Genomic DNA, 72,089 nt, shown 5'->3' on the forward strand with positions numbered 1-72,089 from the left:
ATTGTATGTATACTTGTATATATATATATTATATGTACCTACGTTGTGTATATTAATAAAAGAGCGATATTTAGGGGACGCGAGGCTCGTGCATATATATATATATATATATATATACGACGACGACAAATACGTGAGGCGGTATTTATTGTTTTTACGCGCCGCCGTGTTGACCGACGAGTACGTATATACTATATAAAGTGTGTATGTATATATATATATATATATAGTGGTCGCGTACGCCGAAAAACATAAAGGGAGAACAGTTTATGACGACTACGCGATTCGGCCCATGTCGGCGTCACAAACGATAATATTTTTCTTATTAAAGCGAATTCTCTTTCGACAAAGTATGCGTGACGTATATATATAATATATACTATACCGTTTATTTATGTATAACACATACCTATATTATATGGATTTATATACGAACCAATTTATAGACCTGCACTATAATACCAGTGTGCAGCCAATGTCGTTCAACTTCAATTTAGGAAAACGATAATATATAAAACAAAAAAGCAAAATTATAACCAATATTATGCTCAATGTTACAACTTACAACTGACTCCACCGCGCTACTACTATGGCTCTATTGTCTGTATTTACTCGTATATAGTTGTTTTATCATAACTACATGTGAGGACAGATTTATTGCGATTTATTAAGTCTTAAGCGACGACGAAGAACTGCAATAGGGGAAAAAACTAATGAAATCGATTTGAATGTATAATTAACGTCCAAATGCAGGGGATATACAGTTATACATATATACTATTAAGATTATAAGTTATTAATAAATAATAATACTACTAACACTGCATGTATACACTGCAATATATATATACAACTTCATTATTATACCTAGCTAATAGAAACAACGTTGAAAGCGTATTGCATAGATATAATATTACACACAATACATATATTATTTATAATATATACCATATCGTGTGTGATGCATTTTTGTATGTGTTTATATCTTTATATTAAATACTAAAATTTGCAGCCTAAACACGTAATGGTGGTCCTCCACTCCTCCCGCCACCGTCGACCTTTAAGCTCGGACTTGACGCGTTGTTGACTTTTTAATTTTTCCCTAATTGTTGCGAGTCACGATGATTTGTTATTCGTAATTCTCGGACACCGGCGGCCCATATGTCGCGGCAATAACGGACGTGGAAGTGGTCGAGGTGGATGGCGGTGGTTCCGGTCAACGGACACACACACACACACACTTACATACAAATGACGACACGTAATTTGACTTTATGTGCGTACCTAGCGCGAATACGTATGGTATCGCACCTGCTTGCACGCCTCCCCTCCCACTCCACCCCGCCAGTTATAAAATACTGCAACCGAGACCGACTTTTTCGAATATATATTTTATAAACTGCTGCTGCACTCGTCACTCTATTAAATAAATGTTTAAATTAATAATTATTACAAATCACGCTGTTGTCGTGCGGACATCTGCTGCATGCACAATGCGCGTGACGCGGGAAGACGACGATAAACCTTTTTAATATGGTGAATTTTTTTTATTTAATGAGTTTTGATATATTAAATAGTCACTTGTCAGATATGCAGTGAATTTGCAATTATTATGTTCACGGTGTGTAAGTCTAGCGTATTATACCTAATGCGTGTACGAATAGTGAATACCTACTTATACCATTATCTTTATGATATATCGAGAACTTGATTATAATCGAGCTATATGCGTTAAGCAAATAGTCAATCAGGTATTAGTTGATTAGTCTAAGTTATGGTAGATTATAGGAAATAAAGGATATTGTAGCATGTTTATACACTTTTTTTTAGAAAGTTGAAAAGATTTATTCTTTTGAAACTATATGAAAAAGAAACTATATTTGTATTAAAATATCATAATATTAAGTAAGATAATAATGTTTATATAATACTATGTCGGTATAAAACAGTAAATCTGTATTAAAATACAGTTTATCACACTTAAATGTACATTTATAAAAATGAATTAAATTTCGTATTTAAAATGACAATATCGGAATATCCTCAAGCGGCAAAAAATCAATCAGCTAAACCATCACATTTCGAGTAAAAAACGCATGTCATCTTTTCTCAGTTCTTTCTTTTCGGACGAAACCTTTTACATTTCCGTTGCTGACTCGCCTGACTCTAATGATGTCATAAAAATGATGATACAGTGCGTGTGTAACCTCCGTCCGATATACGAGTACACGTGTGCTCTCGGTCTTCGCTGATCGCATTGTTTAGCTTCCGATAGCAATAACACATACGACGCAATACGCAACACGCTGCAATTAAGAAGGTATGTTGTTATAGTACGGCTTTCCACAACCAAATAGGTAACAACAACCACCCCACAAATCGAATATATCAAAGCCAGATTACATCACCTAATAACATAAATTCGCTTTGCGCTTATCAAACAATAGATTTGGTATATATTTCACCAGCAAGAATGTCGTCGTCCGTCGACCATATTATCTCAAGACAATCATATATCGTTATAAATAATACACAAATCACTTATCGTCGGCTCATTAACTCAGCAAAACGAATCATCATATCAAACGTGCATACCTCTCGACATAATTATAAATGCTATTCGTATTAACAATATATTATCTTCATTAAAGTATTATCTCCCATTACTTTTATGAAAGGCGGCTTCTCAAACGATGAATACAGCCACATGGGCAGTTTTCGACGAGAAAATATATAAACACCCTATATGTATATTTACGCCCTGACGATATCAATAAACTACCGAGTTCATTATTAATTAATTACGATCAAACCGATTACCGCATATTCTTTTCAGATGACACTGTATTATGCTATATTTGTAAACAAACGGGCCATACCTCAAATCACTGAAAAAAAGATTTTGATAGTACATTTCTAACTAATAGAAACTCCGCCGACATTCAAAGAAATCGTTATAGATAGGTGCTAATTCACAAAATGACCCAAATACCATGGTTAAGGACAGTATTAATATAGAACATATTATCGAACATAATAATCAACAATTAACCAACAAGTTAGCCTACTCACTCACAGGAATCAGTTGACCACATAAAAAGACCCATCTCATCATATGTTAGCACCAGTGACACCGACAATGCATCCATTACAAATAGCCCTATTAACACAACAACAACCCAAAAGGAATAGCAAAACCACCAAACTAATAATAGAATCACCTCAACACAGCTATTAGAATTCCAATCAAACGGAAAAAAGCAAATGCAGAAACAACAATACATACCCTACACCAATTAATAACATGGACCTAGCTTAGGGGTGACGCAGAATTTTAACAAGAAAAGAAAAAAAATTTAAAAAATTAATTTTTCCGAAAACAGTCATATAATTTCTTATAATAAATATATTATACACCTATACCACCACTATCATGTACATAACATACCTCAAAGTTCGTATCTTTATAATAGTTTGTATTATTTATATTTTATCTTTTGGTCCAATAAACACGTGTACCTAGTAATAAATATACAGCTAAGATTGTTTATTATTTTGATGTTAGTGTGCCGCAGTGTTTGATTCTAGTGGCTAAAGGTGACATGAATCAAAAAAGGTTGAGAACTACTGCCTTAGAACAAATAGTAACCAAACTAGACGAAACACTAGGCTCAGCCAAAACTGCCTTTGAATGAATTTCCGACCAAAACATAAACTTCACTCAGCTCAAGTAAATTATTGAAAATTCCTTCAGCGCGGATGATCCTTCCAATTTGTTAAACCAATTTAACATAAAGCCGATGGAAATGATTGAAATATTAGACACGATCCGATCGATCGAAAATAAAAAGCCTTATTAGCATTAAGAACGGACTCACGAGACTATGCAACTCAATTTTCAAGTCAATATGAAGATGCAATCTCTCTTCATCATAAAGAAAACAAATATCCAAAAAATCAACCACCCAAATTAAAAAATCACAATTTATAAACACTAAAATGCAGACACAATCAAAAAACATTATTCAATGCAACCTCAATGGACTCTATACAAATATCGATGAAATTAAATTAATAATAAACTTACACCAACCTATAGCAATATGACTTCAAGAGACTAACCTCAAATTTGACGAATCTACACCTAATATAAAAAACTACCAATATGCAATTAAAAACCGTAGAGGCTGCCTGAGGGCAAGTGGAGGTGTTTGCACACTCATCAATAACTCATTTCCTTGGGAGGAAATCCCTATCCATTCAAACATAGAAGCTGTACCAATATCAACCACATTCAAAACAACATTCCAAATCAATTCAATTTTACACTTACAGATTTAGAAAATATTATCAAACAATTATCACGACCCTTCATTATTGTCGGGGATTTTAACAGCCACAGTCTTACACGGGGTTCATATAAAACCGATCCAAGTGGAAAAGTTATAGAAAAATTATTAGAACAAGATCAAACTGATTTTCAAATGTACCTACACTATGCAATTATAATTAGAAATAAAATTTATATAGTTACCAGATATTAAACATTGAAAAAAACACGGGAGGATCCATTCCCCTCATCCCTCCGTTTGATCGCCACTGAACACGGCCTTATATTCACTTGAATACTTTTAATGTTCATAGTATACCTATATAATTAATCTGAGCAACCTAATCATATATAATTTGTTACTTAACAAGAAATTATTTCAATAATATACCAAACGGGTTATTGACTATTGTAGAATGCAGTTTTTGCACACGAGTTAGACGGAAGAGCGAATAATCACCGGCAAGCCATTGCAATAAATCACCACAATGGCTTTTCATTTATATAGGTACCTACTATATTTATATTTATGCCGTAGATGGCGTAATTTCAGATCTTTTTAAACTGAGGTAACCATTCACGGTGGATTTTCCAAATCAATATTTTTTCACGTAGAATTACATGGCATAGTGCAACAATATAGTGGAAGGGGTAAAGGTAGGTCGTAGGTGTACGCCCACACAGGATTTTGAAATATTAGAATACAAAATATACATCCATTGTAAAAAAAAAACTTATCATGGAAATGAAACATAGCTACAATTTATTTTAATTATGATATATTATATATAATATATTATGTTATATTATTTAGTGAATAGGTCTTATTATCTGATGTTCTGATGTGAGTGACGTTTTGATAGTTTGTATCATATTGATTATAATTAATAGTTTATTAATATTTTATAACCAATGGTTGCACTATTTTAAAAATTTAATAATATTCTTACCCATGAACAAATGTCTATATATATACGAACACCATAGATTATATTATAATGATTTTCATTTAGTCTGTGGCAGTATAAGTACTCTGCAGTTTGCCAGTGTGTAGAATGTAGATCATATATTGTGTAGATGTGTCTAAAATCTAAATGTGTGAGTATCCGCCTGGCGCTAGTAAGAGGTACCAACTGATCCACTCAGTTTAATTAAAATATTAAAAAATTTTAGGGTCAAATATCACTACCCTATTTACATTTTGATCTTAGCTGATATAGGTAGGCCGAGAAGCGATAATTCAATATAATAATAATGGTTGTATAGAAATTAAATATAAGAATTCTTATAATTTATCATTGTGTCGACTTAAGGTTGATATACTTATAAATAGTAATATGGAGCAAATTCTTGTTTGCCCCCCCCCCCCCCCACTCAAATGATGCTATTGCCGTATATATATTTATATTCCAACTAATATACCCACTATGCCATGATTGCCAATGTAATATCTGTACTATTTATTTTTATATTATTGTTATCACGTTACATTGACTTAAAAATAAAATGTAGGTACCTATACATTTATTATAATATGATATTCTAATTGCAGTTGGATGTACCACATATATATTCAGCAGAGTAGGTCACAACGTTTTCCCTTTTTTCCTAGTATTATAAATATTATGTAAATGGGTATACTCGTATACTATTTACTTCAGAGTAAGAAAAACGGTGAAATCGAATTAGGCCTATTCTTGATATATATTATGCATAGTATACAATATACATAATACATATTATGTATGTATATATATATATAAAACCATAAATTTAGATATTACATTATATATACAAAATAATGAACAAAGCAATTATATCGTATACATCGTAAATATATATATATATATATTACAACAATAAGTACAACAACTATGTAAGTCCCTAAAGTGGCGACCGCCGTCGCGTTTATTTGCCAAAGCTCGCTCGACAGCCGTCCGGCGTGGCGGATATATATAGGGTACACACACACTTATATAATATATACATATAAATTTATACACACATACGCACGTGTACCGCCGCGGCCGAGCGACGTCCCGCCTAGGGATGCGCGATATCTGACGAGTCGACAAATGAGTGGAAACGGGTGAGCCACCCCGCCGCCGCCCACACACGCGCTGAAAATCTCAGGCCGCCGCCGATGATAATGATTAGTGGCGCATAAACGGCGACTGCGGGTATATTATTATGTGTATATATACGCGCATATAATATATATACATATACAGCAAACGGCTGCGGCGGCGGCGAGTGGTGGCATAGTAGTGGTAGTATTATTATTTTGATCTCTCCAATCTGTTCCACCGCGGCAGGGGTATGATGTAGAGGGGTATTTGACGTTGGTCGTGCGGAGGGAGTGGTGGGATGGTGGGGTGGTGGCCGGTGATGAATTAATTATTATCGTCGGAGCGGCGGCGGATAGCTACCCCCGTCGGCTGTGTACTCGACCGCGGGGCCCGCGGCAAAATTGGAAAATGGGTCGACGAGGGTAGTCGTTTCCCCCCGGCCGCCCCGTGCACAGATTCGGATGATGGAACCCCCGAGAGACCGCCGCGCCGCTGCCGCCGCCCCGTTACGGTCGTCGTCGACAGCGGCGCGCATTACATATATTACAATAAATCACCGCGCGCCACCGGCGCGGCGCGATGGCTTTCTGTTTCTATATATACAAATATATACGTATATATATACATACCTAATATATATACCAATTACTATTAATTATTGTTGTTGCGCGCGCATCGTCCCGTCTGCTTTTATAATATATACACCACCATCATATATAGCGTACCATCGGCGGCGTTTACTGACGACAAAGAAGACCCGTCAACAGCCCTGCATAATATTATCATTTATTATATTATATACCTAACCATATGTATACGTGGTATATATAATAGGTATGTTTTTATGTATACCGAGTGTAACTCCGTAAAATCTCATAAGCACACACACGCGCTCTCGTCTTATACTGCTCCTGTAAACGAAGTATATTATATATTATTAATAATATGATGTGTTATTGTAATTATATTATAGAATGCCCATACATTACGATGAGGCACACGCGTATAATTTAACCGTGTCGGTACGATGGTGTATAAAATAATACGATTAGTAATATTTTAATGACACAATATTTATTAGTTGTTTGTACGCATTATATTATATAGTTACGATTTATACTATTCACTGGTATCATAGAAAAATTTACCGTGTAGGTAATTATTATATGCATATTATGCGTTAAAAAAAGTAATAATTAACACATCGTAGTTATTAATGTCGTAAAAACCCACAACCCTGCTGCACCGAGTTGAAACAAAATAATATTATTTATGATTTATCGACAAATCATTTACATCAACACTTGTTGTTTTGTATGTGTATTTAAATATAATTATGAGTTATGACGATTCATTACGATATCACTCCCATCTCGTTAATCGTTATCGAGATAATTGAATTACACAAATTTCTATAAAGTCGTAAAACACTGCGTATGTACAATTATTAACTATAGTTTGATTTCTTATAACATGTTGGTCTCTTATATTCTTTTAAACTTATTTTTCTTTTAAATAAGATCAATATTAATAACTTGACCTTAAAATAGTCTTTCGGTGCAATTTTTTCCACACATACATACTTATTACCATATCATTTTGTTTTCTTATCGACAATTATTATTCCCACACTATTATTTAAATAATAAAATTTATTCCCACGTTAGGTATGGACTTTGATAATTGTTGTACAAATATTGATTGTATCTGATTATAAAAAAATGTTCTTTTGGTATGCATGAATAGTTAAAGTTTTATACATATTGGTATAATTTTACTTAACTATAATTATTAATTAGAGTCACTTACCTATAAGAATGATATATATACATAATTAAATATTATACCTATATATATACAGAGTGATTTAATAATGATTCGTCAAGTATGCTTACATTTTATCGACTATTACTTTAGTAATGCGACATTAACTCAAAATTCTTATTCTAGGAAAAGAACTTTATCTTGTATCTTAAGTCAATATTTTCAAATTAGTTTTGTTATATAAGTAATCTACATTTTAAGCAGCGCTATAGTGATGCAACTTGATTTTTTCAAATAAAAATCACTTTATTTTACTGTAAAAAGTTAACTAAGTTAGTACTTTAGTAGTGATATTGTTTTTTAATTTTAACGATTTTAAATAAAAATTCAAACAGTAGTAGGTGGGTATATAGTTCCTAAATTATTAAAATTTGTTTATTGAGGATAATATTTCTTAGTATTGGTTTTATATAAAATATATATAATATTAAGTCTAAAACTCATTATTAAACTTATATTTTTATAAATTATAAAATGTTATAATTTAGATGCTAATATACTATAAGTAACTAATAATTATATAGACTAGCTGTTATATATAATCATCAGGTAACTACTTTAATTTTCAAATCATCTAAGCCTCTATAGATACCTACATGATATTATTAACCGATTGGCGATTATTATATAGCTATTACCTTAAGTGTCTATAATATATTAATATGTATACAACCTTTTATAAATCAGAAAACGCTCGCTCAAATTTTGATTTATTCAGAGACCCATTATGTAAAGGACATATTATAAAGATACATAGAAATCTTTAAAAAAATCTTCAACTTTTTAACAATTAAAGTACCCGCAGAAAAATATGGGTTAACATTTGAAAAAAATGGTCTCAAATAGTTAACCTATCTACCTGCTACAAATACCTATATTATAGCCAACATTTTAAAATCTAAAATATATATTACATTTCATCTTTAGTGAGATTTAACTTTTTCGGAGAACAAGAATGTAAATTTACATTTAAAATAAATTTTGCACAATTCAACAAATCAATAGAAATATCATCGATTGAATTTATCGAGACTGAATAAACAAGCATTTCTATAGTAAAAGGTACTAATGAATATTTAATATAATTTCAACAGTTATTAAATAAAGTATATAATATTATAAGTTTTAAGATTAGTCTTTTTAAAATTATTTGTTTGAACAGGTAATAATAGTCATTAAATTATAAGAGTTGTAGTTGAATAATAAAATGTTGTATCAAGTTATTCGAATACTTGTTAAAACTATTTGCTTTAAATGTCTCTTTCGAAGAAAAATTTTAAACTATATTCAAAATAATTTAAAATAAAAAAAGTAAGTTTTCATGGTATTTTATAATAATTTTCCACGAATTAGTGATATAATGCCGTATAGAAATAAGTAATTGTTACGAATGATATAAATATAACAGTTGGTATGTAGGTACCTATCAATATATTTATATTTTTTTTTTACGACACGAAAAAGTTCAACAGTTGTTTGTTTGAATTAAATATTAACGAATAATAAATATCTTAACTGATATTTGATATAGATACCTTATATATATTTTCAATATTTGTAGGATTTTAAATCGAAAAAAAAATCAGTTTTAATTTTTATGTACGTAATAGGTATATCATGGTTGTTTTTAAGTTTTAAACTTTATTTACAATATTACATATTCAGAGTGATCTAAAGACATATTATATTAATTTTCCATGTATTTTGTATCTATGCATAATTATGTAGGTACCTATATTATAAAACGAAAATTTGGAATATGAGAGAATTGCACAACATTTATACGTATAGGTACATAATAGTATTAAGTATATAATGTTGTAATTTATATGTAACTACCTATAATACCTGTCTATGTAGGTATATATAGTAAATACTAAATAGAACATTTAGAATAAGTTTTTTTTTCGTATTTAGATAACTATGATTAATAATTTATATACTTACTTTGTACTTCAGAAGACAAGCCTACCTACACAAAACTAAAGAATCTATGTGTCGTAGGTATTTATGAATATTAGTATATATTTTATCGTTTAATATACTATACTATAGTTAAAGAGGACAAATAAATTATAATACGTGGCTATAAATTATAATTAATGAAGCTAAATAATTGTACATTGATTCGTGATAGTAGATGCAGATGAGCGTGTATAAAATGCACATGATTATTATGAACATAATATCATTGTGGCTATCTGCAAGCTAGCTTGTTATACCGAAGCTAACACAAATTATGTGATTTATTGATAAAATAAATTTTAAAAATTAAAATATATTATGATACGCGCTAGTGCTATAGTCTGCAGATGTTAAATAATTCTGTCTGAGAAATTAGTTAGAATTGTATATTTATAGGTAGGTACTGCAAAGGAATATTGTATAGGTATAAATAAGTATATGTGTTTTAGTTTAAGCCTATGATACAGTAAATATATATATATCAATATTATAATGTTGATATACGCCGCAGGGAAGCGTGATAATAGGAACATTTTTGGTTTTACCCTAATTTCTTATAAAGGCTTGTGTAAGATATATAATAAAATTATAAACACAATATGTAATAGCAGTTAAATATTATGATGTTCTACTCACAGGTTACAGGTTCTGTGGAGTTGTCGGAACGAATTCGGTTTCCCAGCAAATTGTATGCTAAAACTGTCGTTACATGTCACAACTATTATTGCGATTAACCTACACAAATTCATATTATAATATAATATGTAACACCGATACACGCGCATACACTGCAATATTCTGCATATTTCATATAGGTATTACGCGTGTATATATAGGTACTACAATTACATGTGCAGTTTAATTAGCTGTTTTCCTCGTAAAAACTCAATAGAACTCGAAAACTCAAAATTTACATTATTATATATTATTATTATACAATACAAATATATCATGTAAAATATAAGATAGTATTCATAATATAGTATAATATAATATTATACACTATACATAACCATATAGGTACATGACGTAACATATTAGGTATGCTGTGTCTGTGTGGCATAAGACCATTAAGACCCATGACATGTCATGCAGCGCGTTGAGATGATAATAGTTTTACACGATTTGAAAATAGCACGCCTGTATAAATTTTAAAAATGTTGTCATATCAAATTGAATTTATTTTACTTAAAACCGTACACATGATAAATATTTATAATAACATAATATACACATAATATAAATATATACATATTATTTAGGTAAAATATAGGTACACGGTATACGTATTTATAGGATACGACCGCAATGCGACAAGGTATAGTCACATTACAAAATATACACGTACATACGAGTATTATATATCGTATTATTGTATTTGTATGTATAAGTATATTGTATTTTTGTATATATATATATATATATGCATATAAAAAAAAATACTTAAAGTACAACAGTTTGCTGTGCGTACGCGTACATTGTAATATAGTATAATATAGTGTGACGGCGGCGGCGTCGTTTAAAAACCCGGCCAACACCGCTGTCGCCGCGCACGCGACGACGACGAAAAATAGTAACATAAAAAAAAAATCCTATTTTCAACGTACATTTATATAATATATTATGTATTAATTCTATAATTATTTTAACATACTATGGTCAAGCGGCAAAGACAGTCGTAAGTTGCCCGACGTATACCTATATTATATATATTGGCACTTATCGAGCGCCCAATATATTATACACATTAGTATACAGCTCACTACGTTTACAAAATATACATATAATTCACAATATTCACATATGTTATACTTTTAAACGTATAAAATATATAAATATATAATATATTATATGCATATGTACAAACGGGAGGAAAACGCTACTACATACACAACAATTTTTGCATCGCATCGCATAACTATTTTGTATATATATATATATATATATATATATATATCAATCAACATAAAAGGTCGTTTTGTAATTTTTTAAACGCGTACACACTAACATAAAATATATACTGTACACACACACGTATAATAATAATAATAATAATAATAATAATAATAATAATAATAATAATAATAATAATAAATCTAAAAACGAAACATGACGATAATATCAAACACATAATATGATGAGTATAATATAATAGTTTATAGGTAGAAGGTACTCGAGAGATTACTAGAAAAAATAAAATAAAAATTATGTATATCATATGTTTATCGCGATCACGCATGCGCGTTTGGCAGACGCTTGGAAATCATCGAAGAAAAATTAAACATAAAACGTGGCTACAATAATTACTATTATTGCTGGTGCCGCTGTTGTTGCTGCAGGCCCACCGGTGACCGAGCCATTTTCAAACGAGTGGCGGGTATTGGTGCTGGTGGTGCTGTTGAAGCTGCTGATGGTGATGGTGATGTCACAACGGCGACGACGATCCGGCAGCGGCGGCAGCGCCTGACACGGACGACGATGATGATTGTGGTCCACCGGAGGCTGCTGCGGCGGCGGCGGCTGCTGCAGCGGCCGCTGCCGCGTGGTAAAGTGAAGCCTGCTGGTGGTGTGGATGTGGATGGCCGTGGTGATGTGGATGATGTGGATGAGCGTGTGGGTGGTAGTAATCGTTATACCCGGCTGTGGTACCGTACTGCGAAGCCGCTGCCATTTCGTACATTTTCTCGGCGGCAGAGGCGGCCGTCGCGGACGACGCGGTGGCTGCGGCCACGGATGCGGCTGACGACGGTTTGTCGGATGCTGACGCAGCAGCAGCAGCCGAAGCCGTTGGCGGTGGCGGCAACAGTCGCGTTATTGAAAATGGATGGTTGGATGCGGCGAATTCGGCAGCAGCTGCGGCCGCGGCAGCCGCTGCTGAAGATTTGAGGTGCTGTTGCAGTTGCAGTTGCTGATGGTGGCTATGATGCTGCTGCTGTTGCTGCTGATGCTGCTGTTGCTGTTGGTGATTGTGATGTGCGGCAGCCGCAGCCGCGGCGTAAATGTCTACCGGGCTATTTTGTTGCTGATGGTGTTGCTGCTGCTGGTGGTGGTGCTGCTGCTGCTGATGTTGTTGTTGCTGGTGTTGGTGATGTTGCAGCAACGAGCCAACCAACATGGACGACGATGAGTCATCGTCACCACCACCGTGTTGTTGTAAGTGATGATGCATGTGGTGCACGTGATCGTGGTCACTGTCATGGTGATTGCCGTTGTTGTGGCTGTTTTGGTGGTCGTGCGTATGGTGGTGATGCAGGAGCAAATGGTGTTTGCTGTGTTGCTGCTGCTGCTGGTGTTGTTGGTGTTGATGGTGCATGCCACCACCGAATCCCAAGTCTGCAGCGGCGGCCGACGACATGAGTCCGCCACCACCGGCGCTTAGTTTTTGATTATGGTGGTGTTGTAGTTGAAGTAGGTGGTGGTGGTGGTCAGCAGCAGCGGCGAGTACGGATGAGGACGACGCCGACGACGGCGGTACCGATGACGACGGTTTCTTGTCCAGAACCATGTCTAAATGGTGTTGTTGATGGTGATGGCCACCACTTAATTGATGTTGACCGCTGAGCTGGTGTTGGCTACCACCGCTGTGTAGCATGGGCGACGAGCTCTTTGAGTGATTGTGGCCACCGTGGTGCTGGTGGTGGTGACCGCCGTCGCCGTGCTGCCGGATAGACGAAGCATCTTTTTTATCGTCTTTGAAACGCTTTTGCCGGCGTAGGTAGCAACCGTTCTCGAACATGTTGCCAGAGTCCGGGTGCAAAGTCCAAAACGAACCCTTACCTGGCTTGTCGGGCGTCCGAGGCACTTTAACAAAACAGTCGTTGAACGACAGCGAGTGCCTGATGGAGTTCTGCCACCGCTGTTGATTTTGCCGGTAGAAAGGAAACAGGTCCATAATAAACTGATAAATTTCCGAAAGGGTGAGCATTTTTACCGGCGAGTTTTGTATGGCCATGGTAATGAGCGAAATGTACGAGTACGGGGGCTTAGCGTGCGTGTAGTTCCGGCGGTACGTCTTGTCGGCGCGAACCCGCTGTAGCGCTGCGGCGTTCGCGGCGCCGGTCGGGTCGCCTCCAGCACCAGCGGCAGCAGCTGCGGCAGCAACAGCGGCGGCCGACGCATTCAAACCGTACATAGCCGCTGCTGCCGTTGCGGCGGAATTCATACCACCGTACAGTTGCTGTTGCATGTTAGCTGCGGCCGAAGCACTGCTCCCGAATACGAGCTGCTGTTGCTGCTGCTGCTGCTGTTGCTGTTGTTGCTGTTGCTGTTGCTGTTGGTGGTGTGACTGTGGAGGTGGCGAACACAGCGATGGTGTCGACGACGGTCCGCCACCACCGCCGCCGCCGCCGGTGGTCGACGAATTCCCGCCATACATTGCTGCCGCGTTGACGGCAGCGGCAGCAGCAGCTGCGGCCGCGGCCGCTGCAGTCGCCGTATCCGAGTACAAAAGTTTTTGCGACGATAGCATTGTCATAGTTGTCAGCGTTTTTAGTTTAACCTGTTTATTGGTATAAAAATTATATCGTACCTATTCGGTGTAACTATGGTCACGGGTGCTCGCGGACGGTTTTACTTCACTATACGACGCTGACACCCGCGCTGCAAACACGTAAAATATCAGAGGCGACTACAGGACAGCAATCTTAACGGTAGGGACGACGGCGACAACGGTGACGGCGGCGCTAGAGAATGCGTCGATGACGGTAACGGCGGACAATCGTACATAATATTTGTCCACAGCGACTGTAGGGCGGCGTATACGCTATGATATGTACGGTTTTGTAGAACGTCTGTCGCGCTGTGATCGTCTTTGAGCAGACTGTGATGGTTTTCTGGGCGCGGCGGCCGGTTTGCCGACACTAAACACGGTGCGTACAATAAATGTGTACCGTTCGGTGCGTGGTCGCGTTCGCAAAAAACGGCGCGGTATAGGTACTCTATCGTTGCGCGGTTCGCAAACACTGCGCACAAATACGTACCGGCGACGGTGAATTCGCGCGGGCTTCTCCGGCTCGCGGACACACGGTAACGATCAACGGACCGTTGTATATTATTATCTGGTTCGCGGCTAATATATTATATACCTACGTCGTGACGTACCGAACACAATAATGACATGATATGTGTTTGTGTGCGTGCGTACGTTATTTGCTCGCAGGTATATAATGTATTATTACGATGTGTTCGCGTATATTATGACGTACGTTCGGGTAAGGCTGATCGCGGCAAACTGCTGCCGTCGTTAAACCGACCGAGTGAGAGTGTGGTGCCCCGCCGGCCCGGTCACGGTCCCGGTCGACGGACACACACGCACACACACGCGGACCTAACGCACACACCCACAAAACACGTATACTCGTACACGGGTCAGTGGCGGGGCGCGGAAGGAGGTGGGGCCGGCCGTCGAACAAAATAATTCGATGTGCCGGTGAGTGCGTGCGAGCGTTCGTACGGCGCACGCGCGGCGGTGTCGTCCGCTGTGGCAGTGTTGTGTGCCGGAAGCGCGGTGCGGTGGTACTACGAGGTGCGCTCGCGCATTGGACGGTGTCCGACGGCGGCGCTGTGAGCGCGCCACGCCCGCGACACTGCGTCGCGACTCCCTCGGTCCACGGTCGCCTAGACTACGACCAATCGGGGTTCGGCGCTTCGTCGCCACCGGTCGTCACCTCAATCCCACCCGACAGTGTGATGACGGGTTTTCCGCCGCCGCCGCCGCCGACGGTTTTTTTTCGTCATTCGTTTTTTTCCCACATCAGTCACGTCGCCGCCGGCACACGCACACACGGTCGGTTGTCTTGCCGCCGCCGCCACCAGCGCACCCGCAGATGTTCGGCCCGCCTGCACTTCGAACTGCACCCGCACACCGCACCCCACACCGCGTCATGTTTCATGTAGACGATTTGGGCCCATATGGTATATAGTGATGTTACAGCGTGTGGACGAGCTATACCTAAAGGCCGCCGACCGAAGACGTGGATCCGCACCAGAAGAAAATAGAGAGCGCTCGTTTCACTATATATTTTATCGATATATTCATATTTTATATACCTACATTCATATATAATACATTATATACCCACCTAAAATTATAATATAGTATGTAACATTTATGTAATACCTATTATGATATTTATATAATTTAACACATGCAATATACGTATATAATATTATTATGTGTGTATATATTGAACATAATACATATTATATATGCTATATAATACATTTGTATACCTGTACATATAGGTAATATAATGTGTGATGTGTGTTTAACGGTCTCGTATAGAATTACCCGATTCGTTTCTTAATTGCAGCGTCGGAGTAGTAACAATTTCCGTTATTTCGCACTGAACGTGTTTATACATATAAATATCATAATAAATAATTATAACGAGCTATCATTGTACCTATATTGTTTAAAAATTATATTTTACATAAAAATAGGTGGCTTCATGTAATATAATATTAATATAGTATCTATATATTGTATTATTTAACACATCATCTATATTTATTAGTATATATTACGCTGCAGCTAGTATAGGTACCCTAGCTGTTTTTATAGAATTTTGTGATGCACCTATATACCTAACCTATATATACAGGCATACAGCTAAACAAAATATTTAGAATATTATAGAACAGAATATTCAATAGGTATGTAATTATTTACGCATCACGGCAAAGGCAAAATTGGCCGAGGTATGTGCAGTGTTCATATAGACTATTGTTACCCGCGCACATGGCACATATATACCTTTCACTATATATATTCCTGATTATTATATATACCTTTATGAATTAATAATAAAAAAGTCTTATAATATATTTTTCCATACTAGGAGTTTCTATACATTTTAGTCTGCGGCAAATTTCAAATGGCGTAAATATAATATATTCTATTTGGTATAGTGTTTAATATGGCCAAGGTGTGACCATTAGGGAAAGTTAAATATAAAATATCCTGAGAATATAAATAGTTATATACTTATCTATCATAGATATATTATTCTTTGTCTATATTTATACACCCATTCATGTAAAACAGAATGCTTATTTAATATACCCATCATAATATATCACATATACCTATATTATACATATATAGGCTATATATATGTTTGCAATAAAACAAAGCTGAAAAAAGTAATAATTAATATTTTAATTATAAAGTAAAACACTCTCCCCCTTACTTTCTAATAACGTTTTTATTATTGTTAGGTACAACATGCAATATATACATCTTCCGACAAAATTAATTTATTGTAATAATTTTCAATTATTATTTCTAAGTATTTGAATGTTTATTCAGCATATAGGTATATATATATAATATAGTTAAACCAGTTTATTATTAATCTTATATCCAGTATTTAATTTTTTTCAAAATGTGTGTATTAAACACACTGTATTTTATGACATCACTAAACCTAAAAATGTAGAATGAAAATAATGTCATTGTTTTTTAGATGATAGTTATATATTATACTAAAAAATTGGTTCCATGGATTTTTGTTATAAATTACGGTATTTTACATAGGTAAAACAATGCTCCCGTAACCTTATAAAGTTATAATAAAAGTTGTTATAAGTGATTATATTATATTGATTTTATTTTCATTGAAATATAGGTTCAAGGCACTATTATACGCGTTTAACTGCAGCTAAGATAGGTATATCTATTCCACAGGTCGTTTAACATGTATTTTATAATGATTATAATTATTAATTATATACCATTATTATTATACCTGTGATTAAAATTTAAAAAAAAAAGTATTTGAAATTATTTTAGGTATTTAAAAAATGAATAGGTCGGGGCTTTTGTTTTTAAAAAAACAAATTCAATGTTTTGATAATTTCAGATTAAGTTCCATAAAACACATTTGGAATAAAAATTTAAAAATTAGCATTGATTGATCTAATATATAAGCCACACTTATTTTTTCCTTACTTATTATACCCGCTGAATTTATATTTATACCTACTGAGAGCTCAGATTTATTTACTTTTTAATATCATATAATATAAAGTTGGTGGATAATACGAAACTGTAAGGACTATTATTAGTTTCAGTAAGTTAACTATTTTTATAATTATATTACTTACACTACCTAGCTATATACCTATATATAATATTATATGCTTATACAAACAACATTGTTTGTTATATTATAATATATCAATATCATATAGGTAAGTGTATTATATATTATGTATTATTTGTAAAATATAGAATATATAGGTAGGTACTTATACCTATAAAGAGGAAACCTAGTATATTTTCCATAGTTTTTTTTTTTTAAAACACAATAATTGTTTATAAGTTTAAGATAATAGCCAGCTGAGTCTATAATATAATATAAAACCTACCTATTTAATTATGGAGCAGCGCCCCCCCCCCCCCACAAGGGGAGGGTCGGAGGGCCCATAGTACTGGAGCTCGGACTTTCGAGGGGCTCGGCGTTTATGCAAATAATTACTCTAATAATATAAATATATAATAGAAAAATGTTACAAAATTAATTGTAATTCATGAGGGGCCTGAATTTAGTTCTATACTAGGGTCAAAACTATGATGTGGGGTGCCTGATATGGAGTTTCACGTTTGTGTTGAATGATAGTGATCAGTGATCTTAATGAATTATTATAAATAATATTATTTGTGATCAATGTCCACTACGTAGAATTGAGAATGTTGAATAACTTAAATTTACGTATATATTGAACTATTGAAGTATTTCTAAATATTTAAATTATTTTATTAATAAAACAATAGTAAATTATATCCCAGTTTGCAATATACAATTTTTTTTTTGTCAAAATTAAAAAAAAAATCAATTACATAATTTAAGTGGGCCTCAGTACACAATTAAGGAGGGGGCCTCGTCGGAATTTGCCGACTAAACGACCGTTAAATCCGCCACTGGTGATCACAAAGATATGAATGTATATAAATATTTACCCATGTATAGGGCTGTATATTTATGTAATATTAAAAAATATTTGACTACACAAAAATCTATTATTTGTTTAAAAAATAAAAAACCATTTTTATGATAAAATTAACATTTGTATTGAAAAATATGACAGTTAAAATTACATTGTTTTCTTATGTACAGTCATTATAGGTATTACTGAATAATATATGTAGCAGGGCGTAATATGGTTAGGAGGAGGAGGCACTTGCAAATGTTTGCTTCAACTATATATAGGGTGACAATATATATAATATGGCTTAACTTGGCTCTATGAAAATACCCCAAATTTGTATACATATAGTTATATATAATATATTATGATATAATAAATTAATAACCAATGGGTATATAATATATTATGTTGTGAATTTTTGTATTTTATCCGCAACGCTTTTATGTTTATACTTTGAAAACTATATAGGTACATCAGTAAATCAGTTGCAAGGGAGGTGGTGTTAGACGAATAATAAATTACGGTATGACTACAAACTCTTGGTTATACTGCAGTTCCGGCGTCATTATAATATATAGGAAACTATATATGGTAATATTTAATCTCTTTACTGAATTATTTTGTAAGTTGCAGGTACCTATAAAATTGTATAATTATATTATATTTTATATACGAGTATTTTAACCATTCGTGTTGATTATCTAAACCTAAACTATGATGATCGACGAGTGCAATTTGTATTGGGTGTACCTCACAGTGCTTACACCACGCTCATTTAGATATTTATACGTATATTTTTAAAACAATTATTTTATTTTTTTATAAATATGGCTTCAAGGTTATTAGCCTGAAAAATTCTTCTCCTAAATAACTTAAAGTAAATAAAACAGAAGATTGCATCATCACAGTTCACTCTTTAAACAGCACAAAACATACGACATTAATTTTTAATAAGATTAAATATTACATGATAAATATACTAGTTTTAAGGCCACAATTGTTTAATAATATCATAATGGTACTTAAAATATAATATATAATAATATATATTATTTTTTTTGTTTGACTTTCACCGAGAGTTTTTGGTATGGTAGCCGGTAGGTGGCATAATGTTGAGCGGTGGCGGTGGCGATTACGGCAAAATGAAGCCGGACTCAATTTTACCGCCACCGCCAAGACAAAAGAATTTTACCGCCACCGCTGCAGTGTGTATATTCTATAAAAATTCTTAGTGTAGTATATTTACTCTAGCCATATGTATTTAAGTATATTGTATATAGATTACTTTAAAAATTTATTATATATAATATATATAATATATAAAACTATACCTACATAGTTTAATATATATACATAATACAACCTTATATTTAGATATATAGGTATCAGTATAAATAAAGTATTTAAAATGATAATATTGTATAATTATATTTATTTGAATAAGGACTTAGTATTTGATATGATTGTAAGTTGTATTAAAATACAATTTAAAATTATTGTATTTTACTATAACTCTTATTACAATAAATCACAATCATATAGATAAAATTCCGGGTTGAATTGACAATAATCTTGTTAGTATAGAGCCGTCAATATATTACTATCATATTGATAATATTAATGTTAATCATACACATCTTGTAATTTCAACAATGTTTATTATCAATTTTAAAGTCAGTATTGTACTATTGACAATTATAAAGTTTCCAACACAAGATTGGTGTTATAAAATTCGTCTGTTGGATAATGGTAAAGAATATTGTAAGTATTGCAAAATAAAATATTTATTAAATTATTGTATACAAGTTATACAATCTGGGATAGAGTGCCCCACCAGGAAACATGGGAATTTTCTGGGTTGGGTTTACTTAATTAATGAGTAGCGAGTAGCCAGTTGTTCAGATACAGACAATTTGTAAATTTGTATGGTGATAATTTGGGTGTTTTGTTTTGTAGTTGGTTGAAATTAAAAATAAATGTTAGTTTAAACATATTAAAAATACCTACCTACTCACAATTAGAAATAATATACTTATAGGTATTATACAGAATATTTAGATCCACTTCCCCAATGTAGCCATATATATAAAATAAATTTAAAATACTTCCTAAAGGTATGTCTAACATAATTTAGGCATCTATATTATTTTAAATAATCATTTAGATAATTTCAATAAAGCATGGTATAAGCAGAGGTTGAAGTGGGAAAAAATTCCAGAGGGGACTAATGTTTCCAAAAAGTTTTAAGCGTTCCATATATAATTTTATGTATAATGTCTAATGTATAAAATCCTAATTTGTTAAAGGGGACGCTTATTAACCGCCGTCAGAGGTAAGGGGACTGAGTCCTCCTGCGCCCCCCCCCCCCCCCACTTTAACCCCTGGGTATAAGAAAATTGATTATGTTAAATCTGCAACTGAAAGTAAAATGGTCCTAAGAGTTCAAAAAAAATCTAAAGTTAATTTTATATACCAGACTCGGAAAGTGAAATTGAAGGCAAGTATTTATTATTAAAATTAAAATTCTTTTATGTATTTATAGTATTTGCAGTGCCGCAACTACCGCCGGTGCAGGCGGTGCAAGGCACCGCCTGATGGGCCTCTAATGTATGTATGGGGGGCCTCGGATTTTACCATTTCCATAATACTATAATACTATGAAACAATTGTAAAATCACATATAAGATTTCAATCATTTTGAATTTTGTTGTTTTGTGTATATAAATACCATTTCATTGGATCAACAATAGTTCAATACATATGTAATTATCATTTATTACTATGAATAGTCATATGGCTATTGCTTACTTATTAACAGTCCGGTATAAATCTATTTTAATAACAGAACGGCACAGTTATCAATATTGTTATTGTACGATAAAGAATAATGATAGTATTATACATTGATACTTCACTCCATGGCTGACGCATCATTTATCGATATATTTAGAATTTAGCTCGCCGTTCAGTACAGTAACTGTTGTCAATATTGGATTACAGCAACAGCTTGCGCGACGTATTACTCGTATTAGTCGAATACTAGTATTAATATTATAATTATCCAGGCGCTGAGTCGTTATTACTTATTTGTAATTTTTCTTGGTTATTTTTTAAAAAAAAATGTCATCAAGAACATTTGAAAGTGGTGCATCAAAAAGGCGTCGAAAAAGAGAACAAACAAATGAAATTAAAAAATATCACGGATCATTGAATATATATTTATTTAATTCAAGTAAGTGTAGTTATAAAATATGTACCTATTCGTCCTATTCACAAAATCATATTTTTTCAAAGCTAGTTGGTTACTAGTTGGTTTTAATTTTTTTCATTCATACTAACTTTGTAAATTAACTACCTAGCTAGTTGAATTAATTATTAAATATTTAAATATCTATGTAAAATAATCTAAGATAACTCATTAAAATCTTACATAGGTACCTAGTTATTTCATTATTTGTTAGTTTTTATATTAAAGTAACTTAACTTTAACTAGGTAGGTAGTTGAAACACTTGAAACAGATGACCAACTTTATGTTTTCTATTAGTCCAAGTATTATTGTATTAAGTACCTATTTAAAAATATTCAGAATTGTTATAATTGTTGTCTGTTGTTTTCAAGAATATGTTGAGATTAAATTGGTTCAAGTATATTAAATTATTTCTAATATTATCCTGTTGAAATATGTTGAATTTCCATATCTTATTCTATAAGCTTTAATTTTACAAAATTGTATGAATTTATGATTTATGATTATAATGGCATAATTAATATAAAAATGTATTCCTAGTTTCCTAAAAAACTTACATTTAGTGGTATTAGATTTGTAGGAGCTTTTGATGTTTATAAGTTCATAAAATTAACTTACTATATTATGTATGCTTACATAGATATGGACGACGTTGCTAATCCCAAAGAAAGTGACATGCAAAAGGTTGATGTCGATGCAGTTAAAATCAATGATGATGGCAATGACATAAATAACATTGACCAAGCTCATGACAAAGGTTAATAGTAAATTGTTTTAGTACATTTTTATAAAATGCAGACAACTAGTAAAATTTTCCATAGCATTTGTGGGAGCTTTAAGCTTTTGATGTTTATAAGTTTATAACCATTTATAATTATTATTATTTTATGTTTATAAATTAGTTAATATATAGCTTAACTTACTTTATGTATGCTTACATAGATATGGACGATGTTGCTAATCCCAAAGAAAGTGACATGCAAAGGGTTGACGTTGATGCAGTTAAATTCAATAGTGATGGCAATGAAAATAATTTTGTATTGAGTTATAATGATATTAGTGATGTTGAAACTAATAGCTCAGGTAGGTATTTACTATTTTAGTACCTATAATCTATAATATAGTATACATATATTACCATATAACAATACAATATTTAATATAGGCTCAATACTTCAATTTAATGGTTTATCAAATAATCCATATATTTAATATTATCTATCAAATAACAATAGTAATCTTATGATGTGTAGTAGGTAAACTAGTAATTCACAGTGTAGTCATTGATTTGACCTGATCAAAAAATTTATTATGTAGAGTTTGGTGTTTATATTAGCATATCATTTTTTTCAGACATAGACTTAGATTTAAATGCTGCATTTCCAACAGACCGTGGTAAGTTTCCAGAAACAATTTATAATGCACATTTAAAAAGAAAAATTATATTGTTTGGACCATGCAAACCGAACATAAAATTTCCAGAAAATACAGTTACTAATTTTGATGACATTAATGTCAAACAACGCACATTTTCTACGCAATATTATTTTGTTATGAGCCCAACTGGTATTAAAATACCCAGATCATGGTTGTGCTATTCAGTTGATCTGAACAGAGTTTATTGTGAAACTTGTTGGCTATTTGCAGACAGAAACTATCCTAAATTTAATTTAAATTGGATAAATGGCTTGAATGATTGGCAGCATTTGTCACAGAAAATTAAAGCACATGAAATATCTATTCAACACATTAATGCTGTCAAAGTCCGAATCCTTTGGGTAAAAAATCAGACCATTGATAAACAACTCGAAGAGCACATTTCATTAGAAGCAAAATATTGGAGAGATGTTCTTACCCGAATTATTAAGATCATATTATTTTTGACATCGGGAAATACCGCTCTTCGTGGTAACGAGGGAAAATCAGGTACTAGTAGAGAGGATGAAGGGAATTTTTTGCGTACAGTCAGATTAGTAGCTGATTTTGATCCAGTTTTAAACAAACTTTTGAGTGACGAAGAAACTCGAGTTAAGTACTTGAGTTGGAAGGTTCAAAATGAAATCATTGATTTATTAGCAACAAGCATGAGAAAAATTATATGTGACGAAATTCGATATAGTCAATGTTACACAATTATTATGGATTCCACCCAGGACATTTCAAAAACAGATCAGGTTAGTTTCATACTGCGTTATGCAGTAGTGAACTATGCTGACTGTACGTTTGAAATAAAAGAATCATTTTTAGGATTTTTTACATTGAACCACCATGGAGCAGAAGCTCATGTAAATTTAATTAAATATATACTTAATATGTTTAATTTAGAATTGAGCAAATGTCGAGGACAAGGCTATGATGGCGCAGCCGTCATGAGTGGTAGCCATTCAGGTGTACAAAAAAGAATCAGTGATATAATTCCTAGTGCATCCTATGTTCACTGCAATGCACATAACTTAAATTTAGTTTTATGTGATTTGGCTAAAAGTACACCAAAAGTGTCACAATTTTTTGATACTCTACAAGATATATTCTTATTTTATAGTAAATCAGCACCTAGATGGGCATCATTAGCTCTAGGGGATTCTGTTGCTAAAATTGTTTTAAAGAAGGTATGTACTACCAGATGGGAGGCTAAGCATAAAGCTGTGTATGCTCTGAAAACTAGATTCATAGATGTATTAAAGTCACTATCCAATTTATCTTTAACAAGTCTCAAAACTGATGAAAAATTAAAAGCAAGCTCATTGAAGAAAAAAATTGAATCTTATGAATTTGTCTTATTATTAACTATTTGGGAAAATATATTGAGAAGTTTTAATCTAGTATCTAAAAAATTACAATCCTCCGATATTCATCTTCATAATGCATGTAATTATTTGAAAGAGGCTACATCTAGTATTACAAATTTAAGAGACAAATATGAAGAATTTGTTAATTCATCAAATACTGTATGTAAAGGATGGGGCATACCAATTCAATCTACTGTCCGACGCCGTATTTATTCAAAACAATTTTTTGACGATGTTGATGGTGATAGAAGACTTGACATTACCAGTGAAAACTTCAGAGTATTAGTTTTTTTACCTATAATTGATACAGCAATTGTTCAACTTAGAGAAAGATTCAACAGTTTATATGAAGTAACCAATAGGTTTAACTTTTTGCTACCTCAAAACATTGTAATGTTTACTGAAAACGATATTATTAAAGCATCATATGATTTTCAATTATTTTACAAAGATGACATAAGTAGTGACATAACAAGACAAATATTATGCATAAAAAATATGTTTAATACTCTAAAAACAAAACATGATATTAAAGAACTATTGCAGTGTATTTTGGACAATGATATAGCTTCTACTTATTATGATATACTGTCTGCATGTATCATTTTCATAACATTACCAGTTACTGTGGCCACTGCTGAGCATTCATTTTTGAAGTTAAAAATTATTAAGAACTATTTAAGAAATTCAATATCACAGGATCGTCTTACAAATATCAGTATTTTAAATATTGAAAGAAATCGTACAAAAGAATTAGTTGTTAGTAAATTAATTGATGATTTTGCCAATAAAAAAGCAAGAAAACATAATTTCTTAATTTAATTTTATATATTATATCTGTGTTAGTACAAAGTTTTGTTAATATAATGATTATAAGTGCAAAGTACGTTTATATTTTTTCTAATTATTCAGTGGTTTTTCCTATTTGAATGTACTTCAAGGATTCATTCATTTGTATCTACCTATCTCCAATTTTACCAACTTTATCTGTCAAGGAATTAACTGACTAATTTAAATATTTAATTTCTAAGATAAAAAGTAAAAAAGATGTATGAAACTTATAAATGTAATAAATGTAGCTATAATAAGTGGATTTATTTTATTATTAGTATTTACTATTTTTTTAATCAAATATTTAAGATCTAATATTATAATTTATAATGATATATTATTTGAATGTTATAGTTATTATGCTATAGTTGTTATAGTCAAGTGTAGTGACTAGTTAGACATTTTTTTATTATACAAGTTGCAATTACCAAAGAAAAATGACAAGGGGGTAGGACACTTTTATTGGATACATGAACTCTCACAATGCCTGTATCCTGTTTGGCATTGTTTATGTCTACAGTTTAATTTCAGGGGAGGGGGGCTGACATTTTATACATCAATGTGAGCTAAGGGCTTGGTTTACACACAATTAAAATAAGTTTTTTTTTTTTTGGGGGGGGGGGGCTAATGGTATATTTAGTGGCTAAGCCCCCCCCCCCCTATTTCCGCCAATGCTACGATAAAAACTAAAAGGGCCTCCAAAATATTCTTGAACCGGGGCCTCAAAATTGTAATTGCGGCACTGAATATTTGAATTGTTAGTCTAAAAGTAAATTTCATAGATTTAATGTTTAATGTTTTTTTAATATACCCCAAATAAATTGTTATAAAGATCAAAAATTAATTTATTAATTAAAAAAAAAAAATTGTACCAATCTATCATATTATATGGTTGATTAAATAATTAATATTTTAGCATTATGGATCAGCAGTTACTACAAGTAAATCCAACAGCGAGCCACAGTTAAGCACAGATTATACTTCCTTACCATTTTTGAATGGTAAACATTATTTGCTGTTTAATATTTTCCATTTATCAGCTTAAAATTTATATTGAAAAATAATTAACATTTTTCTTTACTATAATTATTAGAAGTTACTATGTCTAGTATAATGGGAACGAATTCTTAAACTGGAAGACAGAATTTGTCAGAACATATATATCTAGATTTAAGTTTCTGTGACCATTTCCCTATGCAAAATGCTAATATGTTTTTAGAAGTTGAACAATTGATTAGAAACGATGAATTATTTAAAGATAAACTAGTATGAACATTTATATATTATATACTTCAGTTTAAGTATAGTTCAAAGTTTCTCTTACATAATGGATAATGTTAAATTATTTGTATAGGAGTATTTTATAAAGAACATTGGAGGGTGTAATTTGAAAAATTACGTTAAAAGAACATTAGGAAAACTTTTCACTGATAATTATACAACTCAATGTACATTGACTGGAAGAGGCAAAGGTGTTATAACTAAAATTGGCGATTCTGAGGTTCTCAAAACCATAAAAAGTAAAAAAATCTATTTAATTAAATGATGGTATGTAATTGATGCATTTAAAATTTTGTTTTACTAATTACTAACAGAAGTAATTAAAGAAGTCATCTGCACCATGATGATAAAAGATGTAGTATCAGATTCAGAGATTGAAACTATTGTGGCAGATTGGTTTAGATACTCAAACACAAGAGTTTTTAGGTCATCAAAATCTATAAAATATGGTTAATAACTAAATCTACCCGTAAATGTATTTTGAATTGTTTTTCATTTAATCATATTAATATTAAATTATCAGTGTTAGTACACAATTTTAAGTACACCCGTAGCATTGGGTAGTAAATGCTATCCTTTTTTTTATCCATAAAATAATATTTATTATGTATGATAATTTATATTATGCAAAATTTTGATATTTCTTAATAAAGTTAATAGTATTTTAGTTAATGCGTTTAACTTATTTTAGTCAACTACTCGAAAGAAGAAAAGTTTGGGAGATATTACATCTGGACATTTTAAGAAAATTCTCAATTTGGAAAAGAAGAAAACTCCTAAAATACAATTACAATTCAATTGTACTACAAATCTACTGAATACAATGAATACTTAAAGTAATAAAGAAATCAATCATACTGTAATAAATACTCAAGTACCAATACTTCCTAATATTGTTTTATGTGATGTGCAATATGGCTCAAATACATATTTTTCAGCCAATAGTAATTTAAATCCAAACATATCTGATGATATTCAATTACCCTACTTAAAACAAAAGCCAAACATTGATATAAAAGATAAACTGCGACACTGGGTTATAAAACATAAAATATCTCATAATGCTACTAACTCTATTCTTGGTATTTTAAAATGTGAAGGCTTAAATGTTCCAGTAGACGTGCGCACTTTAATGAAAACACCTACAACACCACAAGAAATAGTTGTAATGGGCCATGGTTCATACATTCATTGTGGTATAAAAAATATGTTAGTTCCAGTACTGAAAAAATATTTTAATATAAAAGTTAGGTATTAATGTAGATGATCTCCCAATTTCAAATAGTTCTAAAAGCCAACTTTGGCCTATTTTAATATCAGTTATTAATTGTCCATCAATAAATAAATATGTACTTCCAGTAGGGATTTTTCATGGAACAAGAAAACCAACACCCTTTCATGAATTGTTTCAACCATTTGTAGATGATTTTTGTGAAATTTTACAAAATGGTTTGTTTGTGAACAATAGATTATTTAAATTTAAAGTAAGACACATAATCTGTCATACTCCGGCCAAACATTTTTTTGTTGAATGTACGAGCACATAATGCTTATTTTGGGTGTTCGTCTTGTACTCAAGAAGGTGAATACATTCAACATAGAATGACTTTTCCTGAAATTGATGCCGCTCTCAGAACAAATGACACATTTCGCTATAAAGTTCATGAGGAATACCATAAGGGTGACAGTCCTCTTGAATTCTTACCTATAGATATTGTGAACGATGTATGCCTTAATTATATGCACCTTGTATGTATAGGAATTACAAAACGTCTAATTACTTTATGGGTTAAAGGAAAGAAAAATGTTAGACTTATTGAAGAACATATGTTAAATATATCAAAAACTATTCTAGCTCTTAGACCCTATGTACCATCAGAATTTAGTCCCAAACCATGGGTATTAGAAGACATAGATTACTGGAAAGCTACTGAGTTAAGGTTTTTCCTACTTTATTCTGGTCAAGTAGTCTTAAAAGGAAAATTAAAAAAATCTTTCTATACACATTTCATGTTATTAGTTTCTGGTGTTAAACTATTAATAAGTAATTTTACATACCAAACTCACAATGAATTGGCTGAAACATTTTTTAAAACATTTATTACTCAATATTCAACTTTATATGGAGATCACTTAATATCATATAACGTACACAGTTTATTGCATCTCCCCATGTTTGTTAAAATGCACGGTCCACTCGACAACTTCAGTTGTTTTAAGTACAAAAATTATTTACAGGAAATTAAATTCTCAATCAAATCTTCTAAATATTGTCTTCAAGAAGTTTTTAATAGGATTAGTGAAAAACAAAAATTGTTTTTGATAGATCCACTAGAATTACAGTATTCTGTATTATGTGAAAGAGAAATAGAAAATCGTACATCTTCAATATATTTCAATATAACGGTCAAGCTTTACAAAACAATTCTGTTAAATGATTTAGGCATGAAAATAAATATTAATAAAGAATGTGATACATATGTAAGCTTAATAAATAACTATATCGTCAAAGTGAAACATATAATGCAATCAGACCCTAATAAGTCCAATATCAAATTAATTGTGCAAAGATTATTAAAATGTAGTCCATTTTATACAACCTCTCTTATTGATTCTTCAGTTTTGGGTTCATTTATAATAGATTTAAAAATTTCATAATGTTTTTCAATATATCTTAATGAAATAAAAATAAATGTTTTATGATTATTGTTACTACAGATAAAGCAATTATTATAGAACTTACACATTCCTTTTTTGAAAAATAATTACAATGAAAACTAGTTTTTTTTCTAATAATGTGAGCATTTTTATTTCTATTTATTATATATCCAAATTAATATTTAAATTAGTTATTGTCTTTTATGGAAATAAAACAAGTTTATATGTTAATGCATTTGCTCATATTTAATTGAAAACGATTGTGATTTTACCTATAATATTAAAATATATTTAATTATATCTTTATATCATAAATTATTATACATAATGTTGTATTTATTCATTTACATTTCAAAGTTTTAAACTAATTAAAAAATTTAAAATTTGTATACAAATTGTTCATAGTTGTATAAATTGGTGCTAATATCAAAATATTATTATGTTTTGTGTGTATTTGTAATTAATATAAGTATTAAAATTTATATAGGTTAAAATTAAAATTTATATAGAATGTACTATGTAATTGAATAACAAATTTAATATAATTAAAACACAATATGTAATTATAAATGAGATTTTAAATGTTGCATAAATTTATTTTTATTATATTGTACTTATTATAAGTTTCCCTTATAACAAATATTGTGAAAAATTTATTTTATACGATTTATAAATATATTAATTATTACCTATATCGATTTTTATGTGTATTAATATTGTTATTGTTATTTATTAATCTCACCTATATAGTTTATGTATGTAAATAATTTATTGTTAAATATTTATGCAAATAAATAAAAAAATATGATACTTGATTTGAGCTTTTAATTTTTTAGTATTTTTTTTCAATTTGTAATTATCTTTATAAGTGCAATTGGACCGACCTTCAACTTGTGTGGGAGGGAGGTTCTTTACAATATAATAATATTTATCCTATTGGATTTATACAGGAATATTTTGTGTGGGTAAAGAAAAGTAAACATTATCTGTAATATTGCATGGCTATTGAGATGTAATATTGCATGGTTGTTGAGTATGTAATATTCAATCAACAATTCACCTTAATATCTCTATTAAATTTCAATGAAATATAAAATGAATGTATTTTTAAAATGTTACTAGGATATTTCTATGTAACAGATAAGCAATATTTTCTGAATGTCAGCAGTTATACATAATTAGCAATCGCATTCATATTACAATTACGTGATTTCAACTTAAAATGTCATGTTCCATGTCTCCATGAAACATCACTTTAATATTTATGGAATATGATTTTGCACACTGGGTAGTACAACAATTTAATGAACTTTCAATATTATATATTGAAAAAGATAAGACTAAAGCTTTAAGTAATGAAGCTATTTTAAATACAACAAAAAATGAGACCCACGGGTCTGTTTGGCATAAAATATTTGAGCCCCCTCAATATTTCAAAAGATCTCCGCGTATGAAAACGTTACATTGTCTAATGTCTAAGTTAAAAGGTAATAAACTTCAACTACCTGAAAAACATTTTGAGAAATAGTTAGGATTTTTTACGGTTTTATCCAAAATTGATTCTGTCACTAAATTACCAATACTTTCACTAACAGTTTAATATATAAATATAGATGTTATTATGAATCAATAGGGGCCCCCGCTCTTCGACAACACATTTAATAGCATTATAAATCATAAAAATAAATATTTTTACTTAATATATTTTATTTTATTTAAACATTAGACTATAATGCATTTTTTTTTAATAGACGCACTGTACGTTGGGGACCCTTGAGCCAACGATTAGCGGCCCTCAGCAGGGGCATTGCCCCGGCTGCCCCTGTGGTTGTTGCGACACTGGTTGGTGAGGAAAAAGTATCAAATTCTGGTGCGAGTGATTGCGATGTCTTGGAGTAGGTTCAAATTAGAAGCAGGAGTATTTCATTTCTTGAATGTTTTTAAAAAATGTTCTTCGGTTAGACGACGGTATTGCAGAGTTCCGATAATTTTGACAAGTTGAGAGGATTCTTTGATTTATCGAATTTTTAATGTCGATGGTGGGTATGTTAGTAAACAATTTTTGTTTTAAATAATTTTATATTTTATTAAAATGTTAACGATAGCAGCGATCCTATATATGCTCATAACTCGTACGTTATTAAATGTACTGGTAAATTATTAATTATTTTATCATATAAGTCAGAGCAGTATTATATTATAGCAGCATAGACTCGTAGCTTAAATGGATTAAGAACATAATAATAATAAATAGTAAAACAAAATTATATCTTATTGTTTTTAATAAAATGTATTTTTAGTACCTATAATGTGTAGGTGTAATATTCTAGGTATATATAATATATATACCTATCTACATAATATACATTATGTATAATTAAATAAATTAAGATTATAGTTTATCGCAGAGTGATAATTTAATTACAAATATACATAACTAGCCGACCCGTCACAGCTTCGCCCGTGATTGGTTGTTTATTTTGCCTTCGGACCATGATATGTAGAATTTTTTATTCAAATATTATTGTTTATTGTGATCGGCTAGTAAATATAAAAAACGGTTTCTAGCGTTATAAATGATAAAAATAAATACTGATAAAAAAGAAATAATTTATGGTTGATAAAGATTTATTAAAGAAAATTTATTAAAGATTTATTAAAATTTATTAAAGAAAAAAAAAAGAATTAAAATATGAATTTTATAAGACTTCTGAGTATATGATGTTTTTTGTTATATTTCCTGTTGAAATTAAAATCATAAGATGATTCGGGTCTCCAGTTCGAGAAAATGCCACGTATAATTGCCCATGTGAAAAGCACTCTGTACGAAGATCTACGCCAACGTACTTGAATGTTTGACCTTGTGCTTTGTTTATGGTAATGGCAAAAGAAACTTTAACCGGGAATTGAAGCCGTTTGAAAGAAAACGGCAAGTCAGAGGGAATCATGGGAATTCTTGGAATAAATGCAATTTCTCCTTTCGCTGGCCCTGTAAGAATTACGGCTTCTATAATATTATTTCGCAACGATTTTATTTGTAATCTTGTACCGTTACATAAGTTTGGTGGTTGAAGATTACGTAATAATGTAATTGGAGCACCAATTTTTTAATTTTAGTTTATGAGGAGGAAATCCCGAAGGAGAAAGAGAATTGAGAAATTCTTGTGGATAATGAATAGCATCATCTGTTGATGTAACTGTATCAATAGATAGATATTCACGTGAGTGTCCATCGAATTTTAGAAGGATGATATCATTAATTTCTTCTGCTGTTACATTTCTTGGAGAGATTATAGCTCTTTCACATAACCACTGATCTGATTTATTGGACAGATTAAAAATGTCTGGATAAACTGTAGAAATCAACTCTAACACGTTATTGACCACCCGTCCAATCGTGTGATTGACAGAAATGTAACCATTTTCATTTTCTAAAGTTCCATTTCCAATTTTCAACAACTGTGCTGGAAAAATATCGTCCCCTCCGCATAAATAAACTCTCATGTTTGTTCGCAAATAAAGTTTTTCAACATAGTTCCATATATGGGAAGATTTTAAGCAAGCATTAACGACATCAGCTCGAGTACCTTTAGGGATTACTGGTAAGGTTTGACGGAAATCACCAGCGAAAACGAATGTTATTCCACCCATAAACTTATTATTACACCTAAGATCTTTTAATGTTCGATCAATTGCTTCGATATGTGATCTGTGACTCATTGTACACTCGTCCCACACAACGAATGAGGTTTTTTGAAGAATTTTTCCATGAGGGCCATTTTTACGAATCGGACAAACGTATTCTGTATCAAATAATACATTTAACGGTAACTTGAAAGTCGAGTGAGCAGTTCTGCCGCCACTAAGGAGAGTTGCTGCTATACCAGATGAAGCTACTGCTAATGCAACTTTACCTGAGGATCTAATTTGAGCCAACAACAAATTAATTAGGAATGTTTTTCCTGTACCACCCGGAGCATCTAAAAAAAAAACTCTTCCTTGATGATTCATTACGCTTTCTGTAATAACATTAAAAGCATATTTTTGATCATTTACTAATTTTGGTAAATTGATTTCTACAAATTCTTGTAATCGGTTATTATCGTAAGAACGCAAAATTGAGAATTCAAAAGGATCAGATGCATTTTCATTTCGAACAGGTGAGTTCATTCCAAATTCAGTTAAATATTTTTCAGACTTAAAAACAACTTTATCTTCTATTTCAATCAAACCTTTATTAAATATTTCATCAGAAAAAGTAAATTGCAAGTCATTTAATCGAGTGCGCTCTGTAAGAAGAATATCTTCACAAAAATCATTTCTGAACTGTTCCCACAAAGATTGAGGTTCAGACGGTTGGCAGAAAACTATGATTATTGCGAATAATTTTCTTAATTTTGAAGGACTTTCTGAAAGAGTTGCCTCCGCTAGAGTATTTTTCCATTGCTCGTCATTTTCTAAAAGCCCAAGAGCAAAACAGGAAGCTTTAAAAGTCGCGTGAATGACTCCATCAAAGGCCTTCAAGCTTTCAAATGAAGTAGGACCTTGTACATAATTTAGTAACAATCTTAAATGGAAGCACTCACTTTGATTTGGGAGAATCGTGTAAATTCTACCAATGGCAGTGTCCATTTTTATTCCTGGCCAACCTGGAACATCTTTTCCCCGTCTTCTCTTTAACCAGCCTCTGCTATTATCCCAGGTGTAATAAGAAGGAACTTCATGATAGAACAGTGTTTTCGCAAAATCATCATGTGAACACAGTTCAAAAAATGCAGTTAGTGTCGTTTTTCTTGGATTTTCAATAACTTGATGAAGATTATTATCATTAAAGAAAACACGCTGTCCATTTTCTAGATGAACAGCCAAGTGCTGAACTGTCGGATCTCTATCATGGATTTCAAAATTGAAAATTCTCCAAAACGCTTCAGAAGTACATTTGTATCGACCATTCAAAAAATTTGTAATCTCATCGTTTTCACGATTAACAGAAAAAGTAGCTCTATCTGATCCTTTATTAATATATTTACATATGTATTTTATCGCTTTAACCGTATGACAGTATTCTACGTTAATATGCGCATTAAAGCACCTAGATAGCACTGGACAATACGGTACAACCCAACGGTTGTCAACCACGATTTCTGTTTTACCACGAACTTTTAATATTGCAGTATAACCTCCATCATCTGGTGATCTCCGTCGGTAAGTCGGATAACCATCATCTCCAGTTTGAGTATCCTTGACCAATTTGTGAGGGTATTTCTTACTACATTTTCCAATATTCATACATGGCGATCTAATATTTAACTCGCCGCATGGGCCATGAATCATATTCTTGCAAACTATTTCATAAAGTATAGGATCTCTGTCTTTGTTTGGTATCTCGGCAGAAATAATTTTATCAATTTCATCTGGCTGAATTTTCGTTTGTAACCACAAAAGAATGTGGCAGTGTGGCAAACCTCGTTTTTGCCATTCAACACTGTAAACATAACAATTTACATCTCCGAAAATATATTTATTTTTTAATACATGCATAAACTTTTTTAGTTTGAGATGAAAAACTCTAGAGATTATATCGTGTCTATCAAACGACTTTTGATCTTGAAATAATTCATTTTTTATTTCCGGCCATTCCGGGTTGCATGTAAAAGTAATAAATAAATCTGGACGGCCAAATTTACGAACATAAGTCATGGCATCCTGATTTTTTTCATGCATGTAACATGGGGAGCCAGTAAAAGAGGAAGGAAGAATTACTTGTTGCCCAACGTTATTAGCATTAATATTTGCATCATTGTTAACAGCATCTCGGAGGTGAACATAATCATCCGCACGTAGTTGTTTTTGATGGTTACGAATAAAGTGTAGTCTTTCAGAAATTAATTTTGCCATCATATCTACGGCGAATTGGCTGAATAATGTTTTGTAATAATGTAGATGATTTAGACTTGTTTCTCTAACCATAGACCTATAAGAATAAAATTGCATGCAGGATACAGTTTTGGTTCGATTTTGGTTATTTTCCTGTAATATATTAATGTGATAACCGTCTTCGCCTCTAGTATACATCAATGGATATTGCAGTGCATCATAAGATCTATTCAATTCGGAAACTCGACTCAATTGTCCACTCCGACCGTGCAGAACTATATCTCTGGGACCTTTATCTTCATTAACTAATAATACAGCTACTTCATCGATGGTAGGTGCATTATATTGACCTCTGTGTTCATCTTGAGGAACTCTGTCAGCATGAATAATTAACTTAAAGTTTTGCAACTCATCAAAAGACCTCGACTCCAGATTAGATCTAAAGCTCTGTATGAGGTGATTATTTTCACGCAAAACTGTTTGCCATGATTCAATGAGACCTCTTTTCATATTTGGAATCATATTTGTTCGAATAGATATTTGATCCGACTCTGACATAAAATATATTTGTAAAAATTTAGCATTATTTCCAATTTCGGGTAATAAACTACCTATTAAATGATGCACTTGACCCTGAATTTTAAAAGAGGGCATGAAGTTCCCTTCACTTATTTCGTTTGCTCCAAACGATGTCATTTGAAACAGAGTGTTATACCGTCTAGAATTATCAAAGAAATGTTTTGATAGAGGGTGAGAATTATCAATTAAACTTTTAATTAGGTCTGGAAGATCCTCAAATTGGTGTAAAACAACTTTACCGTCAGCGCAGCAAAGTCCATGGGTTTCATCTTTCCATTTTTTTGCATGGCACTTAGGACATAATATAGTCATTCGTCCAATTTGAAGCGCTTTAATATTTAAATAATCAATCTCGGATTGATAATTAAACGCTGATTTCATACTCAAAGCGTTACGTTGCTCCTGAGCACGTGTTTGAGAACGTTCTGGTGTGTTATTTTGTTGCCTTCTGTTATACATTCGAGATGCATTGGCAGTTCTTCTGCTAATGCGTGCTCTTTGCGCTCTCGGCATGATAATGAATTGGCCACTTACTCAAAATTTGGGTAAGAAAAAAAGGTAAAAAAACTAAGTACAAATTATGCCAGTGTGCTGATGCCAGTGACTGATGTTCTCTTAGATTGTTTACTATAATGTAATATTACAAAAACTTTAGCCACAGCAACGCGTGGCCGGGTCGGCTAGTAATATTATAATATACAAACATGCCCGATAAACCAATAGCAACCACTATATAATACACTACTTATTATTATTTTAATCTGCAACAATAAACTAAATTTTTTATAATTTAGTTTGTTTTTTTTCTAGACAGATGGCGCCACTGTTGTATTTTTGACATACAGATTTCCTACATTTCGGGTGGATTTTCATAAAATATTCTTTCATAATAACCTTGTCCTATCAGTAACCAATAGTAACTATATGTCATACAATAAGTTTACCATATGTTTCCATTTTATATAAGAACAACTCATCCTCTTTGGATCTGCAACCTATAGAACCGTAACAACTAAAAATATTTAGTATATTTTTTGGCCGAAAGAGGGCGCCACTACTTTGATTCTGTTTTTGATTTTGTATGAACTTTATACTTTTTTTTTATTGACAAAAGTGTTACTATAACCTTCAGCGGAGTGTCGGGTTTCAGCCAAAAAAAATTTCAACCAAATCGGTTCAGTAGTTTTCTCGGTTAGCGCGGTCTAAGAAAAACCCTTACAATTTTATATAATAGTATAGATAAATCTATGGAAGATATTATTATGGTGATAATAGTTAAATTAAGGTTAAAGATTTATTCCAATTTGATTATTATTTTATATAGGTTATTTATTGATTGGATATTATGATACTGCGACCCCCATGACATATAAAACGATCGCGCGTCAGTGGTGTACCACTTAAATTTAATTACAAAATTACGGTACATATAATATTAATAACCATAAACCTATTATTTAAAATTTAAATACAATATACAGACGCTTTTAGTTAGTGCTTGGTTATATAATTGGTTAAATTGAGTATAAAATTATATTGGTTATTATAGGTACCTATACATATGTACAGGTTTGGGGTCTAGGACATTTGGACGTGACCGTTTGGGCGTTACTTTTTGGACGTGACCATTTGGACGTAGGACTGTTTTGGCGTGAAAAAAATTATACTTATAAAAATATTTATTAAAATTATCAAAAAAATATTCTTTTGTCTAAAATTATGTTTAAAATCTAAATAAAAAAAATACATTACACTAAATAAAATTTTTTTAAATTTTAACCGAACATAGAAATATATTATTATTTACTTTAAAGATATATTTAAAGAAATACCTTTTAAATATGATAAAATATCTCGGTTATTATAATCTTGAACTATTTTTAACAGCCTATTATCCGTATCACAATATTTTTTTTATTTTTTTGGTGGACTTCTCCCAGCTTCAAGCTGGTTATTATATATATCCCGACCAGCTTGAATTTTTTTCAATATTTATAATAATAAATGACCATAACGTAGGGTGATCACATCCCATTTCAATATTCAATCTACGATTCGCTGGCTCTGCATGATTATTTGTTTTGTTCTGATAATTTAAAACACGTTGATATAAATTCCACGTTTGAGGTGCAAATCGAGGTTTTCTTCGATTTCGGTTATTACGATTCATTCTACCAATATAATTATCTTCGAACCATTCCAAAATTGAGTGTAGTTCCTCAGGTAAATAATTTGAAAGTACATCTAATGCATTATGAAGATCATTTATACAAACGAATGCTATCGAAATAATCATTTTAGTTGCTATACTAAATTCTGAATCGTTGGCATATTTTGAAAGCAAATGAAGTTCACCCATTTTTTTCTAAAATTTTTAGTCAAGTGAATAAAACAACCAAATATTTGAGCATTTTAAAAATATTTTTGTACCGAATTAATTACGGATAATTAACTAACGATATTGAAATAGGATCTAAACCAGGTTTCAATTTAAGTAACATATCAAATAATTTTTTCATACGTTTTAGATTGTTTATCTGGTAATAACGCAAAAATAATGGGATGTTCACCGACAAATTGTTCAGCAAGAATCACATAAACTTGTGTAAAAAGGAGAGGTGCCGTCCTAAATGTTCCATCACCAAACCATGTTTTTGAGTGAAATAAAACATCTAAGCTTTTTTGCCTTCCAAAAATTAAAATTCTGTCATTCCCTGGACCACTATCAGTCAATAAAAATTGTTCTTCTATATCTTTAGATGGTGAAAATATTTTATAGGATTCGGGAATCTGCAATGAAATCAGATCTTTAGGAGCATCTGGAATAGCTTGTATTATTTTTCGTTGTCTTCGGACAGTTTTCTTTAATGTCTGGCTTGATTGAATAGTTCCCTAATAATGAAATTATTGTTAATTTTAAAACACATTTGAAATATTTGAAATAATTTGAAATTTCAGTAAAAAAATGTGTTCGAATAATGGTGGGAAAATGATGGGTCTCACGGAAAAACAATATTTAGTAATAATAACTATACAATATGATAGTTATAACCAAAAAGCAGTATTTTAATAGCTATAACATACAAAAGTTTTTTTTCTATAGTATTAATAATGGTTAGGACTAGTAGATTTGTATATATTACTATTTTTAATAATTTAAAAAAAAAATGTTATTTGTAATAATTATAATTGTACATATCTTGGCTGCTTGAGATAAATCTATCACACATTCATTAATATTACAGTTGAAGTAGGTTCAATCGTTTCCACTGCTCGCTTTTTTATACGACAAACCGCGCCATTTGCTTCAATTTTAGCAGCTTCAGCATTATGAGTGTGTTCATTTATTCGTTTTATAATGTCAAAATCGTCAATTGATGTATGCACTCGAGCTTTACATTCGGTTTTATAGCGACAACGCCAAAATCGGAGAAGACCATACGAACTCAACGCGTCAAACAAATACATAAAACCATTTTCAACTAAAATATTTCGTTCACGAACCGATTTTATTTGTAAACAAGACATCGTTGCACTTCGTTGTCAACACTACAATGAAAAATAAGAAACAAACAATGTACCTGATCTTAAATATTGTACCCTATCTTAACTTATTATCGATGATAATAAATTACGGTCGTTATTTCCGGTAACACCACTACAGAACAACGCGATAAACGAAAATCAATTACGATTACGATATTAAGAAATTCCTATAGTCTAAAAAAAAGTATTTTTAACAATTATTATATAATAATTCTACGTCCAAATTTCTCACGCCAAAACGGTCGTACGTCCAAACATCTCACGCCAAAAAACGGTCACGTCCAAATGTCCCATTCCCACAGGTTTGGGACTTAAATGACTACATAGTATTTGCATGTGTTTTGGGTTGTTTGTTTAATAGGATTAAATATAAATCCTATTTGTAATATAAAAATATAAACAATTAAAAAATCTAAAACCAAAATATTATTTTTCCGATACTTTTGTATATATTTGTGATTTATCTATAGTTTTTTGATGGTTTTTATTTTATTATCATACAAAAAAGAAAATAAAATAAAATAAAACATATATTTATTATATAAAATGTAATTTAACAATTAAAATGTCAATAATATTTATCAATATTGTGTAAATTTGATGTTCCTGTTCCAACAAGAGTTTAATTTGTACTTACATAGTAACAAGTTGTTACCACTTACTAACTAACTAAAGACTGTTAGAATTAAAATTGTTTCTATATTTTATTATTTTCAAATTTAAATATATTCAAATACTTTATAAAATGTCTGTTTCATTTTTATTTACATTGTAACAAGTATAATTCCAGGTCAAACAAAACACTTATAACAGAAAAAAGCGGGTAAGTGGATGTCACTCTGCTGTACATTAGATGATGAGGTGGACCTCTGACTAGGGTAGGTTAGATTTGAATGCAATGATAGGTATCATTGTATACGAAAAACGATTCTGAACAGAGATGATATGTCAGTCTAGGATATATTATAGATAATTAAAAATTTTCAAGTCTTTGATTTAAAAAGAAAATTTTGTATAAATTTCTAACTTAAAATAATTTGCGAATTTTCGTAATTTTTACGTATTTAGTCAATATTTGAACTTCTATGCTAATAAAAAAAAATCGTGCCTATGTATTTTTGTAATTTTTTGATTACTATAAGAATAACTTATGAGAAACTTTGTATTAAATTTTCAAGTATTTTGATAGGACCAAAAAAATTTATCAACACTTCAAAAAAAATTTTTCAGAAAAATTGAAAATTTCAGTTGTCTATTAATATCTCAAAAAAAGTCAAAATATTTTTAAAATTAAATCATATAAAGAAAATGCCAAGCTAAATAACTGATAAAATTTTCACGTATCTACGATTTATATTTTTTGAATAATAACAAATGTTTAAAATCGTTTGAGGATATATCGTTATCGTTACGTTATCGTATTTCGAAAAAATTTAAAATTCAAACGCACTTAACATTTTTCCTATAACGACGCTTCGAGTTTTCTCTATAGCTATTTGAAGGAAAACTTATGGACAACTTAGTGTTATATTTTTAATCTTTAGTTATAAACAGAAAAACTTTATGATTTTTGAACTTCAAAATTACTTGCAAATTTTCGCGTTTTCGACATATTTCGTAAAAATTTGAACTATAAACGCTTATAAAAAAAATTGTGACTAACGTTTTTTAATTTTTTTTAGCTACAATAAAAACAACTTATAAGGAACCTTGTATTAAATTTTCAAGTTTGTTTGGTCGTCCAACATTTTTTTACCGACACTTCAAAAAAAATTCTCAAAAAAATCGAAATAAATGACTCAAAAAAGTCAAAACTTTTTGAAAATTAAACTGTATAATGTATATATATAACACTAACATAAACATTTGGTGAAAATTTCAAGTATTTACAGTGATTAATTTTTGAATTACAACCATATAAAAAAATCTATTTGGTCGAAAACTGGTTTTGCGTAAAAATTCTGTTTTCTCGAAATTTTTGAAAACTGTTGGAAAATGTTTATTTTTTACCTCTATAATGCACCAAGGATATTCACTCTTACATCGGAAACCACCCCCAAAGTTTGAAATCGAAGCATTATTTCGACTAGTTATGCTGTACACACACACACACAAAAAACACACACATCATTGTAAAATCAATACATTCATCACTTCGTTCAGAATCTAAAATATATATAAATTATATATAATATTGTAATATAATAAATTAATAATGAGTGACCACGTTGAATGGACAATTCGATTTTTAGAAGACTATTGAACATTTCCATGTCTATGGAAAAAGTGTTCGATAGACTATAAAAATCGTTCAAAGAGAGACGCTGCTGAACAAAAACTACTGCCGTTGTCAGGTATACAAAAACGAACTAAATAACAAATTAAAGGACGGAATAGAGGCAGAAAATATTGAAACCCGTTGGAAAAAATTAGAGAGAATAATAAAAATAACTGCGTTGGAACACCTAGGAAAAAAGAAAAAAGTACAAAAGCATAAATGGTTTAACAATAAGTGTCAAAGCGCAATTGAAGAAAGGGATAAATCGAGATCATTGATGCTTACAAACCCAAACACAGAAAACAATAAAAATTTTGCCCAGAATCTTAGAGAAACTAAACGTATAATAAGAAGGGAAAAACGATTATTGGAAAAGGAAAGAATAAAACAGATTGAAGACAACAGGATGAACCCGAAACTCTTCTTCAAACAAACAAAAGAATTAAAAAGGGAACCCCAGAACAGAGATAATGAAAAAAAATGGGGAACTTGTAACAGAAGGAAAAGAAATTGCAAAACAATTTGGGAAAGTGTTCGAGGAACTACTCAACCCACAAACGCACCAAGACCATACACAAATTGAGTACTATACAGCAGAACCTGAAGACGTAGAACCAACGGATGACGAAGTTAGAATGACCATAAACACACTTAAAAACAATAAATCGCCAGGTGAAGATGGCTTAGCTGCAGAACTCTTAAAATATGGTGGTGAGGAATTAATAAGTGAAGTAGGGAAATTAATCAGAGATGTATGGCATAAAGAAGAAATACCAAAAGAATGGCAACTAGCAATAATCTGTCCAATTTATAAAAAGGGAGACAGGTCAAGCTACCAAAATTACCGAGGAATATCGTTGCTAAATACAATGTACAAAGTATTGTCAGGTCTCATACTAAACAGAATAAAACCTTACATAAAAGATATCATTGGAGACTACCAATGTGGTTTTATGAGTGGTAAATCCACCATAGATAACATTTTCACTGTTAAACAACTAGTTGAGAAACATTATGAATTCGACAAGGATCTACATCTATTATTTATTGACTATAAACAGGCTTATGATTCAATTAATAGAGAAGTACTATAGGACACACTTATAACCTTTGGGATACCAGCTAAGATAGTGAAAATGATCAAATTATGTATGAATAAAACCAGATGTAAAGTTAGATTCAATCAACATATATCAGATGAATTTGAAGTTAAGACTGGACTTCGACAGGGAGATGCTCTATCCCCAATACTCTTTAATATAGCATTAGAAATGGTAGTTAGAAAAACTCAGAAAAAATATGGTGGGGTAAACTTGGAAGAGAACAGAAGACAATGTGGGGTATTAGCGTACGCAGATGATATTATCATATTGGGATCAAACAATCAAGAACTCAAAGCAGGAACAAAAGAACTAATAATAAACAGCAAAGACATTGGATTACAAATAAACGAAGGAAAAACCAAATATATGGTAATATCTAGGCGAGAAAATCACGAGGAAAATTTAGAAGTTGAGAATTATAAATTTGAAAGAGTGCAAAATTTTAAATACCTGGGTGTTACAGTAAATAGCAAAAATAATAATCATGATGAAATTAAAATAAGACTAACTGTAGCAAATAAAAGCTATTATGGACTAACGAGTATACTAAAATCAAAACAGGTATCACTTAAATCAAAAATTACAATATACAAGGTAATTATCAGACCAGTCCTTTTATATGTGGTGAAACATGGCCAACGACTAAAGGAGACGAAGACAAATTAGCAATACTCGAAAGAAGAATATTAAGAAGAATATTTGGGCCAAAAATAAATAATATGACACAACAATACGAGAAAAGAAATAATATGGAAATACAACAATTATATAAAGAGCCAGACATAGTAGCAGTATTAAAAAATAGGAGAATGGCATGGGCCGGTCATGTATGGAGGTCAAATGGTCTTCTGAAAGCGGTTTTAAAATGGAAACCCCAGGGAAAAAGACCACTTGGCAGGCCGAAACAAAGGTGGAGAAGAATTTAGCAGAGATTGGAATACGAGATGGAGAAATAATAGCGAAGGACAGAGATAGATGGAAGCAAGTTTGTGTTGCGGTAATGGGCCTCAATGGCCTTTGAAAACCGAAGAAGAAGAAGAAATTCTGTACTGCCAGCTTACTGCTCCTTCTCCGATGAAGTAGTTTGCCAAATTGTCCCTTTTTTGTCGAGCTTCTGCTAAATAGTTTCGATGCATACTTTGTCGTAAGTCAACGAGACCCTCAGATCTATTATTACTTCGCCAAGATCCAGGGATTATTTGACCTCTTTCATGATCCTCAACATCAGCAATTATGTTATCATTCCCCATTTTTCGTATCCAGTTATGCAAAGCACAAGCAGCTTTAACTAACTTTACGACTGTGGGTGTACTAAGTGCTATGGGAGATTTGAATACTCGAAAACGTGCTGACAATATCCCGAAAGCATTTTCTATAATACGTCTTCCACGACTATGTCTATAATTAAACACTTTTTAAGAAACTGATAATTGGTTGCGGAGAGGATATGGCTTCACTAAATAAGTTGACAATGGAAATGCCTCATCTCCAAGCATGACAGATTCATTGGGGAGGTTCAATTAATTGTCCTTTATTGCTTTACACAATGATGACTTGGCAAATATTCCACCATCTGAAGTGCTGCCATAACTACCTAGGAAAATGAAATATAATATATTATACCCTATGGCCTTTATATAAATATACTAAATACTAACTATATTTACCTATATCTATGAAAGTGAAATTATAATTATGGTCCACTAACGCCAGTAATACGATGTTAAATGTCCCTTTGTAATTATAATATTTGGAGCCAGAATTAGGAGGGCATTGTATTAAGATGTGTTTTCCATCAATCGCTCCTATGCAGTATGGAAAATTCCATGAAGTTTCAAAGCCATTTATAATTTTATTCCACCTATCATCACATGTTGGTACCTAAAAATAGAAATAAAAAACATATTGTAATAAATAAAGAATAATAAATTGATACAATTTTAATAATATTTATGTCATTGACTTATTTTAAAATTATTGTTAAGTTATTTTACATTGCAGATATTGCCAGAAAATGTATTACATCAAGAGGAAAACGAAACTATTTCAGAAGTTCAAGAATTAACAAAGTTCTCATTGACAACTCCACCGGTGGTAAATACCCCAAACCACCGAAAAAGACCGTTGAGCTTTACTCGTCAACACTCACAGGTAAAAAAGAAAGTAGAAAGTCTCTCTCGATAACGCTGTTGATGTCCTCAAACAAGTAGCAAACCGACAGACTCTCAATGAATTTGTTAGTTTAGGGCAACACATTGCTTCTCAACTTCAATGCCTTCCACTTGAAGAATCAATAACATTTCAAGAACAAATTCAAAAACTAATAACAGATGCTCGTTTCCGGGTGTTACGTACTCAGCCTAGTGTGCATACTATGAACATCCAAACTCCCTCAAGTTCTGAAATATACCAAACAAGCCCTATTCACATAACTGACATTCCATTTGAGCCACAAAACTTAAGTGAGCAATACCTAGACATGAATGAAAGGAGAGAATGTACACTAACAAAAGTTTTCAAATTATTTCACAAATTGGTCATTGGTCAATGATAATGATTTTTAATTTTTTTATAGTAAATAAATATATAAATGTAAATATAATGAGGATGTTAATTTGTTTTTTAAGGCTGACAAATTGGTCTTGGACAGTGATGATATATTTTTAATTTGTTATTGTAGTAATAGGTGACTATGTATATAAACAAAATAGTAATCATATTTGTAGAGTAGGCCAAGGAAGCAAATGTGCTGAGGCAGTTAAAATGTAAACTAGATATAAGGCAAAAAGTAGAATAAGAGGGGGCAGTCGCGGTATGTCAAGACTGCGATACTTTTGATGGTGAATTTTGTGTTTGTTTATTTAAGTGAAATAAAAGTGTTTCCGACCCGAAAATTATATGTTTTGATTGAGTAGCCACACCATTCTAAGTATACTCCTTAAATCTGATCTGTAACCGGTTAATTTTTGGTCTTTGAAGATTGAAAGTCTAAACAGTAAAGGTAGCGATATCGACTTCTAGAGGATCAAACTGTAACCGGTTAATTTATGGTCTTTTGGTAACTCTAGTGTCGATAGAGGTATATCACTGAAAGGTGCATATACGACAGTGGCGCCCAACGTGGGGCTCAAACCCACGACCCCGAGATTAAGAGTCTCGTGCTCTTATAATTTTGTTATAAGACATTATGTTATAATGATTTTATACTAAGGAGTTTATAATTTATTTTTTAAGACTGACAACTTGGTCTTGGACAGTGATGATATATTTTTAATTTGTTATGCTATAATGATTTTATACTAAGAAGTTTATAATTTGTTTTTAAGGCTTTGTTTAAGTTGTATTAAAGTTTATACAAATCAACTGTATTCTATATTATATTATTATTACTTTTATTATATATACCTCTACAAATTCTTGCAATGCTTCATATATGGCCTCAAATATACTTTTGGTAGAAATTTGCTTATTGAACACTTAGGCACTCTGTACAGATATTGCAATGATGCCAACGAATAGTCACCAGTAGCAAGATATCGACAAGCAATTTGTAGTTTTAATTTTACAGGCAATGATTCTCGCATTAAAGTATTGCGTTTCTGTAGTTTATCATTAACCTAGAAAAACGTTAAAATGTAAAGGGTCCCAAATTCTTTTCTTTTTTTAATTTTTCGTTTTAATTTTGATAATTTCAGCAACGACAACAGCTACCACTGCAGTTAATTCTATGTCAGCCATTATAAAACTTCACACAAAATTTTACTTGATGATTCACAATGACAAAATAGAAAAATGAATTATTTGTTACTATCACTATACTATACTATCACTCAATCCGCAAAAAAAATATCACAGTGTAGACTCCACACTATAACAACAGTACTATCGAGGTCATTATCATGATAGTACTATCGCAAGAGGGGTCTGTCTATACCACAGACTTCTATAATAACTAGATAAGTAACTCCGCGCATTAGTTGAAGCCGGGTTCCATCATTTTCTCGGTTGGCAAATAGTATGCAATATTATATATGTATTTATGGTAAATATTAATTGATGTTGTATTGTATTTTATTATATCTAGACTTGCTATTTGTAACAAAAAATAATTATTTTATATAGATCATTTTGTCATTATTGTTATATATCACCTTTAAAAAAATTTATAATTTAATTTATTCCTTATACATTTTGTATATGCCAACCGAAAAGATGGCGGTCATCCCCGTGCGAGCTTCACTGATAACAATGTAAATATTATAAGAGTTACTTATCTAGTAAGTATAGAAGTCTGTGGTCCATACCACGGCTGTAGATAGGATGGTTGCACATCGACATGTTAAATGGTATCCTATCTACAGCCGTGGTTAGTTCTTATCAAATATGTTGAAAACCTACAGCTGCTTGTTGGCGCTATCTAGTATTATTTTTTATTGCACACAAATTACATACAAATCAAAATATGGTGTAGGTGTTCATAATAAATGATAAATATAATTTTGAATTGTTTTAATAAAATTTATTTTATTGGTATTATTACAAAATATTATAAAGCTATTATAGAATTTGATATTCATAATAAAATTAAAATTGTATTATTTAATTAATTATATTTACATATCCTTCTACTTAAACATAACATTTAATTTTTGAATCCTAAAACAATTTCATAAGGAAAATTTACAAACTAAAAATTAATTAATATTAGGAGTATATTTACTCACTTATAATATGTTTAAGAAGTCACTAATTTCGATAATTTCTTCTTGGTCCTATTTAATTTTTTACTTTCTTTATTTTTTGTGTAACTATACTGTCGCATTCGCATAGTAATGAACATTACAAAGATTTTAGTAAATATATATGTTTTATGCAAAGAACATTCCCATTTGAGATTCCTACTATGGTTGTTGAAAAATTCTTCTTGGGTTTCTTCAAAAACATTTATATTATCAGCATATTTCTCAAAACATGATTCTAAGGATTTAATTAAAAGGTAAATTTGATGATTTGGTTGAATCAAATAACCTCTTGTCTTCAAATTAGTTAGATCAGCAGCTGGATGTGACGAATGACCATAAACAATTTGCATTGCATTCAAACATTTTTCACATGATGTTTGAGATTTTAGTCTTTTGACTATGTATTTATTAACATAAATACATAAAAACATATATATAAAACAATATTCACTTTATTAATCTACTTAATATATACTAAATTTTATTGTTGATGCATATTAAGTAAATGTGTAAATTATAGTGAAGATTCCATTGTAAAATGTAGGTATGAACCAAACAGTTTTTATAATATAATACTTACCCTGCTAAAAAATAAACCACACATTCAAAAACAGTTGAACCTGTAGTTTTACAATAATTGTGGTCTTGGAACACATAATCCAAATCTCATTGGCCATCTTCAACAATGCCATCAATTTTTTTTTAATATGTTCGGGCCAAAGAGCTTATTTAGGCGGGCTTTGGTTTAAGGTTAAGTGGACTGTAATTGTGAAATAAATTAAGGGCTGTTGTTTTTGTTATATGAATTAGATGGTATTTAATTTTCTCTCTCTTAATATAAATAAACAATAACAAATTTTTCTTGATAGCACAAATAAATTATTTTTCTGACTTGACAGCACAGATAATAATTAACAATATAACTTAATGTAAATATGATATGTCTGGCCTGTTGGCACAGATGAAGACAATACAACGATTCTGGCCTGACAGCACAGATAATAATTAACAATATAAATAAATGCAATACATAAATAATTTATAGGAGTTAAAATGTTTTTTGTGGTGCACCACCTACATATAGTGAGGTTATGGTATAATGTGGTGCCAGGATCCGTATATATATATATGAATTAATACAATAAAAATGACAGGTGTGATCCTGCACACATACCGTAATACCGCTAACCCACTCATAGAAAAAATCACATTACACCAATTCACCATAGACATGCTGAGCGTTGACACTACCATCACAGTACAGCAACGTGGGTTATTGAAACGACAGTCATATAAATTGTATGAATCATCCTAAACTAGAAGAGAACAATGATGATTGTGTTACCGACTATGCTACAGAACGATAATTACCAAAGCTGACCGCATACGGTGCCAACACAGAACGTGTTCGGTAATTGTTCTTTTTGAAGACAAACATGAAAACTAAGAAAATATGACTGATTGTCAGCCACTGTACACACTTGATCGTCTTGCTCAAGCAACCAAAAATAAATGAGTGAAAAATACGTTAAAACTGATGCATCATGTCTGACTTGAATTATATAACAAACAATGTTAGGAACGGATACGAGCAGTTACATGAATACGACTAATATTGTGATATAGCAACTATATAAGCTGCTACCAGTCACACATACCAAAGCCTAATATCCCAAAGGACCTATATACATTTAATCCGTGTGTTCCTAAATTCATCAGATTGGTCAGCCGCTGGATTTGACTGTTCCTAATTTCAGCAGATGGCCAATCCGTTGGAGGGGAGGTAATCAAGCTGATTGACTTATCAGCAATCTGCTATTTTACGGATGGACTGAAATGAAACCCGATGGATTTGATAAGAATTGACGCGCCAAATTTGTAATACTGATAACTCTGATTTCAAATTATTTTTTCCATTGTTTATTTACATGTTACAATTCTACTGTAGTACTGTCTTCAGTTGTTCACTCACGTTTTGTAGGCAGCGGTTGAGTAGTTTTCTCTTAAAATGTATATGGATGATATAGAAATTCGTTTCAAATACGATGAATGTATTTATGTTAAATATTTAAACATAGATACAGTTTGTACATCATTCGACATGCGTAAGTTTACTATTAGTCTTAGAAAGTTGGAATTATATTCATATTTAATTATCATTATTATTAGATTTGGGTGATGATTTGTTAACTGCAAATATTGCATCTCTATTAATGGATGATCATGTAGAACTAAAGGAAAATTAAGTCATTGGTATTGAGATCCCTGAATGGTAAAAACTTATAATGCAATTATTACAATAAAAAAACCTGTATCAGTGTATGACATGACAGAGTAATTTCCTGTTTTAGGAAAATGGAAAATTGGAATTTAAAAAAATATTCAAACCCATTAAAAAAAAAATCCATCATATCAAGTACGTATCAATTTTATTTATTCTATAACTCTATTCTATATTTTGTTTTACACTAACTGTATCCACTATAATTGTATACGTCTTATAGGCAGTGGTGGATCAAACATTTTGAGTCTTTGAAGTAAATTGTATATTTAAATATTTTTACCACCATCCCCTTCATATTACACCAAAGTGATATTAGATTATATATTTGTGTATTTTCGAGGTCTTACCAATATCAGGTCCCACCCATATCAGACATGAAGCATTTGCTTCACATAGTACTATACATGGCTTATTTTAAAACGCAGTTGGGCTTATCTTGCGTATTTGGAAAAGCTAAATGCGTACTTGATAATCGAACCAAATAACCAAATAATAGTTGTTTCTAAATAGGTATTAATGTGTTATGAGTTATTGAAATAAAAAAACCTACCTACTTAGTACATTTATACTAATAGTTAAAAAATATAAACTATATTTGTTATTAGAAACCGTAGGCAAAATTCTACTCTATAGAGTGGGTTTTCTAAGACTATGTAATAACAAATTTTTCTTAAAATTTTTTTTTAGTCTATTTAAATATATTACCAGGTAGGTACTCATAGATAAAAAGAATTTTATAAACAATATGAAGATAAATATAACTGAGTTTAAATTAATCTAGAAATATAAATTTAGAAATTTTCAATTAGTTTTTAAAATAATCAGGCAAAATATTTCATTTATTTAACTAATATTCAGTGTAAAGCCTGACATTTTTGATTTTTTACCAATTGTATGTTTAAATTGCTCAATTGGGCATAAGTTAATTATAATACATAAATAAATATGGATTTAAAGTTAACTATATGATACTTTGGCCTACTCAGTTCATATATATATTATATATATAGGTTAGGTTAGGTTATATATATATAAATAAATTCTGGATATATTTTGATGAATATAAAATTAAATTATTTACAGTAAAACCATAATCAAATTATGATATATCACTAGATTTAAATCAGTCCTCTAAAGATATAGTTAAGAACGTACAAGACACTAAAGTTTGGACAGCAAGAGCTATAAAATTACTTATAGAAAACAGAGGGGATGCAGAGCAAGACTTTAATAGCAACAAAAAAAACCATAAAATTTGGGATAAAATATCAAGCAAATGAAATAAAAGTGGAATTGCTGTTTCAGGATCGAAATGCAACATTAAATTTCGAAACCTTATGTCAACATGTCAACATTTAGGGACAATGTCCGCAGAGCTAACAAATCCGGAGAAGGTTGTATAAACTGGGAGTACTACAGCTTGATGAACAAATATTTTGGTAAAAAAGACTCGGTTAAACCCAAGCAAAGTACTCTTAATGAAAGTTCCCTACCAAACACTAAAAATTCAAAATATGATACTCCTCCTGGATTTGTCACATCTAGGTCTCTTCAAAATTCAAAATCGACAACACGTATTGAAGACAGTTCAGATGATGAACTTAAAGTAGTGATGCCTAAGATCAAGAAAAAACAAACTTTACAGGAAACGCTTTTAGAAGAAATGAAAGAGGACCGAAAGTCTCGAAATGATTTCCAAAAAAAATTAGAAGATTTCATGGATATGTTAATTAAAATAGAAACAGCAAAACTCGATAAAATGAATAAATAAAGTTTTTATTGTTTTAAGTATACTGAATACTTGTTTAATAGTTATTCTAATTTATAAAACAAATTAAAGTATTTATATTTTGTTATGGAGTTTCATACTATCTGTTATTAAGAATTTTTTCAGTTATTTGTTTTTGTTTTTGTTTTATATTTACACAGTAATAAACAATTTATTTTAAATGTTTACATAATACGTACATAATACATAATTCAATTGTTTTTGTTGTAAATAAAATATAATAATAATATAATAAAATACATTATAATCTAAATTATTTATAATTATTATTAGATTTAGGACAATAATTGGTTTCCATAATAGCCAGGTTATAAATTTAGATTTAAAATTAGGTATTATATGTCTCAATCTTCAAAATACCTACAAAAAAAGAGTAGAAATATTTGTGTTAGAAAAAAGTATACAAATAAATTAAACAGTCCACTTTTTTAATAAATTACCTAAGAGACAATTCATTTCTTTTGTCTATACCATTTCTTTGTGTGACTGCTATTGGAACATCTAGATTTTGATGAAATTCATCAGTTTGAATGTCAAAGTCTTGGTCATTATCTTCAATCTCAAATAAGTCATTGTTCTTAAGAGCCAAATTTTATAAAATACAAGCACCAGTCACAATAAGACTCATTAATTCAACTGACTTTGATTCTAGTGACCTGAAAATTGAGTAATGTTTTTAGTTTTCTTCTGGTACCTTTATTATATTTAATATCATTATAAACTAAATAAACTACATAATAAACTATATTAAATTAAAAATCATTACTTGAGTCTTCGAAAACGCCCTAGTAACAATCCAAAAGCTTGTTCAATAACCACTCTAGTTGAACTTAATCTTTTATTGAATAATTTTTCTCTATCTGACAATATGTGGGTAGCCTTTTATATGGTACTAAAAGGTTCTCGAGTAATGGAAACGCAGAATCACCAAGAATATGAAGATTTTTAGAAATCATTTCTTGAGGATTGTTTATTAAATTTTCTCCTAATAAAGAATTTTTAAAAACTATAGCATCATGCGAACTCCCGGGCCACCCAGAAAATATGTAGATAAATTCTAAATGAGCATTACAAACAGCCTAAGAATTTAAAAATAAATAATTAGGTTTTTTCTTAAATATAATTTATAATTTATAATTTATACCAGTAGAACAATTGACTGGAACATTTTGCGGTTGGTGTAGTCACTCCTTTTAGCTTTTGCTGAATGCATGCGTATATGGCAGCCGTCAATACATCCAATAGTATTTGGTACATAATTAATTCGTAAGTTTTTAAAATCTTGTACAGTTTCTTAAAAAAAAAAAATTGTTGAATTAAATTATGTTAATGATTACAAAAAATCATGATCTACTTGTTTCTGAACTTCCTCTAGGCCATATTATGAATTCATCAAGAAGGTTTGACAGTGCACGTATATATTTATGTATAGTACGACACGCATTCCCTCTATTTAACCAGAAACGATCACCAACTTGACTGTAAAATGGTCAACAAAAATAAATATTATTTAATAATACCTACCAAAATAAATCAGTTTTGTTAATTACCGAAATGTCTCATTGTTACTTAAGTACCAAATAGTCATTAGAGTAGCTTTCTGAAAATCAATCCCAGGTCTTCCTGCTTTTATATTGTGAGACTTATACAAAGGTTGCATTTTACACATTAAAACCTATATTACAAATTATATAAAAAATAATAATAAATAGTAAACATGAAGTATTTTCTAGTAATAATATTATAAATATTATATAGGTAAATGTAATTTAGTTACCTCAACTGAATTTCTCGTGAGTCTGAAATGACTTTTAAAATCAATGTCATCATATAAACTTTTTACTAACATGAAATTTGTGATACGAGTTTTCGCATTTTTCGAGAGCAGTTGAATTAATAACTTTTTCTTTTTATCTAAAGATTTATTTATATTTTGTAGGTGATTTAAACTAAATAATAACACTAAATTAATATTCATTCTGAATTCTGATTTAATTAAATTAATTCAATTAAATGCTTAATTAGTATAATTACAGTAAAAATATTTTGATATAAAATATCAATGAACTACACAATTGATAAGACAATGATAATAATTCTGGTTACTGCAGTTAAAAGAATTAACCAACATGTTTCAGCGTTTTAACAAAAAGCATATAAGAAATTATTAGTTCACAACGAAATAAGTGGATCACAATATGGCAACTGTATTTCTATACTTGATACAACACAAATGTCGGTAGTGAAAGTAGGACCAGATAGTATTATAAGCAATGATAGTGAACAAAACATAAATATAACTGGCCACGATTATTTTAGAGCAATACATAGGATAACTCCCTTTTTAGATGAAGTGACAAGTTATATATCTGGTTTTGTTGTTAGAAAAATTTTTAAAAAAATCAACTGCAATATATGTCATAAATATTTAATTGATGATTCGGAACATATATTTAAATTAATAAGCGAAAAGGATAGAAATAACGCCTTAATTAAACCAAGTCAAGATATTGTTGAAATTTGTCAACAAGCAGAAACAGTTTTTCGAGCTCACAATGTTTTTTTACCTAATATTAGATCAAAAATTTTCTTTGCAATAAAAAACAATATTTATCAAAAACCTTATATTTTTAAACAGCTTGATAATCATTGTCTGGATCAGCAATTATTTAATACTCATAGAGATCAAATAATAAGTCTCACTATATTAACATATTTAAATTTAAGATTTCACCATGCAGTTTTAACAAAATAAAAAAAAAATAGTAATTCGATTAGAAAAAAATGTACAAAACTTATTTTATTTAGAAATGAATAATATACGTATCTAGCTTAGGTATAATTGTTTTTTTTTTTAAACTTAACTTTTTGTATATATTATTAATACATTTTTAGGGACTGAATTATACTATTATTTAATTCTGAATTATTTTAACTGCACTGCTTATAATTATATTTTTTTTTAACTTAACTTTTTGTAGATATTATTGATCAGTTTTTTGTGACTGAATTGTGACTGTTGACTTTTGAATACAAATTTTTCAATTCAACAATATTATAGAATATAATGTACCTATTAATTATACAAATATATTTTTTCCCCTTTTACTGTCGAATGACGATCCTATTTATGTTTATATTCATTATATCATGATTTATACAATAATATTATAACATATAATATCAATAGCATAATATCCAGCTTCTTCTCTAAGTGCTTCTTCTTTTTCAAGTTCTTCAACTTTCTATATTTATTATTATAAAATGTTCAGTTAGATAATATTAAATATACTATATAATATAGTTTGTCGTCCAAGAGCTGCTTTCTTCACCATTTTTATAAAAAGCATATATTAAACTTATTTTATACTAGGTACTACTTACAGATTACAATAGAACTATTATAGTAATAATAGTAATATGGTCTAGCTGATTATAATCTATAAGTCTATTTGGCTTTGGTCTATGCAGTATACAATAATGAAGTTGTAATTATAAAATGGTATGTGTTAATAACAATGTTTTTGGTCGCAAGGAATGGCATCACTGCTGGCACGCTAGGAAAGACCGCACCACCCACCCGCATCCCGCCTGGATGTTCCGTCTATGAGTATATTAAGGTCTATGTCAAAAACAAAGTTGTTATCATATCATATCCAGTGGCGTAACTAGACACTTTTTTCTGGTTAGGCCCGATATTTTGATGTAAGGATTACCAATGAATAGTTTTATAAAATAAAAAAGTATCAGAACACCGTATACATTTATTATAGGCATATTACATGGATTTATCTTATGTATTAAAACTAATAGTATAAAATTAAATTAATAAAAAAGATATAGCTTTATTAAAATATTTTTAGATTGAAAATTCCAATTTTCTTTTTTTCATCGATGCAAACTCGTCAATTACAGCAGATGCATTTTCTATGAATTTTCCACTTATTTCTCTCTCAATAGACAGCAAAGTTAAATTATTTAGTCTGCTACTTTGTCATCGTTGACCTTAGATATGTTTTTACTTTTTTCATCGTCGAGAAACTCCTTTCTGTTGAGGCACTAGATACTGGAACTACCAATGGTTGACTTGGAAATAAAGTAGTAGAGGTACTCTAGCTACTTTTAAAATGTAGCGTCCCTAGCATTTTAATAAAACTTACATAATCATGGCGGGGGGGGGGGGGGGGTTAAAAGCTTACATAACAAGCCGCCCAAACGTTCCCCTTTAAAAAAGAAGTAGGGATACGCTAGCGTATCCAAAAAATTAGTTGAGGTACTCAGTCCCCCCGCCCCCCCCCCCAAGTCAACCACTGGGAACTACCAAAACATTTTCAATAATTTTTGTTAATTATTCAAATCCAACTTTGTATTTTTTTACTTCTTGATATAATTCGAAAAGATTAGATACAGATAAAAATAAGGTTTTTCCCAGTTGACATTGGCATTTTAATTTGGTAATAAATTCATTTGATCGATTTGCCGTGTTCTATTTGATGACAAATTATCAAAATTTATAATTATAATATATTAATTAAAAGACGTGTCATTAACTGATTTGCAGAACCAATTAAAAACCATCAGGATTTAATTTTGTTAATTAAAACCGTATTTACAATATATTACTTCTATTATTTTAAATACATATTATAGTCATATACACTACATATTTAATAGAATAAACATTTTTTTTTTTTTTTTGGAAAAAAGTGGGTAGGCCCGGGCCTACCAGGCCTACCCGCTGGCTACGCCACTGATCATAGCATTCATTATAATAAATACCTACATTACATAATTTCATAGATTATAATAATATAACATAATAACATATTATCCAAAACCTAATTCTAACAAACGTTTAGTAAACACATTCAAATCACTAGTTTCTCCTTGAATAGAAATATTATTCACTATGCTTCAGCTGTCTAGAAAATTTTTCAGACCGTTAAAATATGTAGTGTTTTCCATTTTCATAAAAATAATAATTTAAAAAACCGCACCAAAGATAATTCAAAACAAAAAAAATTAATTGAAAAAAATGATTTAATCAAAACACTAAAAGAGTTTCATAAAATATATATGTATGTCATATAGGTACAAATAGTATTAAAGTGGAATAACCCACTCATATCAAGTTATCTTCGATATATATATATTTTTTTTTGGTACACAGATCACACAATGATTATTGAATTAACTCAGTTAATCAAAAATAGTTTTAATAGTGTTACAAGTTTTTAAAAAGTGCTTAAACTAAAGAGTTAACTAGTACAATAATAACTTTACTTTGATCATGATATTTAAAAAATTATATTACGCTTACCCTATCGAGCCACTACCGAATTCCACATAATCGAGAAAAATTGAGATTATTATTTGACTATTGAAGTATTGAGGTAAGATAAACATTTAATTTGCAATTAGTAGTATAATTATTAATTAATAATTTTTACTACCATAATAGTAGGACTTTACACTCTGATTACTGTATTGTTTAGGCACCTCTATTAAATTTTTTTAAATACTATATTTATATTAATGTTCCATTTCAGTTTATTAAGAACATATTAAATAGTTAATACTAAATATTAACTATTTTAAATAGTTCCACTTCTATGGCCAGAAGTCCCGTCTTTTAGGTACTTTAAGGTTTCGCATTTTAAAATATATTATAATATAGATTACATAATATGTTAAGAAAATTGCAATTGCTGTATATGCAAAATATGTATCAAATTCTACTAGCAGTTAAGTATTTAATAGGTGCCTATATTATAAAATAAAAGATTTATTATACAATTTATATAATAATATGTTATATTATAATCTATGAAATAATGTAATGTAGGTATTTATCACGGTCTTAGAAGATATTCTATCTTCTAATCAAGGTGGATTTATAAATTATAAATAATAATAATAATAATAATAAATAATTATTATTTATAAATCTACCTTGCTTCTAATATTTAATGAATGATAAGATATGATAACAATTTTGTTTTTGATAATAACAAAATGATAACGACGGTGGGGGTCTGATAAAATGATAATAATAAAAAATAATAAAATTATAACGACTGCGTATAGACAGACCCTCGCAAGAGACGAATGGCTCTTAGCAGGAAAAATTTTTTGTAGAATCCATGACGTCAAATCTCATGAAACTGTGATAAGACGGACTATGATAACAATGATAACGAGAATATCAATGTTTTGTTTTTCAAACTTCAACTGAAAGTCAGAAACTTGATGACCTTGCCAGATGATACAATCTTGGTGGGAAAATACGATAATTTAAAGTTTGGTCCGATCCCCCACCAAACCATTCAAAATAATAATACTACCTATTAAAATAAATGTTTATTAATAGCAAAATAGTAAATTGTAATATAATATTATATAATACTATTTTTATTTTATAAAATGGTATATTAAAGTATTTTACTATACTATTACCTCTCTGCAAATAAGTAAATAGGGAGTAACGACTATTTTAATAGCAATTATCATTTATAATTAGCAAGAGCAGTACTATTTTATTGATCTTAATCAGTCAGTTCTCAGTTCTTCCATCGTTTGCCTATTGTTAAATCATATTTTATGTTGTATTAAATTATTAATTCTTTTAAAATGAACAGTGAAACTAAAGATAATCCTGATAATCCAAAAAGGGTGAGAACTCCGGAACATTTTAAACGATGAAGAGGAGATAGGTAAACTAATTTATTACTACATTGTTGGTGTTGTATGCAGGTGGTCTACTTATTGTCGTTAGTTAGAGATAAAAGTTTTGAAAGGATAATTAAAATTGCAAAACCAAAAAAAAACTTCTAAAATTATTCAAATTATTACAGCTCAGAAAAAATCTTCCGAGGTAACACCAAATATGATATCCAAAATTGATGGTTACTGGTTGGTAAATTTTATATCAAGCTACAGTGTTCTTTATAAAGTTAAGAAAATTATATTATGTCAGAGTTGTAAATTATAATTGTAACCAAAATGTATAACTGACCAATAGATATTCTCCCCATATTTATATCAAAATAACTTACCTCTTAAGTTTTAGTGGTTATAAAAATGGGTATTAACAAGTTTAAATATTGAATGATTTTAATTAATTGCAGTTACAAAAATCATTAATTTGCCCAGCCTTGGTAAATAGTACATACAGATTCAAAATATGATAAAGTAAAAAAAATTAACTTATTAGGTACCCAGAATATTTATCTACCTACTTTAATTTAACGCTCACATAATGAATACTTTATAAAAATAAAACTGATCCAGTCATCGACAGTTTCACAATAAAACACAAAAAACACAACATTTCTCCAGGTACTTATATCGTTATCCTAGGCAGAATTAAACAATATTAGACACAAATAACAAAATTACCAAGTACGATATTTACCAGCAATAATGGTATTCACTGAGTCAGAGCACATACATACAACACCAACAATGTAGTAATAAATTAGTTTACCTTCTATATTTTCAAAATGTAGCAATTTCGTCTCAATATTTACATTATGTATACTCTGTAAATGAACAATCAATCCAGACATTGATGAAAAGGATTTCAGACATAACGAACATAATGATTGACGCTGTACATTTTTCATCAAATGGCTTTTGACATGCTGAATCAAAACCTTTTTTAAGTCAAAAGTTTCGTTACAATCATTGCATGTGTATAAGTTACGTTTAATTTTAATTTAAATAATTTAAATTTAGTTTTTTTAAGTCTTTATGTTTAATCCTCATATGCTTGTTAAAACCTGAAATTGATTGAAACTTTGCTTCGCAAACTTCACAGGAATACATAATGTTGTTCGTAAAAGTTTAAACTTATAGAACTTGATTTAAGTGAAGTAAAAGCAAATTCAAATTTCAGACTTTCAGTTGAAGTTTGAAAAACAACATTGATATTCTCGTTATCATTGTTATCATAGTCCGTCTTATCACAGTTTCATGAGATATGACGTCATGGATTCTACAAAAAATTTTTCCTGCTAAGAGCCATTCGTCGCAAGAGTACTCTCATCGTGTAAACGGGTAAACGGGCCTAAAGTCGTGTTTGATTTGATAATATCTCACATTGATACCTGAGCAGGCACCACGATTATAAAGAACAGGTTAGTCGTCGGTGATATGATTTGTACACATGCCCGGTCACAACTCGTTACAGTTCACGTAGTTGTAATAATATCCGATAGGTCGGCGCTGCTAGTTAAACGGGCTATCTGATAATTCTATGAGTAATGAGTTACTGTCCGCATGGCGCATAATGCATTATTTTATAAAATCTATCAATTTTGCGTGTTCTATTTATCATTGTGTGTCGTGTGATTTCATTGTTTTTATGTTTTTTATTTATTTTCGTCATGCCGTCTATGTGTTGTGTGGTATATTGTAAATCCGGGTACAGGTCGAATCCGGATAAAGTTTTCTGTTTTTTATTTCCAAAAGATGAGGAACTAAAATCTAAATGGATAAAAGCTATACCTCGCTCCAACCTTAAAGTCAGTTCTAAAACTGTTATTTGTGAAAAGCATTTCACGGCAGGCCAAATTATCAAAACTTGGGAGTCAGCTACTGGTGCTAATAAAATTGTGGTATGTATAAATAATGTTTTTAGTTGTTGCAAGTATCAATAACAATATGCAATAGTTTGTAGATACTTAATTTTATTTTATTTTAGATAAACTTGAAACGTCCAATGTTGACTAGTGAAGCAATACCCTCCATATTCCCAGGACCTAAATACCTGTCAAAGCTTACAAAGAATAGAAAACCCCCTACAAAAAGAGTGCTTTACAGTTCAATAAATCAGGTAATTACAATTCTACTTTTGTATCTTATGATATTTTAGATTTTACTAATATAAAAAAGGCTGCTCCCATATTGTCTTGTTATTATGACTATATTATCTATTATCTATGTTGCAGGCCAATGAAGTTAATAACGAAAACAGTTGTATTCAATCACATTTGGTCCCCACTGAGACTGCCATTTCCTCTCTACAGCCAGAATATCAACCAGGTGTAATATTTTCACAAATATTTAAAAATCCAGCTGTAGTTTTATGTCCAAGTGGTTGGCAGTATAAAATAATTAATGAAAAAACCCATTTATAACTTATTATTTTGCAATATCATGCATTGATATTGATGGGACATTTGGATTGTTACTTGAACAACAGATTAGCTTTGGTAAAGATATGGTGTTCGGGTGTCTGAGCACGATTTGCATCCTAGGCGCAGTCATATAATGAATTTTTTCATAAAGTATTTAAAATAGTATTCGAATAAAAAAATAGTATTTGAATACATATTACATTTATTCGAATACTTCACATTTTTACAAAACATTGCAAGTGTAAAAACGTTCTTTTCCATTGGGATTATTAGAGAATAATGAAAATGTAGCACGTCTGACTAGCAGCGCTCGGCGGTTTTATGAACTACGCGGTGCGTAACTAGTTCTGACCGCTGACACAGCGCGCGATGCTTAACCTGTTCTTTATAATCGTGGCAGGCACAAAGAGTGGGGTTATCAGATTGGTGGTTCTGAAAAGAACCGTTTCTTATTGGTCGCGATGGTATATCGACCGTAAGCATAGTAACAACGCTAGTAGTTCGTCAACCCGGAGACTGCCTTGTATATCGACCGTTCTCGCCGCTGCGGCGATGGTTTCGTCCGTGGTGTAATTAAGAACACACGTTGTGCTTGTCGGTTGCCGCTTCGTATAACGAGTGTCTTCGTCGCTACGACGATGGCTTCGTCAGTAGCATAAGGTGAAGATGTCGTGATCGTCGATTGCCGCCTCATACAACGAGTGTCTTTGCTGCTGCGTTGATGGTTTCATCCGTGGTGGTGAGCAGGAACGCTGTGTTCGTCGGTTGCCGCCTTGTGTAACAATTGTCTTCGCCGCTGTATCGATGACTTCGTCTGCGGTGCAGGCTGATGAATTCTTAAATTCTTGATGGGTCTTGATTCCTTCTGTAGTTCGGTGTGTGTAGGTTTGAACTGGTTGAAGGATTATTGGAGACTGCAGTGTTGATTATGTTGAATCGTCCGGTATATAAGTCGTCTGCCGTACCGACTAGTAAACTATCTGCTGCCGCCGTGTTTAGTTGTGTTTACCCGTGGTACGATACATTATGTAGTTAACTCTGTTTTGGAGTTATTGACGTGGTGAGGGTATCGTTACAATGTTATTAAACTAAATTAAAACAAACATTAAATCTGTGGCCAAATAATTGTAAGATATTGCTATATTAACATTATTTAATCCACGAATAACTTTATTCAAACGATTTTTGGAACGTTATGGTTTTTTACATAACTTTGTTCTAACTTATTTTAAATATGAATTTGCTGTGTGGGTAGTGTATTACACCAGAAGATAAAGACCGCTAGACACTCAAAGTCACAGTTTTTGGTTTGGCTTAATTTCTTTTTGAATTTCCGGTGAAACGATTTTCGCTTGACCACCACCAAGGCGCCGGAGTCGGCTTCCACAATGCCCGGAATCAGGCATGCCAACTCATTTTTTACAAACTCCTTAATGTGGGTATTAAATTTTCCCTATTTTATCCCTGATAAGTAATTGAAAAATTAGGTGGGGGGCTCTGCCCCCCACACCCCCTACTCACCAACAAAATAGATTACAATAATTATATTATTCATAATAATATATTATTTCATTTATTTCATTCAATAATTCACCAAAATAATAACAGTTACCAAATAGGTAGGTAAAATAATTTTTAAACCTTATTTTTTTTTTCAACATATATTTAATGAACAAATAAACAGACAGTTTTCTTTTTTAATAAGACAATACAAAATAAATAATTATAATTAATCTGTTTGCAAAATAATTATAGTTAACAAGTATATAATATAGCAATAATAACTATTGCTAAATGTTTTTTAACAATATTTAGTGCACTGCACAGATAAAAATAAAGTTTTGCTTTTTTCATAGGTATATAATATAATATAATAATAACTGTTGCTAAATGCTTTTTTAACAATATTTAATGAACAAATAAAAATAAGGTTTTCTTATCCTCATGGTATAAAACGATACAAAATAAATAATAATAATAATAATAGGTAGTTAACAAGTACATATAATAATAACAACTGTAAGAATGCTTTTTTAACAATATTTAGTGAATAGATAAAAAGAAAGTTTGTCTTTTTTTCATAAAACAATACAAAATAAATAATAATAGGTAGTTAACAAGTATAAAATATAATAATAACAACTGTTGCTAAATGCTTTTTTAACAATATTTAATGAACAAATAAAAATAAGGTTTGTCTTATCCTTATGGTATAAAACGATACAAAATAAATAATAACAAGTCTTTTTGTAAAATAATATTGAGGAACATGACAGATAAATAGTAGTAATAATTATAATTATTTAAAATTATACATACTTTTATTAAAGAGATCAATATAATCTTTATCATATTTCATTGAATAACAATTTGTATCTTTAATAGCTCTTTTACTATGTAGTAAACCAATTAAATTCGATGTATTTAGGCGATTACGTTCTTTAGTTTTTATCATATTTATCATGGAAAAGATTCTTTCCACACAAGCAGTTGAGTGAGGTAGTGTCATGATGTTTTTTACTAAAATAGTCAATAAGGGAAACATAACTGAGTCGTTCCCTTTTTTTAGAGACATTATTTTAGACAAATATTCATTTACATTAGAATTAATAACTTTCTCTTCTAAGTCCATGATAATTAACTTCCTCCACTCCCTGTCAACATCATCTAAATCTAAATCTTTAAACAATATTGGTAGTTGAGAAGCCATCGGTCCTAAAGTTGTAATTTTACCACCATGAATTATTTTAGGGTCAATCATTTTGAAATGTTGTAATACTTGCATTGATCGAAAAGGAAATCTTAAATTAATTTGCTTTGCAGCTTCAACATAAAAATTTAAGCATCGTGTCTTCAATTCGATTACATCAGTTGATTTAATTTTATTTTCGGCTAACAGTGTTGATAAAATTGCTGACACTTTACCACCAATATATATATCATCATTTGATAAATACAACTGAGGATTTCTATAATTGATTTCATGGCAACATTTATTTTGAATATGTATCCTTTTTATAAAACAACTTAATATCTCTTTATAAATGGAAGAAATTCTGTCATACACCACATGAATTTTGATATCTTCAGATTGCATTTCCAAATTCAAATCAATAAAAAAAGGCAAAACAAAAGATAGAAATTGTAAATAAACAAAGGTCATTGGAGCTGTAATGGTATTCAATATTGTTTCTGCGTTTGCAATTTTGTCTTCCAGAGCAGCCTGAGTAAAATATAATTTTAAGGCAGGAAATTGTAGTATTAGCCTTTCAACAACTGACAACAGAGATAACCATCTGGTTTGTGACGGATGAAGCATTTTATGTGGTTTTAATTCCAAATATATTTGAAACTCTTTAAAAATGCTCAACCTTTTTGGACTGTTGTTGATGTAATTGTGTACATCCCTAGCAAAGTCTTCAACATATCTGGGTAACATCAAACATGCATAAGATGCACAAAGATGGAACGAATGGCATATACACGTCATCACAAATAGATTGGGAACATCATTGGTTAATTTAGTCTTCAAAGAGTTGTTAACACCTACCATATTGTTTGCTCCATCACTAGCATAACCGATCATATTATCTTTGTACGGGATATTGTTTTCTACAAAAAAATATATAACATGCTGGTACAACGATTCTGCAGTAGCACTTTGTATTTCGATTAAAGTGACAAATTCATCTTTAACCGAAAAATGATTCCCAGTATTTTTTACTAAACGAACAATAACTGCTAAATGCTTAAGTGTTGATCGATCTGTACTTTCATCAAGCAATATTGAGAATTTGTTTACTCTGAGATCATCAATTATTCGAGACTTACTTAGGGCACCAATAACATTCGTAACTAAAGATGTCGCCTTGGTTCTCCCACATTTAAGTTCCTTGGCTATTTTTGAATCTGGACATGCTGCTTGTACCAATTTTGGTAGATGTTCCATTATTGTGAACGGGATGTTGTGTTCCGCAACAAACCCAGCCATTAAAAGTTCACAATGTTTTACCTATAATAAAGTACACTGTACTTAGTATAATATAAATGATAGTTATTTATTATTATAACAACATAAATGAAATAAAAAATTTACCGATTCGTTCAATTTTTTACTGGTTGCAAGTGAAGGTAAAGTTAGTAGGGTTTGTTGTTTATTACATGTTGCCATTGAACGCTCATGTTTCTTGGTTACAGCATGCTTTTGTATCTCTGGTTTTCCTGCGACACCATCAATATTGCACGGAGTGCAGTGAAAACTATATATACCTTTAGATTAAATTGAAAATATAATATTAATATAAGGTTTACTAGTTAAATAATTTATTACATACCTACTGTTTTTAGACTTAGTGAGCCATCCTTTGAATTTTTGTTCTGATTCCCATTCAGGGCAATATTTTTGACGATAGTAAGGAGTTTTTAATTTTTTTTTTTGGAGGAGTCCTATGTACATCTTCGTCGTCCGACATTTTAGAACAATAAAATAAAATAAATAAACAAAATAAATTATAATATGGCAATTAACAATTTTTTTTTATAGGTTAGTACAAAGTACTTGAAAGTACAATATATTTTATATTATCACAGAAGAATTATAAATTATAATATAGTATATACAATTATAATTTCAAATACTTGATAACCATATTAACCGTAAACCATAAACGTAATCATTGGAGGTAAAATAAATCTTATCAATAACGATACTATCAACCAATAATGGTCCCCTTCCATCCAATCGCAGAAGCCCTCTGTATACTATTTTAGAGTTCCAAAATTTTAAAATTAGAGTCAGTCCACCTAATAATTGCTGTAGAGTTAAATCTGGTGATATATTAATGGTTGAAAATATTTGTTTTGATAATAAATCAAGGATAGTTATAGTTGGGAGGAAATTTTGTATTAAAAGTGATTTTTATACTATTCCATGTAAAAGTTCATTAATTGGAATTTATGAAGTACAAAAGTTATTGAGTTTTCTTGAAATTTGGTCTATAGATGAAATTGATATGAAATATGTTTATTTTCCATATAAGCATAAGTTTATAACATTTCCTTTATTACATTTATCATAATTAATTTTCATGTATATTATAAAATAAAAATGTATTATTTTTGTACATATACCTATACTAATGATTCTACTAATTCTGTATATATTATTGTATTGTAACAATTATAATATGCTACATGATACCTAAATATATATATATGTACTACACGTCTACACACTTAACATTATGTACGATGAACTGCTGACCAATACAATGATATTAACACACACTCATAACTGTAAGACCTATGGTCAATACACACCATGTATGAAGTAAGGGAGTTCACTGTGTACCTTAGACCTCAACACTCAACAAACATCGAACTCCGTATAACTACGATACAGTCAGATAGTTGGATAGAATACCTATAATTTATATATAGCTTGTGAGTATTATTATTTGTAAGTGTTTAATCTATAATAAAACTTAATGATAACTGAAACGGAATCCTAGTTATTTAAATATATTTAAGATCCTGTTATATATATATATCTACCCCTGGCTACGGTAATTATACCTATAGAGTCCTACGACTCTCACTGGATATCTTATATTTAACTGGTCGTTCCCCCGACCACGTTACATATTGGTGGAGGCGCCGAAGCCTGTTATAATTACAGTTGTATTTAAATACAGGGAGTCTGTTTCAGTTTTAATTAATTTATAATTTTAAGTAATTTTTTTTTTACGAGTAAAAATATAATAATAAGTGAGATACAGCTTTGAAAAGAGAATTTTCATGGAATGAATACTGAATATACGTTTTAAGAGAAAATTTTGGTTTTAAGAGAGATAAAAAAAAAAAAGAGTGAAAGAAAAATTTTAATTAATAAGTGAGATAAAGTTTGAATAACGGATTTTTTAGTGATTAATACGGACTATAGGTTTTAAGAGAGATAAAATAAAAAGTGAAAGAAAATTTTTTTTTTAATAAGTGAGATTAAGTTTGAATAACGGATTTTGTGGTGATGAATACGGATTATAAGTTTTAAGAGAAATTTTAAGTTTTAAGAAAGATAAACGGAGTTGAAAGGAAAATTTTAGTTATAAGTAGAATAAAATTTTAAATAACGGACTTTTAAGTAATTATACTAAACATAAATGTTAAGCTTTAAGGTAAAAATTTAGATATAAGGGAGAATATATAGCAAACGGTGTAAAATATAAATAAATAAATAAATACAAAATTAAGAACTAGATAATCTATTTAGATATAGCATGTTTATAATTAGTAATGGTAGATAAATAAGGGAATGTGGTATTTAAAAAATAACGATAATAATCTAACTATAAATTTAAATACAGAAAATATTAAATTGGTTTCTCAGAGCTTTAATTTATTGAAAGCTGATAGGGAAGAATTAATAGAATTCCTCAATAATTTGACATTAGAACAAGTACAGATTTTATTTAATGCTAGTAACGCAATTCGAGTAGAACATTTTAGAGGTAACATAAAAAATTTAAACAACAAAAAATTAAATATTTTTGAATCTACCTTATCACAAGACGAATTTGACATATTTTTTAACGGTAAATTAGGACAACTACCTTACATAAAGAAAGATAGACTGCAAACGATTTTACATGAACAATTTGGCATAGTAACAGACGTCCACACTCAGGAACAATTAAGAGATTTAGCACGTAATATCATATGGGAAAATATTAAAGTTAATAACGAATCATTACAGATACTAACCAATAAACTAGATGAAAACTTAGGAAATCTAGAGAACAAAGACGATCAAGACAATTTAATTTCCGATGATAAAACATCTATTCTAGACAAAACAATAGATAGTAAAAACTTCAATATAAATCAAACAAATTGCATAGAACCGACTAAATTAAATAATAATTATAACAATAAAACCGAACCGGAATCAAAAATGGAATTTAAACCAATTATCCAACAACCAGAAACTTTTTCAGGGAAAATGGGAGAAGACGTTGATTCTTTAATAGAAAATTTTGATTTAGCCGCAATAATAAATAGCTGGGGTGAAACAGAAAAAATTACGTTATTACCATTATATTTGAAAGATTCGGCATCAAAATTTTTTAAATTAATAAAAACCAAAACACCAAATATAAACTGGGACCAGATAAAAAAACAAATCAAAGAAAAATTTACTAATATTGGGAATGATAAACTACTTAGAATACAATTAAAGCAAAGAAAGTTAATGGAGAATGAAACTTTAAATGAATTTATAATAAATATGATGGAACTTTGCTATAAAATTAATCCAAATATGATAGAGGAAGAAATTTGCGAGAAAATATTGCGGACTTACCAGATGAAATATACAATAAAATAGAAATATTAGATAACACTAACATAACTAAAATATCAGAAAATTTAAAAAGATACGAATTAGCAAAAATGGTTAGAAAAACTGATGTAAAACTGATGTAAAACAAAATTCAAGTATAGATAGATTAAATGAAGAGATACACATTTAAAAAAAACACATTCAACAATTAACCACAGATAAAAGGGGAAAACCAGTACAAAATTATACACCAAATTATACAAATAGAACTAATTACAATGGCGAATTTTATAATCAACAATTTCCAAGTCAATATTTTCCACCGTATTTTAATCCGAACCATCAAAACCCTAGATTCACATACAATCAAACTAGCCAAAGTATACTAAATACATTTACACAGCAACAAAATCGGTATCAAAACTATCAACACGGGAATACTCCAAGGCAGATACCGACGTGTTATGGATGTGGAAAAGTTGGACATATTAAAAGAAACTGTCATGACCAAAAAAACTAAAACTCCTGCAGGCACCTGGGTCTGTAAAGGATATACCTCAAAATACCAGGAATAACAATAGTATTATAACCAATAAAATAAACCAAGTATTATATAGTTGCTATAAAATAAATGAACAAATAAAATATAAAATTGAAATATTAGGAAAAATTAACGATAAACCGACATTGCTACTGTTAGATACAGGAGCTAGCGTGACAGTTATAGATAAAAAAACTACATTAATTGACAATATTAAACCAATTAACGATATATACTTGGAAGCAGCCAATAATTCAAAATTAAACATTTTAGGCTCTACGATAATTAAAATACAAATTGCATCAGTCATAGTACACCATCAGGCAGTGGTAGTAGATAATTTATGCGCCCCAATCTTATTAGGTTTAGATTTTATGGTTAAAACACAAATAGTAATGAATTTAAAAGACAATATAATACTACTCAGATATGAAAATCAAGAAGTTAAATTACCAATAAAAACTCAGGAAGTAAAAAAGGATATACAGGAAACCAAACCACAAGACGTTTCCCACGAAATACAAAACGAGTATCAACAATTTTTATTGCTTAACAATAATGAACAAAACTTTAACCATAAATTTCAGGAAATAACTGGCGATTTGTTCAGTGATCAGTCAAGTGACGCCATCGCTCATTGCGTCAGCGAATGCCTAACAATGAATCGCGGTATCGCTTTACAGTTTCGTAAAAAATTTAATAACATCGACAATTTAATTTTACAAAAAAAAGGTGTAAGGGAAATCGCATTCATTAAAACAGAAAAACGATGGCTATTATACTTAATTACAAAAAAATACTATTACGAAAAACCAACGTACGATAACATATTTGCGACATTACAAAACCTGAGGACATTTTGCTTAGAACAACAAATTAAAAGAATAGCATTACCAAAAATATGCGCGGGACAAGACGGAAAAGAATGGCCCATTATTTCCGGTATGCTGAGGTTCATATTTCGCAATACATGCATAACAATATCTATTCATGACATCAAAAAGCCAATATTAAATTATAACGAAACCACCAACACAAATAAGTCAATATTAAATAACACTGAGTCTACCAAAAAAATTAATAATAATGGAATGGAACTTGTTTTTACCGACATTATTGATCACACACTGATGGAGAGTATTTTATTTGATGCGTCACACTTAAACAAAATCGAAGAAGTACCTTCCGACGGTGATTGTGGTGCACATGCAATACGTGTATGTTTGAGGGAAGAAGGGCTAGAGCAGGGGTCGGCAAGTAATTTCTATTGGAGTCCTAAAGATTAAAATAATAAATCAATGAGGTCCAGTGAAAAAAATCTTTTTCAAATTTTTATGTATTAAAAATAGCAGTATAAAAATAAAAATAATTATTCAGTTATTACAATTAATTTATATTAAAAATTACAATATTAAAAGTATGAAAAAAAAATATATTTATTACAGTAAATTATTTAATGCGAAAAATTGCATTTCATTTCCTTAGCCAGCTTTTTGAAATCGGGAACTCGTGGAGAACAGCTTATGCGCAATGTGTTCTCAAGGTGAGAGTCTGTTTATTTTGTCCGATATTTGTTTTTAAAAAAATTAATTTTTGAAAACGATGCCTCACAAATGTATGTCGAACCAAACATCGTAGCCAAGTTGATTGCCAGTTGCTTACAGTTTGAATACTTGTCAATGGCATCTTTAGCCCAGAATTCTTCAGTTGACGCACTTCTGTACTGCTTCAAGGAAACATCTTCCTGTAAGTCAATTATTTCCATTTGGAGTTTTGACTTTGAAAGATTAAATAATTTTTCAGCTACATCAGTCCATTCTCCGTCTGGGAGAACATCGTAAGGGGTTTTTAAGAATTTTGATAGTTTTCGTATTTCAGAAAAGTCTTTGAATCTAGTGTGTGTTGACAGGGTCCATAGTTTTGCCTTCCGCGGTCCGGATCCGAACCGCGGCCCGCCAGTTGCCGATCCCTGGGCTAGAGGTATCCACAATAGAAATACTGAGAAAAATTAATATACCAAATACGAAATCGGGATATTATATGACAGAAGATGACTTGGCATATTTAGCAGACCAATTTAATAAAAATTTAACAATAATCTCTAAACACAAAAACACAGATAATAACGTATTAAACACCGCTATGATATACTGGAAAAAAAAAACCGACCGACGATAGGAGTAATTCATGAAAATAATCATTGGACTCCAGCATTAATAAATCAAGAGTCATCACCACTCACTTTACATAACACATGCATGTATACAGTTATACCCGCTGTAAATATTATTACAAAACATACAAATCGGTACTTAGACGAATGCTACAATCGATTAAATTTATCTAATCTTAATGAAAAAAAATACTCATTAGACAATATTAACATAAACAATCCCGTAGAAATAAAAAATAACGATGTAAACAAAACACCTATTATGTGGTACACTCAGTTTTGCCAGGATTGTGAACATCTGTCAACATCTGAATCAGCATTAAAATCTCATGAATATACGAACCATCCTTACTGGACCGAGGGGGGAGAGGTAATGTTTTGCGAGGTGTGCGGAAGCTATATTAGAGAATATCGTAATATACCAATGAATGAAAAATAATAAAAATTACTAGATAGACACAAAAAAACAAGATTTCATCATATAATTAGACGTAAAAAAATTTTTGAGACAATATTCAATGATTACAGAGTTTAATAATTGGTCGGAAAAAGATAAAATAAGTTTTTTACCAATGTTTGTGAAAAGTACAGCTAGTAATTTTTTGGACAATTTATATAATACTAAAAATAACTGGACATGGAAGGAAATAGAAGAGGCGTTCATAGAGCAATATCTCCCTATAGGGCATATTACGTTTTTAAGAACGACTCTAGAGAATAAGAGACAGGGAGAGTCCGAAACAGCAACAAATTTTATGACTGAAATCGAAAGCTT

At 30.7% G+C, this 72,089-nt stretch overlaps 7 protein-coding genes and 1 pseudogene across 7 annotated transcripts; 5 read left to right on the forward strand and 3 right to left on the reverse strand.

Annotated features, from left to right (window-relative positions):
• Positions 1-11,348: 11,348 nt before the first annotated feature.
• Positions 11,349-15,614, reverse strand: LOC107161798 (uncharacterized). The gene has a single exon (XM_015508367.2). It carries the CDS (start codon positions 14,660-14,662, stop codon positions 12,614-12,616), a length of 2,049 nt encoding a protein of 682 aa, XP_015363853.1. The 5' UTR covers positions 14,663-15,614; the 3' UTR covers positions 11,349-12,613.
• Positions 15,615-22,806: 7,192 nt separating this feature from the next.
• Positions 22,807-26,596, forward strand: LOC149060420 (zinc finger MYM-type protein 1-like). The gene is made up of 3 exons (XM_089217264.1): positions 22,807-23,124; positions 23,310-23,450; positions 23,721-26,596. Exons 1-3 carry the CDS (start codon positions 22,992-22,994, stop codon positions 25,976-25,978), a joined length of 2,532 nt encoding a protein of 843 aa, XP_089073390.1. The 5' UTR covers positions 22,807-22,991; the 3' UTR covers positions 25,979-26,596.
• A 40-nt stretch (positions 26,597-26,636) lies between these two features.
• On the forward strand, positions 26,637-30,186 carry LOC149060421 (uncharacterized). Its single transcript, XM_089217265.1, has 2 exons — positions 26,637-26,988; positions 27,081-30,186. Exon 2 carries the CDS (start codon positions 28,871-28,873, stop codon positions 29,924-29,926), a length of 1,056 nt encoding a protein of 351 aa, XP_089073391.1. The 5' UTR covers positions 26,637-26,988; positions 27,081-28,870; the 3' UTR covers positions 29,927-30,186.
• Positions 30,187-31,427: 1,241 nt separating this feature from the next.
• On the reverse strand, positions 31,428-38,741 carry LOC149060422 (uncharacterized). Its single transcript, XM_089229034.1, has 7 exons — positions 38,546-38,741; positions 35,690-36,354; positions 34,864-35,311; positions 34,159-34,734; positions 33,148-33,840; positions 32,774-32,915; positions 31,428-31,431 (listed from the first exon to the last, which is right to left on the reverse strand). The coding sequence occupies exons 1-7, from the start codon at positions 38,739-38,741 to the stop codon at positions 31,428-31,430; spliced, it is 2,724 nt and encodes a 907-aa protein (XP_089085160.1).
• A 6,434-nt stretch (positions 38,742-45,175) lies between these two features.
• Positions 45,176-46,203, forward strand: LOC149060423 (uncharacterized). The gene is made up of 2 exons (XM_089216249.1): positions 45,176-45,460; positions 45,556-46,203. The coding sequence occupies exons 1-2, from the start codon at positions 45,262-45,264 to the stop codon at positions 45,858-45,860; spliced, it is 504 nt and encodes a 167-aa protein (XP_089072375.1). The 5' UTR covers positions 45,176-45,261; the 3' UTR covers positions 45,861-46,203.
• A 3,856-nt stretch (positions 46,204-50,059) lies between these two features.
• On the forward strand, positions 50,060-52,106 carry LOC149060424 (uncharacterized; annotated as a pseudogene).
• An 8,405-nt stretch (positions 52,107-60,511) lies between these two features.
• LOC149060425 (uncharacterized) lies at positions 60,512-61,398 on the forward strand. Its single transcript, XM_089229063.1, has 4 exons — positions 60,512-60,742; positions 60,829-60,960; positions 61,076-61,171; positions 61,330-61,398. The coding sequence occupies exons 1-4, from the start codon at positions 60,512-60,514 to the stop codon at positions 61,396-61,398; spliced, it is 528 nt and encodes a 175-aa protein (XP_089085189.1).
• Positions 61,399-61,911: 513 nt separating this feature from the next.
• Positions 61,912-65,720, reverse strand: LOC149060426 (uncharacterized). Its single transcript, XM_089229069.1, has 4 exons — positions 65,603-65,720; positions 65,361-65,533; positions 63,584-65,276; positions 61,912-62,129 (listed from the first exon to the last, which is right to left on the reverse strand). The coding sequence occupies exons 1-4, from the start codon at positions 65,718-65,720 to the stop codon at positions 61,912-61,914; spliced, it is 2,202 nt and encodes a 733-aa protein (XP_089085195.1).
• Between the last annotated feature and the right edge of the window lie 6,369 nt (positions 65,721-72,089).

The sequence above is a fragment of the Diuraphis noxia genome, unplaced genomic scaffold (genome assembly GCF_037042655.1).
Source record: "Diuraphis noxia isolate RWA-SAM2 unplaced genomic scaffold, SU_Dnox_SAM2 contig0001, whole genome shotgun sequence".
NCBI lineage: Eukaryota > Metazoa > Arthropoda > Insecta > Hemiptera > Aphididae > Diuraphis > Diuraphis noxia.

Excerpts from the sequence above, each read along its gene's own strand:
- LOC149060426 (XM_089229069.1), bottom strand. The coding sequence starts at position 65,720 with ATGTACATAGGACTCCTCCAAAAAAAAAAATTAAAAACTCCTTACTAT. Across the intron at positions 65,534-65,602 it reads GCTCACTAAGTCTAAAAACA|GTATATATAGTTTTCACTGC; the intron begins GTAGGTATGTAA and ends TTTAATCTAAAG. Across the intron at positions 65,277-65,360 it reads GTAAAAAATTGAACGAATCG|GTAAAACATTGTGAACTTTT; the intron begins GTAAATTTTTTA and ends ACTTTATTATAG.
- LOC149060425 (XM_089229063.1), top strand. The coding sequence starts at position 60,512 with ATGCCGTCTATGTGTTGTGTGGTATATTGTAAATCCGGGTACAGGTCG. Across the intron at positions 60,961-61,075 it reads TTTACAGTTCAATAAATCAG|GCCAATGAAGTTAATAACGA; the intron begins GTAATTACAATT and ends TCTATGTTGCAG. Across the intron at positions 61,172-61,329 it reads AGCCAGAATATCAACCAGGT|ATTAGCTTTGGTAAAGATAT; the intron begins GTAATATTTTCA and ends CTTGAACAACAG.
- LOC149060421 (XM_089217265.1), top strand. The coding sequence starts at position 28,871 with ATGACTTTTCCTGAAATTGATGCCGCTCTCAGAACAAATGACACATTT.
- LOC149060422 (XM_089229034.1), bottom strand. The coding sequence starts at position 38,741 with ATGGGTGAACTTCATTTGCTTTCAAAATATGCCAACGATTCAGAATTT. Across the intron at positions 34,735-34,863 it reads TTTGAATGGTCGATACAAAT|TTATTGAAAATCCAAGAAAA; the intron begins GTACTTCTGAAG and ends ATCTTCATCAAG. Across the intron at positions 32,916-33,147 it reads AAAATTCGATGGACACTCAC|GGCCAGCGAAAGGAGAAATT; the intron begins GTGAATATCTAT and ends TAATTCTTACAG.
- LOC149060420 (XM_089217264.1), top strand. The coding sequence starts at position 22,992 with ATGTATGCTTACATAGATATGGACGACGTTGCTAATCCCAAAGAAAGT. Across the intron at positions 23,125-23,309 it reads TGACCAAGCTCATGACAAAG|ATATGGACGATGTTGCTAAT; the intron begins GTTAATAGTAAA and ends ATGCTTACATAG. Across the intron at positions 23,451-23,720 it reads TGTTGAAACTAATAGCTCAG|ACATAGACTTAGATTTAAAT; the intron begins GTAGGTATTTAC and ends CATTTTTTTCAG.
- LOC107161798 (XM_015508367.2), bottom strand. The coding sequence starts at position 14,662 with ATGACAATGCTATCGTCGCAAAAACTTTTGTACTCGGATACGGCGACT.
- LOC149060423 (XM_089216249.1), top strand. The coding sequence starts at position 45,262 with ATGTCATTGACTTATTTTAAAATTATTGTTAAGTTATTTTACATTGCA. Across the intron at positions 45,461-45,555 it reads TTACTCGTCAACACTCACAG|GGCAACACATTGCTTCTCAA; the intron begins GTAAAAAAGAAA and ends TTGTTAGTTTAG.